This window comes from Elaeis guineensis, chromosome 3, assembly GCF_000442705.2.
Source record: "Elaeis guineensis isolate ETL-2024a chromosome 3, EG11, whole genome shotgun sequence".
Taxonomy (NCBI): Eukaryota; Viridiplantae; Streptophyta; class Magnoliopsida; order Arecales; family Arecaceae; genus Elaeis; species Elaeis guineensis.
Genome location: NC_025995.2, coordinates 5,915,386 through 5,987,474, shown reverse-complemented (window position 1 = coordinate 5,987,474; position 72,089 = coordinate 5,915,386). Strand labels below are relative to the sequence as shown.

At 36.4% G+C, this 72,089-nt stretch overlaps 2 protein-coding genes across 2 annotated transcripts; one reads left to right on the top strand and one right to left on the bottom strand.

Moving 5' to 3' along the window:
• Window positions 1-1,769: 1,769 nt before the first annotated feature.
• Window positions 1,770-2,528, bottom strand: LOC140856167 (secreted RxLR effector protein 161-like). Its single transcript, XM_073253323.1, has one exon. It carries the CDS (start codon window positions 2,526-2,528, stop codon window positions 1,770-1,772), a length of 759 nt encoding a protein of 252 aa, XP_073109424.1.
• A 35,077-nt stretch (window positions 2,529-37,605) lies between these two features.
• Window positions 37,606-56,970, top strand: LOC105042291 (uncharacterized). Its single transcript, XM_010919431.3, has 10 exons — window positions 37,606-37,840; window positions 38,107-41,724; window positions 42,122-42,254; window positions 42,373-42,461; window positions 44,659-44,897; window positions 48,734-48,820; window positions 50,685-50,784; window positions 51,985-52,198; window positions 52,276-53,872; window positions 56,751-56,970. Exons 2-9 carry the CDS (start codon window positions 38,107-38,109, stop codon window positions 53,205-53,207), a joined length of 5,412 nt encoding a protein of 1,803 aa, XP_010917733.1. The 5' UTR covers window positions 37,606-37,840; the 3' UTR covers window positions 53,208-53,872; window positions 56,751-56,970.
• The last annotated feature ends 15,119 nt before the right edge of the window (window positions 56,971-72,089 follow it).

Sequence of the window (72,089 nt, the reverse complement as noted above, 5' to 3'; positions counted from 1 at the left end):
TCCTCTTTCCCGACCATGCTCCTCCCTCCCGGTGATGATGACGACAGCAGTGGAAAAAATGTCAATATGGCTCTCTTCCTCCAGTGCTCTCCTCTCTCAATGTGACAAATCGAAAGAAAAACAATATATATAAAAAGTCCCTATCAGGATGGTTGTCCGATGCATGATCCAATCAGGAAGAAAGCGGGACGATCAGGACAGATGTTGGATGGTCGTTTCGGGGTCTCACACCCATCCCAAGTGCTGGAATCTGAGATGGGACTGCTAAGACAGCCCCCATCCCATGGGAACTTAAATTCTTGCTAATAAGTAACAAGTATGTGTTGTATTTTCCTGCATCAGAACTGCCGTAAAAGCCCACCAAACTCCAATCAACACTAGTTAACATATAGCACAAAATTGGCAAACCACCAACCAACCCATAATTATAAGCTTGATAAGTTCTATTATTTGAAAGCTCATCATCAAGAAAACATGACCTCCAAGGCTCCAACTGCTTGCATGTGCATGTGCATGTGCAATATCACAAATTAACATAACACACATCTTGAAACGACTTGAAACAAAAGAGGATTTCTCCCCTGCGTACTTTCCTTCTTCTCCACCATTTTTCCCATCTTTGGCAGCCCGTCAAGGAGGTCCAATGACCCCAAGCTGCTTTCCTTTTTGGCCAGATTTTCTTCCTCACGGTAGCCAGCCGAGAGAGAGTCAAATTCCGCCCCTCTCCTTCCATTTTTTTCACTCAGCCCAAGATAGAAGGGAGCCGAGGTTTGAAGCACCCTTGCTTGCTTCCACCGCCATTTAAGGAAGGGCCAAATTCCCTCCTCCTTCCCCATTTTCTCCTCGCACTAGTGAGAATGATGCTGGTTTTCTTGAAATCACCTCCCCCTTTTTTGAATCTCGACCTCCCCTACTTTCACTGTTTTCACCATGCTACTCTGCCAATGTCTGCTCCTCGTCATTGCCGTCGTTACTCCACCATCATGCCAACCCTTCACCCATCTCCCCTCATCGAGCTGGAATAGGCAATAGAAATCCATCCATGGGTGCTCTCACTTTCTCTCTCCTTCCTAATGCTTTTTGTACCACCTGATTCCCTGTGATGAATGCCCCCTACTGATTGATCCTATTTTAGCCTCAATGGATTGGGCCACTAATAGCCTTGGCCGCATTGTCCCTACTCAAATTGGACCATTGCCCTTGATTTTGTTGATTGTCCCTCAAATCTGATTGGATTTTGGACACCGAGTACTGCCACCTGGCTAGACTGGTCCCTAATCCCTCTCTCTTATTTTATTTCCTCCATAATCCTCTGATCTCAAAATTTGTAGGGGTGCAATCATCCGGTATGAGTTCTAGCATGGGTTTTATATTTGAATCCTTGGATTGTGGTAAAAATTATGATCCTCTCATGTAATTAATTTTCATAAATTAATTTGGATTTGAAGGTTCAGTCAAAAGTAGGTTTTAGGATTGAATTCCTTGGATGGATAGATACCTTAATTATTATAATTATTGATGTTAGATTTATTGGGTTCTATACTCGAATGCATTGATGAAAAAGAGAAGGAGATATTTATTTTTATTTTTCTTCACACTGAATCAAAAGTGTGTACAAAGACCTATAAATACAAATATGTAGACCCAAATATAGATAGGGAATAACAAGAATATGCCAAAGAATAACCAAGAATATGCTACGGAATAAATCCCTGGACCTTTAATTAGATATTTTTTTCAATTAAGCTTAATCCTTCCAATACTCCCCCTCAAGATGAGGCGAAGATATCTCGAAGCCCCATCTTGTCAGTCAATCCAAAAAAAAACAATGAGCTAAGCCCTTTGGTTAGAATGTCTGCCACCTGATCAGAAGACCGAATATAGGTAATGTAGATCTGGCCCTGATTAATCTTTTCTTTGATAAAATGACGGTCAATCTCGATGTGTTTGGTACGATCATGCTGTATCGGATTGCTTACAATCTCAATCGCTGCTTTGTTGTCACAATATAACCGAAGAGAAAATTTGTTTAGAAGTTGTAATTCCTGAAGCAGCTTCTGAAGCCAAAGAAGTTCACATATGCCTAGAGCCATTGCTCTATATTTAGCTTCTGCTGATGATCTAGCCACCATTGACTGTTTCTTGCTTCTCCAGGTAACTAAATTATCTCCTACATATGTATAATACCCAGAAGTAGATTGCCTATCATCCAATGATTCAGCCCAATCTGCATCAGTAAATCCCTCAATCTGGAATGTGTTGTGTTGGGAGAACAACAAACCACGATCAGGACATCCTTTCAAATAGCGTAATACTCTGAAAGCTCTCTCCATGTGTGATTCTCGTGGATCATGCATGTATTGACTGATGACACTGACAGCATAGGCTATGTCGGATCTTGTATGTGAAAGATATATCAACCTTCCAACTAACCGTTGATACCTTTCTCGATCAACAGGAGTTCCACCATCTGTCACTGTTCGATGATTCTGATTTATTGGAGTAGTAGCAGGTTTACACCCCAACATCTCAGTCTCAGAAAGCAAATCTAGTACATACTTTCGTTGTGACAGAAAAATACCTTTGGATGATCGTCCAACTTCTATGCCCAAAAAATATCTTAGTGGACCCAGATCTTTTACTTCAAATGCTTACTTTAGTTTTCCTTTGAGTTGTTTAATCTCATGATGGTCATCTCCTGTTATTAAAATATCATCAACATAAACCAAGAGTATAGTTTTCTTTCCCTTGAGATGTCTATAGAATAGAGTATCATCTGCATTACTCTGTTTATATCCCATTCCTTTTACAGTCCGACTGAATCGATCAAACCAGGTTCGAGGAGACTGTTTAAGACCATAAAGTGAGCGCTTTAGCTTACAGACTTTTCCAATTGTTACTCTAGTCTCAAATCCTGGTGGTATCTATATGTATACTTCCTCCTGAAGATCTCCATGAAGAAATGCATTCTTCACATCTAACTGATGTAATTCCCAGCCAAAATTAGCAGCACATGATATAAGTATTCGAACAGAGTTCATCTTGACCACTGGAGCAAAGGTTTCATCATAGTCTACTCCATATATTTGAGTGTATCCCTTTGCTACTAGCCGAGCTTTGTATCTTTTCACCTTGCCTTCTGGAGTCTGCTTTATAGTGTACACCCATTTACACCCTACAGGATGCTTCCCAACTGGTAGAGTGATCAGATCCCACGTCTGATTTTTGGATAAAGCAGTCATCTCTTCTAACATTGCTTCCTTCCACTTAGGTTCTGCCATAGCCTTTTGCCAGGTACTAGGAATACAGACAGAGTCTAATGCAGCTATAAAGCTTTGATAAGATGGAGACACATTCTTATATGAAACATAATTAGTGATATCATAATGGTAACGAGCAGGAGGAACAATTGAGCGAGTACCCTTCCATTTTGCAATAGGAATATTAAGATTAGAAATGGAAGAAGTAGTAGAAATATTGTTACCATTAGGAGACTCTGGAGAAGAAGCTTCAAGCGGTGGAGATACCTGGGCAATTGGTGGTGAATGCACACTGAACTCTTCTTCTTTCTCAATACTAGGCTCCCTCTGAACATCATTCTCAATACTAGGCTCCCTCTGAACATCATTACTATGATACTCCCCCTGGGCACCAGAATTTGGTGTGTATAGAAAGTCACCCGGAAGAAGTAATTCTAGTGTCTTATTATCAGATAGATGACTTCCATAATAAGCTTCAGTTTCTCGAAAAGTAACATCCATGGTAACAAGCATTCGTCGCTCAGGGGGATAATAGCACTTGTATCCCTTTTGAGTAGCAGGGTAACCGACAAAGACACATTTTAATGCTCGTGGATCTAGTTTTCCTACTGAAGGTCTATGATCACGAGCAAAACAAACACATCTAAAGACCCTAGGAGTGACTACATAATCAGTAGACCCTTTCAAACATTGTATGGGAGACTTAAACCCGAGTGTTCTTAGAGGCATACGATTGATCAAGTAAGTCGCGGTCAAGACAGCCTCACCCCACAAAAATTTAGGAACTTGCATGGTAAAAAGTAAGGATCGGGCTATTTCTAATAAGTGCCAATTTTTTCTTTCGGCAACTCCATTTTGAGCAGGAGTATCAACACAAGTGGTTTGATGAAGAATTTCGTGAGTTTGAAGATACGCACAGAACTCCTGATTAATGTATTCTGTGCCATTGTCAGAACATAAAATTTTAATTTCAACACCAAACTGAGTACCTACAAGTTTATGAAACTCTTTAAAATAGTTTAAAACTCTCATTTTTTTCTTCAATAAATAGACCCAAGTTACTCGACTAAAACAATCAATGAAGGTAACAAACCCCCTATGGCCCTTGAGAGTATTGGTACTACATGGTCCCCATACATCAGAGTGAATTAAAGCAAAAGGTTGAGAACTTCTAATTTCAGATATAGGAAGTACTACTCTGGTGTGTTTAGCCAATTCACAATGATCACAAACTAACAAATTTTTATTGCATTTAGTTGATAAAGATGGAAATAAGCGACTAAGAATAGAAAAAGGAATGTGACCTAGCCTACGATGATGTAACATAAGTTTTGAAGTGGCACCTTCAGCAGACAATGCATACCCCGTCAAAGAAGAGCTCATACTTTTCTCATCAGTTGATAGATAATAGAGTCCATTGTGCATTCTACCATCCCCAAGTATCTTCTCCATTTTCTGCTCCTGAAATAGACAATGTGAAGGCCAAAAAGTGACAGAGCAGTTCAAATCTCTAGTAACAGAGCTGATAGAGAGTAAATTTGTAGGAAAGGATGGAACATGCAATACTGATGATAATCTTAAGTTAGGAGTACAGTCAATGGATCCTTTTCCTGAAACAGGGGTAAAAGATCCATCAGCTATTCTGACCTTGTCATGTCCTGAACATGGTGAATATGAAATAAAACTATTAGGTGCCCCTGTCATGTGACTAGATGCTCCTGAGTCTATTACCCAGGAGTTGGATGTCCCACAAGTAAATGCATGTGATAACTTATATGAAGTACCTGAGTGTGCAAAAAGAGAGGAATCAAGATATTCGTCCTGGTGGCTAGACTGTTCCAGAGTAGAAGGTGTGGTATTAGAAGATGATTCATACTTTTCCATCATTCGTCGGAAGGTCTGATACTCCTCTGTAGATAAGCTGTGTATAGCACCCTCGGTCTCTTTAAAGAGATTGGCTTGGGCAGATCCACGAACATGATTCTGTCCTCCAGTTCTTCCACCACTACGACGACCACCACGGCCCCGACTACCACGCCCAGGCTGATTTGGGCGGCCATGGAGATCCCAGCAAAATGCCTTAGTGTGCCCAGGCTTTTTACAATGAAAACATACCTTCTCACCTACTTGCTGTGGCTGTACGGTAAGAGCTGATCTTATAGAACTATTGGTGTCAGAAGTCACTCGTCGCCGTGTCTCCTCACTTAAAATAGTAGAGAAAACTTGACCTAAACTAGGTAAAATATCTCTGGCGAGGAGCTGAACTCTGACAGATTCATATTCCGGATTCAGACCATATAGAAAGTCCTGGACCCGTTCTTCTTCTAAATATTTCTGAAATCCATCAACATCGATGGAGCATTATGGAGCAAAAGTTCTATAATGATCAGCTTCGGACCAAAGACGTTTCAACTCGATGACATATTCAGTGATAGATAAATCTCCCTGACGAAGCTGACTTAATTGAGAACGGATCTCAAATGCTTGAGCAGAATTCTGCTTCTGTGAGAACATTTGGGCCACCGTCTCCCAGACTTCCTGTGCAGTCTCCAGCAGTTGCACACTTCTTGCCACATTTGATGTCATGGTATTTAGAAGAAATGCTAGAATAATAGAGTTCTCCATTCTCCATTGAGCCATATCCTGCTCATTATTAGCAGGTTTCTTCTTTGTGCTGGTGAGATATCCCTCCAAGCCTCACCCTTGTACAAGTAGACGAGTGCTCCTCTCCCATTGTAAATATGTCGTTGGGGCATCAAGTTTTACAGCCACTTGAAGAGCATTCAGCGATCCACTATCTCTTGACGAACCTCCTGATCGAGTGGCAACTGTAATAAGCCGATCCAGCAGACCTTCAAGATCTTGCATAGTAATTGGATTGGCCATACAAACAAAATGATAATCTCACTGACACACTATCAATGAATCACCAGACACACGAATCACCGGACACACCGTAAATACAGGCTTCTTAAGTATCTAGGCATAAAAGTTCTCCATTTTTTTTCTTTTTTTTTTTTGGTAAATGAAATAAAAGAAAGGGTTAAAAAAGGAAGCTATGGCTTTTACCGATTATGTATCCTGTGAAGCACGGGATTGCTGTCGTCGCCGGCGACGCGGTCGGGGGCTGGAGGAGGAGGAAGAGGAGGAGAGGTTGGAGGCAGCAGAGGCTGCCACAATGTCGGGCACGCCAAAGCGGAGGTGGGAGACGAGGAGGAGGTTGACCGAGAGGTGGAGGAAGGGGTTTCGGCTGGGAAGGAAGGGGGCTGCGGTGGCGATGGCTGCGGATGGACTCGGCGGATGCGGAAGCTTTGAAAGGGCTTCGGCCGGGAAGAAGGGGCTCGGATGGACTCGACGGATGCCGGCGAAGGGGTTTCGGTCGGGAAGAAAAGGGGGCTGCGGTGGCGATGGCTGCGGATGGACTCGGCGGATGCGGAGGCTTTGGAGGGACTTCGGCCGGGAAGAAGGGGCTCGACGGAGGCGGCCGGTGAGAAAGAGAGCTGCAATGGCTGCGGTGGCGATCGGGAAGAAAGGTGACGCCGGGGTTTCGGCCGGAAGGGGTTTCGCAGGCGACGCCCGAGAGAAAGATGGCAGCAGTTTGCTGTGAAGAGAGGAAAAATAATAATAATGGAAAACGAGGGCAGAGGTGGGCGGAGGGAAAATAAGGTTTTTTTTTTTTAAGAAGGGGAAGGAAGAAAGAATGGATCAGAACCCAGAAGCTCTGATACCATGATGAAAAAGAGAAGGAGATATTTATTTTTATTTTTCTTCACACTAAATCAAAAGTGTGTACAAAGATCTATAAATACAAATATGTAGACCCAAATATAGATAGGGAATAACAACAATATGCCAAAGAATAACCAAGAATATGCTACGGAATAAATCCCTGGACCTTTAATTAGATATTTTTTCCAATTAAGCTTAATCCTTCCAATACATTGGATCAAATTATTGGTCTGAACCACCCCAAGCACCAAGTGTCTGTGAATCTGCATAATCTCAGCCTGTGGCCTTGTGAAAGTCATCAGCCCATGTTGGCATATGAACTAAAATCACTTCCATTGAATTATTCTTGGGTCTCCATTGGAGCTTGATCCATGCCTCGTTCCAGATATCTCCAAGGCACCTTGATCAGCCAATACCCAGAATTACTGCATCTTTGCTCTTTCTATAGTTTCCATGGTTTTCCATGGAAAAGAGCACCAACTTTCGTGAATATCTGAATGAGCTTTTATGACGTTGTATTTCAGTGACAGCAACCACAGATTACACATTTGATGATTTGCCTCACTGAACTGCTCCAGTCTAAAATGATGGATTAGCTTTGACACTGTTAGAAGCCATTTAACACTTGGAAAGGTATCACTGAAGGCTCCTGAAGACCATTTATTAGCAGTCATTCCTTGGGCAAAAGCCATCTAAGTCATCATGAATCAACAACCAACTTCTTTAGCTCCTGTAGGCAGTCCTTCAAGCTCATCTTCAGGAGTTCTAGTTCTAGGAGCCTCCTCAAACACACCTACAGCTGTGTTATCTTCTACCAATTCCATCATCACGATGGACGTTTACTTAGATGGTTGTGCCACCTATAAGTTGCAGGCAGCATCTATTCAACTCCTATTATTTGCTCATCAGCTATGAGGCCATATTGATGGGACTACACCTTGTCCACCAGCTGGTTTAGATCCTAATCTTTTACTTTCATTGACAATAGCTGATCTTCATGTCATGGGTGCAATTTCTCAAACAGCCACACCTACCATTAGGCTTCAAATTCTATATCTGATGGAAGGCCAAGATATCACAGCTAAGGACTTGTGGGATTATCTTCGTGGTCAGTATGAGCAAACAAATCAAGCTTGTGCATACCCTATGTTTCAAGAGCTCTCTACTGCTTGTCAGCAGGACCACTCTATACTGGAGTTCTATGACTACATGCAGGAATCGTGGCATCAGCTTCATTTGGTTCAGCATCCTTATGCTCCACTTGCTCAACCTGCTTTTGCTTTAATCAGCAAAACATGGCTCTTGATCAGCAGCATCTTTTTCAATTCCTTATGGCTCTCCGATCTGATTTTGAGACTATCTGCAGTTAATTACTCTTACCGTACACCACTTCCTACTTTGGATGCTGCTTTAGCTGACTTGATGGCTGATGCGACCCATCTTTGCATCCTGTGATCCCAGATTCAGGAGCCTACTTCTGTTTTGGGTGCATATAGTACACGGCCTACAAGCATTAGCTCTCGTCCCACTTTCCTTCTTCTGATGCTATGAAAAAGAGGAAGAAGTCGTGCCACTACTGCAAACATGGTGGACACACTATTGAAGAGTGAAGGATTCAACAACCACACTACCAACAAGCTCTAGGCACTACTCCACAGAAAGAGCCAGTTGTTGCTACACCTACCATGGATTCTTCATCTAATAACAGCTCTAGATCTCCCATGACCTCACCTGCATTTTCTTCAGAGATTTATTTCTCAGCTTGTCAAGCAGGTTCGTCGACAGCTCCATAGAACTGATGCTTCATCCTCTGATCTTGGACTCCGGTGCATACTTTCATATGACCCCACATCCTTCTCTTCTTGATTCCTGTTCGCCCCTTGCCATGCAGCCTCATATTATTACAGCTGATGGCACCCATTGCGCACATCCTAACAAGGCGATCTTAAGACCAACCAAATTACTGTTCCTTCCATCCTCCATATTCCTCAATTATCTGTTAATCTACGATCTGTTAGTCAACTTACTGATCATGGTTGCCTTGTCTCCTTTGATGCATCCTCTTGCTTTGTGCAAGATCGATGAACTGGTCGTCTGATTGGTGTTGGTCATTGCCATAATGTAGCGTATATGATGGACCACCTGCATGTGCTTAAGCTCTCCTGCCTCTGCCTCCGTAGGTGTTTCCCCTTCTAGTTTTGAGATCTGCATCGTCGTCTTGGTCATCTTTGTGGTTCCCATCTTACTACTTTAGTTCATAGTGGTGTCTTAGGCTCTGTATCTAGCTTAGATACGCTGCCTTGTGAAGGTTGTGTTCTTGAAAAGCACGTGAGACTTCCATTTTGCTCAAGTAACTCCGTAGTTGTTTCTAAAGTTGAAAATCACTATTATGTCATATTCATTGATGATTATTTTCATTTTACATGAGCTTATTTTATGCAGTCTCGTCTCTTTCAACAATGCCAAACAAGATTTACTGTACCAACCCGAATAGATCGGTACGAGGTGAATCGAGCCGGACCAACTAGCCCGGGCCTTTTTTTTTGGAAAACAAGGGGTGCCGGACCGAATCGGCCGGTTCGGTCCGATACGCTTCCTAAACCATTCGAACCGGACGGTTTAGTCCAGTTCGATGCAGTACGGATCCTATTCAATGTGATTCAGTGCGGTTTTTTTTTTTAGTGGTGGTGGGTGGAAATTTTTTTGATTTTTTTAATATCGATATAAGTCGGTATCGTACCGTATCGAACAGGAATCAGTATGGGTCTTGGTATCGGTTTCTGAAACTTTGATGCCAAATTTATAAAAAGTTTGCTATGATTGTTCCAACTCAATTTTCTAAATCCATCGAGGCCTTTCAATCTGACTCTGGTGGTGATTATTTGTCTCATGAATTCCATGACTTCCTTGCCTCGCGGGAGACTCTTCCTTGACTCTCTTGTTCCAGTGCTTATCAACAAAATGGTGTAGATGAATGAAAACATTGACACGTCATTGAAACTGTTCGCTCATTGCCCATCTCTACTTATGTTCCCCCTCATTTTTGGGTGGAGGCTGTGCATACTATTGTTTATCTTATTAATCTTCAACCCTCTTCCATTCTTCAAGGCCTTAACTCCTGGTGCAGGACTTTTCTCCAGCCCCTTCTTATGATCATCTATGGGTATTTGATTGTACTTGCTTTGTCCTTTTATCTCTCTCTGAAAATACCAAACATCTCCTCAATCCACTCAATATGCCCTCTTAGGATATAGTGTTGAGCATAAAGGATATAGATGCTATGATCCTATTTTTCAACGTATGCGTTTCTCTCGAGATGTCATTTTCATAAGCATCTTCCTTTTTATGCTTCCTCTCCTGACCCACCAGACACTTCTCCACCTTTCCACTCCCCAACTTATTTTTCTTGATCTTCCCTCTACCACTTCTAACCCTGCCCACCAGTCTTGCCTACAATGTTTCTAGCTCCTCTACTCCTAATGACACCTTTGCCTCATCCACAAATACTCCTCCATGTGGTGGTGCCCAACCTAAGCTATCTGTTCGTGACCCTCCACCAGTAGTTGATCCACCTATTAAGCATCACTATCCCCCATGCCACCACACTACTCCTAAACTCACTACTCAATGCCTTTCTTCATAGTTCCATGCTTTTCTTGCTAAATTCACTGTTAAAAGGAGCCTAGGATCTTTAAAGAGGCTATTGATATCCCGAAGTGGTGTGTTCAATGTCCAAGGAACATGCTGCTCTTAAGCATACAGGGACTTGGGACCTTGTTCCTCTTCCCCCTAATAAGATTCCCATCACTTGCAAGTGGGTTTATAGGATCAAAACTTGCTTTGATGGCTCAGTTAAGTGTTATAAAGCTTGACTTGTTGCCCATGGATTTGAGCAGAGCATGGTTTTGACTTTGAGGAAACCTTTGCACCAATGGCTCATATCACTACCATGCAGACTCTTATAGCTGTGGCTGCTATTCATCAATGGCCTCTTTATAAGCTTGACATGAAGAATACTTTTCTCCATGAAGATTTATATAAGGAGGTCTATATGATACCACCATCAAGGCTTTCTCACCCTCCTACATGTGTGTCATATTCACCGTGCTCTTCATGGTCTTTGCCAAGCTTCTCGTGCATGGTTTGAGTGCTTTAGTCATACCATTCTTGCTATAGAGTTCACTCGGTGTAATCATGATCCTGCCATGTTTGTTATTCTTCTTCACACGGTAGGACTCTTTCATTGCTTTACATCGATGGTATGATTATTAGTAGGGATCATTCAACGCGTATCGCTTTTGTTAAGAAATATCTTAGTCAGCAGTTTGCAATAACTCATCTTTACCCACTTCGATGTTTCTTCGGCTTTGAAGTTGCATATAACCCCAAGCAAGATTTTGAATACCGGTACCGATGGCTGTTCCGGCCAGTCGGGGGCACAGTCCAACACGGCCCCATACTGGACCGGCACGAACCAACGAAGGGAGGAAGAGACGAATCGAGGAAGACAAAAAGAGAGAAAGAAAGGAAAAGAAAGAGAGAAGAGGGGAGAGAAGGAGGTTGAGGCGGCGTCTTCACCACCGGTGGCCACCTAAGGGCTGCATGGGCCCTCGAGGGCTGCAGTGGCTGCAGGAGAAAAGAGAGAATAGAGAGAGGGGGAGAACCGGACCAAGAGAGGTCCCACAGAGTGGCTATCGGAGAGCTTTTAGCTGGCCATCATGGCCATCGGGCAGCGTAAACGCCACCTCCAGCTCTACGGCCGTGAAACAAGGGCTTGAAAAGGTCTCTTTTTTAGAGACTTTTTTAAAAAAGTCCAACAACAATGAAACCGGCAATAAGTTTACTGGCTTCACTGTTTTTGAGCTTTTTTAAAAAAGTATTGAAATAGTGAAGCCGATAAATCAATTGCCGACTTCATTATTTTTAATTTTTTTAAAAAAGATCTTAAAAAATGAAGCTGGTAAACCAAGTGTCGATTTCATTGTTCATCTTCGTTTTTAAAAAACAACCGACATGTGAACGGGGCGGTCATCCCTGTTTCACGGTTGCGACTCTATCTGCACCACTTCCATCATCCGATGGCCATGATAGCCACCTAGAGACTTCTAGCAACTCCTTCACCATGCCGTCCTTTTATCTCCGATAGCCTCCCCCTCTCTCTCTTTCTCACTCGTTGTGGCAGTCCTATCAGACGAACCGAGCAGTAGAGGCTTCCATGGCCCTCCGACAGCCACAGAGGGTCGCCACCTACCTCCGACGGCCTCTCCCTCTCCTCCTCCTCTCTCTCTCTTTCTTTATTTGCCTCTTTTCCTTCTCCGGCACCGGTGTGTGTATGTTTTTCCTACCAAAATTATTCCAATTTTCCGCCGATCTGATTCAACACGCCTCGAATCGTCCGATTCGAGATGGTTTTGAACACCATGGCTCCAAAGATTACCTCTTATTCCAAAAGAAATACACCACCGACATTCTCTCTATAGCTAGCTTGACCAATTACCATGCTATTGGTACTCCATTGGAGCTCCATCATAACTTGAAATTGGTGCATGTTTTTCTAATCCTATCCACTTTCAACATCTTGTAAGTAGTCTAATTTATCTCTCTTTTCAGGATAGATATTGCTCATGCTATGCATGGTTTGAGCTGATTTGTTTCAGCTCTTGTAACAGTTCACTATGCCCATCTCTTACACCTGTTGCACTATCTTCAAGGCACTACTTCATGAGCTTTGCTCTTATTTAGTTCCTCCTAGCTTCAACTTTATGCTTTCTCCGATGCTATTTAGGCAAGTGATCTAATTATCATCATTCTATTATCGACCATATTTTTCTAGGCACTTCTCTTATGGAAATCTAAGAGATAGACTACTATCTCCCAATAATCTATTGAAGCTGAACTCCAAGCTATGGCTACTACTACTATTGAGATCATATGGGTTCTCATAGATATAGGTGTTGCACTTTCTGAGCCAACTTCACTCTATTGTGATAACACTAGTGCTATTCAAATTGCTACCAGCCCTACTATGCATAAGCTCACCAAGTACATTCATGTTAATCAAGATTCACTATCTCAATATCGAATCCCATACTAATACCATTCTTTTATAGTGTTAGTACGCAATAGGATCGATACGACAATATCAGTATGGTACAATATCGTACCATTCTAGGTGGTACAGCAGACACCGATGTTGATGACTTCTTTATCCATCATCATCGTCTTGTAGGGACAGTCTCTTTTCACTATCTTCCATCTAAGCTTCAAGCTATTGATTTACTTACTAAGCCTCGGACAAGAGCTCAACATTCTCATCTTATTTCCAAACTCATGGTCTATGACCCACCATGAGTTTGAGGGGGGTGTTAGAGTATTATGTATTGTATATATATTGTATGTATATAACCTTGGTGGTAAGCTTACCTCATAGTTATCGTAATCACCATGTATGATTCTCTCTTAATACAAACCAACATAAAATGAGAATTCTACGCAACCCATTCTCTTGGCTTAATCCGAACAACTAAAACATGTCATTTGCAAGCATACATCCGCGTTACTCAAAACTAATTGCTTTTCGGGTCATGCTAGTGGGACAATTACTAGCATATGTTCATAGATAGCATTTGTGTATTCAAAGGCTAGTCTCTTCCAAGCCATGGCACGGAGCAACCATGACCATAGTTGCAAGCCTAAGAGAGAATTGATGGTTTATATACATTTATTTGGAAAATGATTTCTTAATTTGATGCATCATATGTTTTATAAGTATTGTTAGTAAACATGCTCTGTGAAAATTTATCTTGTATTGTCGAAATATTTTATTCATAACTGCAAATCCTATAATATGAAAGATTGTTATTTTATGTTTAACATGCTTGACCCAACTAGATATAAAGGTGACTTACTAGGCTATAAACTCATTTTTTATTTCTCTTGTTCTTATGAGATGCTAACGAATAGCTTGGACGAGAATATGGGACTTATAGTAGGAGACTTAGGACCTAGGAGTTGTCTTCTTCTATTTCAAATAAAATATTATATGACTGATATTTGATCAGAAAAAAAAGTCAATGGTTATTGGAATTGTATTGGCTATGAATTTTATTATTTTAAAATTTTTTAAGTTCTTTAGTTTTTACAATATTATGCAAGAAAATATCAAAAATTTTAAAATTTTTTACATGTATACCCTCCCAAATATTCAAATTTGCATAAATACCTTTTCAAAATTGATATCTGCATGTATATCCTGATAAAATATTTATTTTTATATATGTATCCATATCATCTAATATCGTTAAAAATTAGTGGTTTAAAATTAAAATAACTAAAATATTCTTATGGATAGATATATAAAAAAAATATAAAAATATATATGTAAATAATAATTTTATAAAAATATTTATGTAAATTTAAATATTTGAAAAGATATAAATGTAAAAAATTTAGAATTTTATTTAAATTTTTCATGTCCTATCGTTTACCGTGCAGGGCACGTGGCTATCTGTTACATGCCCACCTGCATTAATGGGACGGCGCATGACACATCGCCGATCAACACATTCCAATTTTCCGTCGATCCGATTCAACACATTCCGAATCGTTCGATTCAAGATGGTTTTGAATACCATGGCTCCAAAAATTACCTCTTATTCCAACAGAAATACACCACCGACATTCTCTCTATAGCTAGCTTGACCAATTACCATGCTATTGGTATAAAGGTGACTTACTAGGCTATAAACTCACTTTTTATTTCTCTTGTTCTTATGAGATGCTAACGAATAGCTTGGACCGAGAGTAGGAGATTTAGGACCTAAGTCTTCTTCTATTTCAAATAAAATATTATATGACTGATATTTGATCAGGAAAAAAGTCAATGGTTATTGGAATTGTATTGGTTATAAACTTTATTATTTTAAGAATTTTTAAGTTCTTTAGTTTTTACGATGTTATGCAAGAAAATATCAAAAATTTTAGAATTTTTTATATGTATACCCTCCAAAACATTCAAATTTGCATAAATATCCTTTCAAATTGATATCTGCATGTATACCCTCATAAAATACTTTTTTTTGCATATGTACCTATATTATTTAACATCATTAAAAATTAACGGTTTAAAATTAAAATGACTAAAATATCTTTATGGATAGATATGTAAAAAAAAAAATTTATAAAGATATATATGTAAATAATAATTTTATAAAAATATTTACTTAAATTTAAATATTTGAAAGGATATACATGTAAAAAAATTTAAAATTTTATTTAAACATTCTATGTCCTATGGTTTACACCGTGCAGGGCATGTGGCCATCTGCTACATGCCCACTTGCATTAATGGGATGGCGCATGACACATCACTCCTTTGCAACATTCATGCAGAAGCATTCAGATAGAAAACCAACAAGAACCATGGAAGAAGAATTGAAATTTGAGGAAACCAAATAGTAGCATGGAAGACACAAATTTTAGAGAGGCGCAAAATTCAAATTATCCTTGTCCGCATAAAGGAAACTGATACATGGAAATTCATGTGACATAGAATATTGTGCAAAAAAACTTGCTTTGAACAACCAATGAGTGATCACAAAAGAATAGACCAGCTATTCAATTTTTGCACGTCAACCAATAATATATCAAGCTTATTAAACTATCCATGTAGCTGTACTGCAAATAAAGACAGCACTCAACATACTTCTAAGAATAGAAGAAAATTGCATAATGGAGAATGTAGATCTGATCTTATGCACTTGCCTCCACATAACCAGGTTCGGATGTTCAGCGGAATGAAATATCACATCACAATTCCAAAAATGAAGAAGCCATAAGTTATAACATAAAATGAATGAAACAAAGCAGTCGCAACACATAATACCAAATAGAATGTAGCAGCTTTTACTTGCACATTATGGAAGCTCCAATTATGAGTCATCTGAAAGCCTGATGAGGTACTGTAACAAAAGATTGGAGTCAATTGGACAGAATACTTTAAGCCAGTCCTTTTCTTCAATAACCCTTTCTTGAGGGAAGATCAAGTATCCAAACATCATATCCCACTGTTTTCAGGCTCCTTTCTTCAGCAGTAAACAGTACTGCAGGATGGTACAAGTTGATTGTTTTGGAGTGGGGAGAGAACGATGTCCGGTCGAGGTGTTGTCGTGTACATACACGCAGGGGCGGCTCAACATATTGAGAGACCTAAAGCTAAATATTAAATATAAATTTTTTTTATTAAATTTTATATAAATTTTTTATTAAAATTTTATTTTTTTAACTTTTTAAGATGCAAAATTTTTAATTAAATTTTTATAATAATTTTTTTAATATTTTTTTTTCAATTGATAATATAGTTAATCCATTTAATCTTTTTTGAGATATTATTGATCTTAAATAAGATTTTATTAATTTTAATTTTAATTTTTTTTTTTCTACCGAAGCAACACTTATTGGAATTATTAATATTATTCTAAAAGTAATATATGTATTTGAAAAAAAGTCGAATCATTTTATATGATTGAATATGTTCATTGGACTGTAATCTTCCACTTGTATAATTTTGTTTTTAAAATTTTTAGCTCTGAAAATTTTTAGCCAGAAACTCCGCCCCGCTGGAGATATCCCTCAAGCGTGGAATGCCCGCCGCCGGAGACCAAGAGACGCCCCTCAAATCAGACCGTTACTGTCGGATGGTGGGATGGGTCCGCATCCTCTCCATCAATGGTGGTACCATCGGTACCTCTGATGGCCTTCTCGTCGATGTCGTCCTCACCTGCCTCAAGACCTCCCTCTGCAAGCTCTTCGGCGACCCCACTGTCCGGATTGCCAACTTCTTCACCCACGGCCCCGACGGGCAACTGTTCTTCTCTACCTCGAGGCCTCCTCACCCACTCCTGTCTCGTCGCTCCCGCTCATCGTCGCCTGTCTCGTCATCTCCATCTTTATCTCCAGTGTCGTTCATCTTCTCGTGCCCGTAGGTAGATGGTTGGATATGGTGCAAATGGATGGTAGAGGAAGGGGGTGGGAGGTCTAAAACAAATTGGGGCCTAAAGCCCTTGCTTTAGTGGCCTTACCTTTGAGCCGGCACTGCATACACGAGGAAAATGGAAAGAAAAAACATGCACATCCAAGCCAAACGAAGAGAACAAAGCATTAAAATTGATCCTCTATCAGTGCTAAGACGGTTCCAAAAACTCACAAATAGTAGGGGTGGCAAAACTTGGCCCAACCCATCAATCCAATCCACATTCGATCCGTCTTAAATAGATTTGGATTTAGATTAACGAATTCAGATTATAAATAAGTCAATCTGTTTAACCCATTTAATAATCGAGTCGGATTCAAATTTCAGACAGCTGACCCATTTAATCCATTTAATAAATGGATTGGATCGGATTGTAACCCATGAACCTACTGCCTGCTAAATATAAAAGCTAAAATCTTTGAGGAAAATCAAAACCCTTTGGCATTCGCTCGTTCGCTCTGTGGCTCTGCCTCTCTGGTGTCCGATCTTTTATCTTCCCTTCCGTCTCTAACTTCTAAATCTAGGATTTCCTCCTTCGCTCCTCCACTCCTCCTTTGGCCGGTGCTTCCTCCCAACGATGGCTAGGACTCTTCCATTCCTCCTTCAACGGCCAGTGCTTGTAGCTTCCTTCTCAATGACGGCCAGGCGAACTGTGAAGCCCCTCCCCTCCCGCGATTTCCTCTAGTTTCCTCCTTCGATAACGGTCCTCCTTCGTCGCCAGTCCTTAAGGGCTTGGCCGCTCAAGATCTAGCCATCTAGGATTTTTCTTCTTTTTCTCTTTCAGTGGTTACTTAGTTGCCGCTTTCTTTCCCAATAGCCGTCACTGAGGGAGGTTGGCCACTGGAGATCTAAGATTTTTTTTTTCTTTTAACTTTTTCATCCTTTTGTGCTTCCTTAATCTTTCCCAAGGTATACTTTTCTTAATCCTTTAGGATTTTTGAATTTTCATATATATTTTTTTCATGATTATCGACATGTGCAATGATTATGCTTTGAAAATTCGATCGGCTTGCTTTATATGCAAAGGTTAGATGTATGTATACTGTGCTTCAGTTACTAGGATGTGGGAAAAAGTTAGTACCCTGACAGATCTGTGATATGATTAATATTTTGGCATTATTATTTATTATGTCACTTTCTGTGTATCATAAAAAACAGGTTCTATCTATCATGATAGTGCTCATTTTAGCTTGCAGCTGCTTTCTAATGTTTGCCTATTTTCCTTCATTGTTTTTATTGTTATGGTTGTTGTTTGTTTATGATGATATGAGAATTGGACTTTCATCTATAACTTGATGTTTAAATATTCAGCAATCTAGATTAGAGATAAAATGGTTACTGTTTTTATATTTTATATTTTTTTGTATTCTCAAATTTTTATCATGCTCGTAGGTTACTGTTTTGTATTTTTTTGATTTTTATTTTTTATACTGATTGTCAAAATGTGCACAATGACTATGTGCATTATGGAGGTTTGCTTTAAGATTTATATACGGAGGCTATGATGATTTTAAAATATCTTTTTGTCGATTCAATTATTTCTAACAGTAATAATTTTGGACAACCTTCTTCTATAGGCAACCAATTATTATCGTTTTGATTTAGTTATAGATTAAATACTAAATCTGACCTTCTGCTTCTTCTTCCCTTCTTCGATGTTCTAAGTGCTTTTATCATTTAGTTCACTTTGGCTATTCTCAAAAAATTAAATTTATCTTAATCTTTATTTTTTTCAATAAAAATTATAGCATACAATAATATACAGATTAAACGGATTTGGTCGGATCGAGTCGATTAAACAGGTCATTCATCTAATAAACAGATTAAATGATAAATAAGTTAACAAAGTTGGGTCAGATCGATTAAATAGATTAACTATTTAATAAATAGATTAAAGGGTCGAATCGGATGACCTGTTTATTAAATGGGTTAGATTCAGATTTGAAAATCTGATCTGTTTAATAAATAGGTCGGATTCAATTTTGATATTTTTTGATCCGACCTACATTTGATCCGATTCGTTTATGATCCACTCAACCCGATTGCCACCCCTAACAAATAGTGATAGAAGTCTAGCATTTATCATGCCTTACACCTCCCAGGCATGGAGAATGATGTTCCAACTTCTCTAATATCACCGGTAAGAATGATTTTGAACTACAGCCAATCTGGTTTTAAATAGCAATTCTTTGTGAGCTAAACTACTTATCTCAAAATATCACTTTAGTAGTTCTTGGGAGATGAACAATCTTTTTTTGATGGATAATGGAGGAAGTGAGACACTCTCCTTGTATTTATTATTGATAAGAGAATGGATGTACAAGTTACATATGAATGAAAATGTTAGAAAATCAGCCGATCGATAGATTAGCTAGGTTGATAGTTAATATAGATTTTTCATCTGTTTCTTTATTTCCTTTTGAAATAAGGACTTTGGTTTCCATTGATAAGCCGGAGTTCCATGCTATTATTTGTAGGTTTTGTTTTATTGGGGTAGTAGATACCCCCAACTTGTACCAAAACAAAAAAAAGGGAGAGTGCAGCCTGCATTCAATCCAGTGGGTGCACGAAGGGAGTAAAGTTGATAAAGAGCTTCAACATTTTCTTCAGCCTTCAATCACCATATCATTACAAAGATGCTCCCATTGGTGGAATGTTTGAAGAATCCGTTGGAGGACAAAGAAAATGAAAGTATTTCTCCTTAAGAAAATTCTTGCATCCTTCCATGCCAAATTTCCCAACTTGTAGCGATCATTAGCTGGTCCCAACTTGGGAGATATATTGTCATAATAGGTGAACTTCGGTTATTTGGAGAGCTATGGGGCAGCTTCCGCACTCTACCATTCCTTCAAATGGCAAGTAGGAGATAGTAATTATATTGATTATTGGAATTTATCTGTTTAAGCCCCATCTGGATGTGATCCACACTAACATGGATTAGGATTTGTTTTAGTTAGTTTAGTTTGATTGAACTCTGACTAAAAATAAGCCTTCGATAAAATGATAAAAATATATTTAATAGTTATTGTGATAAAGTTAAACTCTACATAACTATTATAGATAATGTCCATCTCAGTAGATACCCTGAAGAGTGAGGCACGTCATAAAAGAATACCCCTATAGACTTGATCCCCAACTCATCTGAGAGAGCTTGTGAGATCTGTCTCATCAAGAATACTCAAAGTTAGGATTGAAAAATCAAGATGCTACTCATAGACAATGAGTAGCACATCCAATTCAGTTTCTTCTAGTGGTTGCAGGTAGGTTGTTTCCAAAGATCAAGTCGAGAATGGCATTGGCAACTTTTTCTTCATGTAAATTATATTGCCCTATAAAGTCTAATATTATAATATCAGAGCTATATAGGTTATTTCGCTTGATGATTGAAGCCTTTTTTATGTCTATATAAAGATTTTATGGATGTAAATTAGACCAGCCATCCTGGCCAATTGTCTGTGACCGAAATCATTATGATCAGTCTAGGAACCGTTCTCAGATTCCATGATAGTAGATATTTTATTTATTTATTTATTATTATTATTGGGCCTATGATTTATTTTTTTAAAGGCTAGAATTGTTATTTAAATAAATAAATAAATAAAAAGGGAATAGAAAAAAGAGGGAAGAAGAAGAAAAATGACTTTGTCGTCATCCTTCCTCATCTTTGTCCTCTCGATATCAGGTGGTTGGAAGGGTTATCAATGGCCATCTGGGATGGGATGACAGCTGGCCCAATGAGCCACCGTCACACCACCATGCTAGATAGTTGCCACCAAGATCTTTAGTGGCAACTGATGATGTGCTCTCCCATGAATGGCTTGCAAGTTCCCACCTGTGGATGGGTTGATGAGAAGACTTGCAAGTCATCCTGCGTCGCAGATGAGAATAGATCTCCAATGAGCGCCCATTGTTCAATCAAAAAAAAGAAAGGTGAAGGTAAAACCATTGGATCTTGGTAAGCCAATGGTGCTAGATGTATGTCCTAGAAGTTAATATGATAGACATATTATAATAAATTTAGAATATAATTTTGTACTTAATATATTGATTTGATCAATAAAAAGATAAGTTTGATTTTTATTCAAGAGTGATGTGTCCTTGAATCATCCCTAGAATTAATACTTTGATACATATTCTCAAAGTATTAAAAATTAGAGATATGTATAAAATTTTTAAATATTTCTGATCAGAGTATCATCAGGAAGATAGTGATCAATCTGGATAGACCGATGCACAGATCACTTTTTTCAAGATAGATGAGTCTCTAATCTACAGTACAAAGATACTGAGCGATGAATGTAGGTAGTTGTTAGAGAATAACTAGTACTAAGCGTGACCATATGAAAAATCACTTGAATTTTTAATCAATCGTCAGTGATCGTCTCGATACTGTAGTGTGTGAATGATCTTTTGATCTGTAATGGCACGATTGCTCGTAGTAAGATTGCTGGAGTTTGATTGACACATAAATATGATCTCAATGAGATCTTATAATGGATGTTGGCGACAGTTGGTCCACTGTAAAAATAAAGTGCATATCTAGATGGAATCTATCGACCAGAGTAGTCCTATGAGATTTGAGAGGCTGAGTCTGAGAGCTGTGATCGTAGTAATGCGATTACTAAAAAAGAGTTTTCATAAGGATCACCATTAGACTTGAACTAATCGAATCTATCATATGACTGATGATGAGGTTTGATGATTTATCTATGACCTGCATCTAGTCGGAACTCACAATAGAAGGACTGAATCACATGTGAATTACACCTTGAGATTTTATTTTAGTTCTATTGGGTTACTACTATATACTGCTAGATATCACTAGTGAATTGTGAGAGCTCACTAAGGTTGCTTAGGATCGACAATCCTGGATGAGTTAGAGTAGAATCGTTTTAATCCATTGAAAAGAGTTTCAATGATACTATGATAAAGATCATGGTATATCTCACTACCAGATAGAATTAAATCTATGGGATCACATAACAAAATGATTAGATCTGGAATAAGCAATTAGGCTTATGAAGTCTCAATTGAATTTAGAAAAATTCTATTGGGTTCCGAATAACCTTGCTGGTACATGGTTGAACCTAATTTTTTCTTTGCACTTGAATTATTTATTTAACAAGATTAATTCAAATTAATTATTTGCTAATAATTCAAATAAATTAGATTCATTGGGCTCTAATTGTTGAGTGTCTAGGATTTTAGATTATATGCATTAATGGTTCAAATCCTTAAGCATTTTTTTGATTATTTGCATGGGATGCTACTTGATTTAATCAAGTTGGGTGTGCCCAATTGGATGAGGATGCATGGGATCAGCAAGAGACATCCTCTAAGCTCCATGTGGCATATGAGAAAGTGGCTGAAAAGGCTCCAAGAGTTAGCGCCTCATGGATCTCCTAAAGGGAGTCAAAAATCTAAAGCTACAAGGATTCCTAATGCGAGTAGGACTTGCATTAAAAGATTATTTAGTTTTGAATAAGATTCAAACTTTTTATCTATTTCAAGAGATCTTCTCTAAGGCTCTAAGTATCAGATTTTCAGCTGCCCACATGCCTCCTAAGAGCCCCCCACGCCTGTCCCTCTTCTCCCTCTTGTTTCCAATGTCCAAGGGGGTTTGGGCATCCATCATCTTCATGCTCAGGGAAGCTTGGGCGGCACCTCTTTATGGCTGATTTTCAGAGCTTAGTTGCTACATAAGCAAGAAAAAAAGAGCAAAAAAAAAATCAAGAAAAGAAGCAAAGAGTTGATCGCAATCCAGACTTCGTTCAGATTCACAGGGTGATCATTCTTGGAGAAGAAAGATTAACATTATAGAGGGCTATTCCAAACTGATCCTAAATGGATACCTATAGAAGTCAGATACTTGTGCAGCTAAAGAAGAACCTACCTTCTTCTAGATCCAGATTCGAAAAAAAAAATTACAAAATAGATATGTGATTCGATCACATATTTAATTTCAGCATAAAATTCAGTATGTATTCAATTTCAGCATATGAAGTAGATCCTTATATTTTTTATTTTATGCATGCATGATTTAGGTTAAAAGATATTTTAATCTTCTATTCTACTATATTGTTCAGAAAAAAAAAATTGAAACACACATGCATGCCTAGATACAAAATTTCAACAGTGGTAACTAAGCCATGGGTTTCTTATGCATGAAATTAACGTACATATTTTTGAAAAAAATTTTAAAATCTGATTTTACTTGATATGTGAGATATATAGATATTTATTTTGAATCTAAAATTTATTTTAGATTTAATTTTTAGTTTATATATTTGATATGTAAAGGCATGCATAGATCTGAAATTTGTTCTAGATCGATTTCTAGTTCATATATATGTGATATATAGATGCATACATAAATCTAAAAATTATTTTAATCTGATTTATGATTCATATATGAGATATATAATTATATATTTAGATCTAAAAATTATTTTTAATTTAATTTATGATTTATATATGAGATATATGATATCATGTTATAATCTGAAGTTTTGTTTAGATTTGAATTTTACATACATATATGAGATATATTCTTGTATGTTGAATCTGAAAATTAGTTTTATAATTTAAAATTTATCTTTCAAGTAAAGAATTTAGATCTAAAATTTGATTTAAGAATCTGAAATTTATGTTTGTATATGAGGGTTTTGGATATGGGTAAGTCAAAAAATAGGTCATGTTATTAGATTACATCTAAGATTTTTGATTTGAACATAATAGATCTAATTTGATTAAGTAATTAATCAAATCAAATCAAGTATTGATTAGGACTAGATCAATTAAGTCTTGAGATCATACAATTGTTATTGATCAAATCGATTAAATTAAATCCCATATGTAGAATCGATTAACCTAAGGACTTAATTCAGCTCGATGGCTTAAACCTGATTCATTTAAGCTAATCTATTTGTATCAGTTGACCTATTGATCTAAGATAAGTAATTGAGAGATGGTTGTCTAATTAATTTTATTCGTTGATTTGATCAATTTATTAATGTCTAAAAAAAGCAATGAGGGGATCCCCACCGATCTCTGCTTATCTGGCCAATTTGAAAGATTAAGTCTTGAATGAGTTTACTTAGTATTTTGATTTAGTCTATGTCAATTAGATCGATTATATGATGACTGATTAGATGAGATCTAAATCTTAAATATTTTCATAAATATTAAGTCCATAAGTCTTCCATCGTTATAAATATACGGATGTGGTACTGGTGTTGATTGTTCTCAACCGATCACAGTGATTCAATTGCACTAAAAATATGCAAACACTCTATTAGTAAAGAGTTGCTCCAGGATAAAGATACAGTTAAGCTCAATAACTATTAAGTGAGGAATCTAATGATGGCTTTGCACCTACTTGTGAACGGTTGGTCGAATTTAATTAAAGAGTGTGGTCAATAACTGTTAGGTGAGCCCACATAATTTAGAGACTAAGTCGCTACAACATGCTTAGAGAAATATATGGACACAGAGCTGTCTATGCATCGGTGTGTGCGTTATCAATAACTGTTAAGTGAAGTGCATGGCATCGGTGGGATCGCAGTACCCACTAGAAATCCAGTTGTCACGTTAGAATTTTTGCTTCCCACCTGGAGAGTGGAAGGATCTGAAAAAATAGTAAAAGTCATTGTTTACTTCTTAAAATTTCTAAAGTAAATATAAATTTAAAATATAAAAGTCTAACTTGAATCTCTACTCTCACAGTTAAACCATATCAGCTTTAAATCCTCTAGCCTGCATTCTTAAATCTAATCATTTGATCAGAATCAATTTTAAAGATTGACTTAAAAATCTCAGAATTATCTTGACTTCTGAAAAATCAGATCATGTACTCGATCATAAACCCCTAGTATTACCAAACCGTCCTACTACTGAGAAAAGAACAGCATATAAAAAGTGGATGGATGAAAATAGTCAGGTTAAATGCTATGTGTTGGCTTCCATGTCAAACGAGTTGCAGAACTAGCATAAGCATATGTCCACTATCAGGACAATGATCACTCACCTACAAGAGTTGTATGGTGAGCAGAGCCGAACTACGTACTTCGAAGTGTCTAAGAGACTCTTTAATATAAAGATGCAGGAAGAGCAGTCAATTCATAACTACTGTATGACATTGATCAAGGTATTGAGAAGCTCAGACTTAATATGTAAAAAGAATTACAGATGGATTTGATCCTTCAATCTCTTACAAGTTCATATAGTCAATTTATTATAAATTTTCATACGAACAAATTGAACTGCACTATACTCGAACTGGTTAATATGTTGGTCACTGCTGAAAAAATCTTGAAGAGTTCAAGGGGCACTGTTCTCACTATGGAGTGAACTTTTTCATTCAAGAGAAAGTCTGATTGAAAAAAGAAGAGTATACCCACAAAGAAATAGAAGAAAGAGAGCAAGCCAAAGATGGGCGTTCTGAAAAATATTGAAGCAAAAAAAAAGTATTTCTACTGTGATACTGAAGGCCATTAGAGAAGGAACTGTTCACTTTACCTGGAAAGCCTAAAGACCAAGAAGGATGATAAACCTTTAGAATGTATGCTCATAATTGAATATAATCTAATGGTTTCTTCTACTTCTAGTTGGATATTGGACTTGAGTTCAAGTGCATATATATATACTTCAATGCAGGGTTTAATAGAAAGTAGAAGGTTGAGAGAAGGTGACATGATCCTTCAGATCGACAATGGAGTAAAAGTTGCTACAGAAGTCATTGGCACTTATCCTCTTCGATTACTGTCAGGGTTTAGATTAGATTTGAAAGACTATTATTTTGTTCCTGCAGCTGGTCAAAATTTGATTTTCGTGTTTGTGCTAGCACAGGATAGTTTTGATTTTAATTTCAATAAAGACTTTTATTCTATTTATTTATAAAATAAATTGATTACATGTGACTTTTTAATTGACAATCTTTATCACTTGCGTATTGATGCGAATGTGAATTTAAACGAACAAGTAGTGAGTATCGTAGGTCGAAAGAGACATAGAAATCAAATTAACCAGAAGTACTTATGGCATCATAAATTAGACCATATTGAATAGGATAGGATAAATAAACTAAAACAAGATAGGATCCTTGGCTCTTTTGATTCAAAGTCATACATAGCTTGTGAATCTTATCTTCAAGAAAAAATAGTTAAATTACCCTTTATAGGACATGAAAAAAGGGCCACTAAATTACTTATCCTGATACACAGCGATATGTGTGGGCCATTTGATGTATAAGTCAGGGATGGTTATAGCTACTTCATCATTTTTACTGATGATTTATCATGGTACGAGTATATGTATCTAATGAAATATAAGTTTGAAGTCTTTGAAAAGTTCAAGAAATTCAAAAATGAAGTAGAGAAACAAACAGATAAATCCATTAAGATTCTTCAATCTGATCGAGGAGGTGAATACCTTAGTCAAAAAATTTTGAGATATCTTAAAGACAATGGCGTAATCTCTCAATGGACTCCTCCTGGAACACCTCAGCTCAATGGGGTATCCGAAAGGAGAAATAGAACCCTATTAAATATAGTCAAGTCCATGATGAGCTTCACTGATTTACCCTTATATCTTTAAAAACATATCTTATTAACTGTAATTTACTTATTGAATAGAATTTCATCAAAATTCATTCCTACCACACCATATGAGATATGGCATAGTAAGAAATCGAATTTAGGCTATGTTAAACTTGGAGATGTCTGGCCTATGTTAAAAGATAGATGGCTGATAAATAAGAGGATAGATTTGTAATAGCTCTTTTTATTGGGTATCCAAAAGAATCAATGGGATACTATTTTTATTTTTCATAAGATCACAATATGATTGAGAGTCGGAACATCATATTCCTAGAAAAATAATTTATCCAGGATGGTGATAGTGGGAGGTTAGTTGAGTTTGAAGAGAAGGTTTCTGATGAGCAAAGAGCTATGGATCCTCAGGAATCCATTATTCATGAGCCAGTAGTTGAAGTTTCTCTACCACTTCATAGATCTAGCAGAGTCTTCCGTCCTCTTAAAAGGTACATGGGTATGCTTACATAGGAAGTAGAGAAAATGTTCCTTATGAAAGATAAGGGTTATGGTGATGATTCTAATACCTTTAATGAGGTGTGTCTGATATCGATTTTGAGAAATGATTAGATACAATAAAGTCAGAAATTGACTTAATACATTCGAACCAAGTATGGATCTTAGTGGATCCAACTGAGGACATAGTATCTATTGGGTGTAAATAGATCTACAAAAAAAAATAGATGCAGATGGTAAAGTAGAGATCTATAAAGCTAGGCTTGTGATAAAAAATTATAGTCAGCGTGAAGGTATTAACTATCAGAAAATCTTCTCATCTGTAGTGATGCTAAAATCCATCCGCACTATACTTGCTGTTGCAGCTTATTATGGTTATGAAATCTGACAGATGGATGTGAAAACTGCTTTCCTAAATGGATATCTTGAGAAAGATATCTATGTAGAGCAATCTTTGAATTTCACGTTAGGTGATGTGATCATCGAGTCTGCAAGCTGTAAAGGTCCATATATAGATTAAAGCAAGCTTTTCAGAGTTAGAATCTTCATTTTGATGATACAATCAAATCATTTGGTTTCATCAAGAATAAAGAAGAATCTTGTGTATATAAGAGGATTAGTGGGAACGTAATAATATTCTTCATATTATATGTGGATGATATTCTTCTCATTGGGAATGATATTCCATGCTGACCTCGATCAAAAGATGATTATCTAAAGAATTCTCCATGAAAGATCTAGGGGAAGCATTCTATATTCTTAGAATAAAGGTTTATAGAGATAGATCTAAAAAGATGCTAGGTCTATTACAAAAACTGTACATAGAGAAAGTGCTGAAGAGATTCAGCATTGAAAATTCTAAAAAAGAACTTTTACCTCTTAGGCATGGTATTCATCTTTTCAAGATGATGTGTCCGATCATATTTAAGAAAGTTCAGTGCATGAGTATGATTTCTTATGCCTCGACCATAGAAAATCTCATGTATGTCATACTGTGCACTTGACCTGATATTGCCCTTGCTGTGAATGTCATGAGTAGGTATCCGTCGAATCCAGACAAAGAATACTAGATAGCTATGAAAAATATTTTTAAGTACTTGCGAGTCGAGAGGTATACTGATTCAGATTTCATATCTGATCCTGACGATAAAAAATATATATCCGGATATATATTCACATGCAATAGTGGCGCAGTCAGCTGGAAGAGTTTCAAGTAACCCATCATAGCATATTCGACCATAGAAACTGAATATGTCGCTTCTTCAGATGCTATAAAGAAAGGCTTCTAGTTCAAGAAGTTCATCGTAGAGCTTGAGGTAATGACATCGGATGCTATACCACTTTATTGCTACAATAATGAAACCATAGTACTTGCTAAGGAGTCGATGTCTCATTAGAAATCAAAGCACATGGAGTGATGGTTCCATATAATATGCAACTACTTCGAAAAGAAATATGTTGAGATACGAAGAGTAGACTCTACGGACAACGTGGCAGACCCGCTAACAAAGCAATTGAGCCAGCTAAAGATGGAAGTCCACTTTGAGAAGATGGGACTTAGATTAGTAACCAATTGGCTTTAGTCCAAGTGAGTGATTGTTAGATATATGTTCTAGAAGCTAATATGACAGACACACTGTAATAAATTTAGAGCATAATTTTGTACTTAATACATTGATTTGATCAATAAAAGGATAAGTTTGATTTTCATTCAAAAGTGATGTGTCCTTAAATCATCCTTGAAATTAATACTTTGATACATATTCTCAAAGTATTAAGAATTAGAGGCATGTATAAAATTTTTAAATACCTTCGATCATAGTATCATCATGAGGACGATGATCGATCTAGATAAATCGGTATATAGATTGCTTCTTTCGAAATAGATAAGTTTCTGATCTACAGTATAGAGACACGGAGCGATGAGTGTAGATAGTTATTAGAGAACAACTAATACTGAGTGTGACCATACGAGAGATCACTTAGATTTCTAATCAATCATCAATGATTGTCTCGATGCTATAGTTATATGAATGATCTTTTGACCTATGATGACACGATTGTTCGTAGTAAGACTGTTGGAGTTTGACTGACATATAAACATGACCTCAATGAGATCTTGTAGTGGATGTTGGCGATAGTTAATCCACTGTAGGAGTAGGGTGTGTATCTAGATGAAATCGAAATCTATCGATCTTGATCGAAAGAAGTAGTTCTATAAGTTTGAGAGGCTGAGTCTGAGAGTATGGCCACAGTAGTACGATTAATGAAAAAGAGTTTCTATGAGGATCACGATTGGACTTGAGCTAATCGAATCTATCATATGACTGATGATGAGGTTTGACGATTTATCTATAACCTGCCATCTAGTCGGGACTCACAATAGAGGGACTGAATCACATATAAACTACACTTTGAGATTCTATTTTAATTTTACTAGATTACCACTACATACTACTAAATATCACTGGCGGATTATGAGAGCTTACTAGGATTGCTCAGAATCAACAATCTTTGATGAGTTAGAGTAGAATCATTCTGATCCATTAAAAAAAAATTCAATGATACTATGATAAAGATCATGGTATATTACACTATCAGATAGAATTGAATCTATAGGATCATACAATAAAAGAATTAGATCTGGAATAAGTAATTGGATTTATGGAGTCTCAATTGGATTTAGAAAAATCTTATTGGGTTCAGGATAACCTTGCTAGCATATGGTTGAACCCAATTTTCTCTTTGCACTTGAATTATTTATTTGATAAGATTAATTTGAGTTAATTATCTACTAATAATTTAAATGAATTGATTCATCAGGCTCCAATTATTGGACGCCTAGGATTTTGGATTATATGCATTAAGGGTTCAAACCCTTAAGCATTTCCTTGATTGTTTGCATGGAGCACCACTTGATTTGATCAAGTTAGGCATTCCCAATTGGATGAGGGCATGTGAGACCAGTAAGGGGCATTCCCTAAGCCCCATGTGGTATGTGAGAAAGTGGGTGAAAAGGCTCCAAGTATTGGTGCCTCATGGATCTCCCAAAGGGAGTCAAAAATCTAAAGTTACAAGGATTCCTAATGTGAGTAGAACTTGCATTAAGAGGTAGTTTGATTTTGAATAAAATTCAAATTTTTTATCTATTTAAAGGAGCCTTCTCTAAGGCTCTAAGAATTAGATTTTCAGCAGCCCACACGCTTCCTAAGAGCTCCCCATGCCTCTCGCTCTTGTTTCCAACACCCAAAGGGATTTGGGCATCCATCATCTCTATGCCCAAGGAAGCTTGGGCAGCACCTTTTTGTGGCTGATTTTTAGAGCTTGGTTGCTACATAATCAAGAGAAAGAGAGTAAAAAAAAGAGAAAAAAAAATATTAAAGAAATGATCAAAGAGTTAATCACGTTTCAGACTTCGTTCAGATTCGCAGGGTGATCATTCTTGGAGAAGAAAAATCAACACAATAGAGGGCTATTCTAGACTGATCCTGAGTAGATATCTATAGAGATCGAAAATTTACATGGCTAAAGAAGAACCTACCTTCTTTAGATCTAGATTCGAAGAAAAGAATTGCGAAACAGGTATGTGATTCGATCACATATTAAATTTCAGTATAAAATTCAGTATGTGCTCAATTTTAGCATATGAAGTAGATCTTTGTGTTCTTTATTTTATGCATGCATGATTTAAATTAAAAGATATTTTAATTTTTTATTTTATTATATTATTTTAAAAAAAAATTGAAACACACATGCATGTCTAGACACGAAATTCCAATAAGTGGTTCCCCCTCTTGATCGAAACAATGGCTGAAGTCTTTTAAAGAGCATGACAATCCGCTAATAGGATTTTTCGATGGCCACCAGCCAGGATTTGATGAGGAGAACTAGTTTGGGCCCCTCCACCATGATCTCCCATGAAATCACTAGCACATTAATGGTCGAGAGAAGATCTATGGCCGATCGTCAATGTTTGAGGTTAGCTGATGACCCATCGATGGAGAATCGATGAGGAGAGGGTCGTCGGTCATCATGTTTCACCCCTTCTCAATGGTGATCGGGAAGAGAGAGGACCAAGGAGGAAGAGGGGATTCAGGTTTTTGGGTTTCGACCTGAAATCCCAAACATTAGTTCTTAAAGAAGGAGGATTTTATAATTTAGCCCCTAAAAAGTGCTTATTACATAAAGGTCCTTATAAATTGCATTTTGATCCCTATTGTAAAGCTTTATTATATAAAGATCATCAAATGATTATTTTGTCCCTATAATAAAGATTTATTATATAAAGATCCTCTGATAATTATGATAAGATCCCTGTCATACATTTTATTATATAAAAGTCCATAAATTTGCACATTATATATTTTTTATTTATTATTTAATTTATTTTTATACAAATAAAGTATTGCAGGCCTATTATCATATTCTTGATGATGTATTTAGGCTATATTTTGCATATAAAATTTATTGATACTATTTATAAAGAATTTAAAAAAATTATTTAATTGATTCGATGCAATCACCAAAGTGACCATAAACATGTAAACCCAAAAATTTTCTATAATGTATAATTTTAGATAAATATATAATGGATTAAATAAAATTTTAATAGTGTCATAATTGTGTCTAAGTTATTGAAATGTTGATTTACTCCCAAAGGAACATCTTCATATTCGATATTTAGATAGGTGAAATGGTAGGAGTGTATATTGGATCGAGTGACATTTTCATATACAAAAGTATAGTATTTACTTGTATCTAATGTACATGTCTTATTAAGTTCATTAGTGATATAATATAGCATTAAATAGATATAACCACTAGTTTATTACAACACTCATCCAAAGAAGAGACATAATGATGTACCTGATTGCCTGCCAAAGTTATATATAAAGAATTTATTTGCTTAGGATAAAATTTAATTAGTCTCATTATTTGATGATAATATGAGCATATATTATTTGTAGCATTAATTTCCACAATCATTAATAGTAGCATAGGAAAATTTCTTTTTTTTTGAAGAATTGAATTTATTGGAATGTAAAGAAAAGAATAATGTACACATTAGGATAACCTTGAAATAGTATTTTGAGTGGATGAATCTTCACTATTTATGGATAAAAGTATACTAGAATAGAAGAAATTTTTTAAAAAATGAGAGCATTCCAATCGCATCAGTTTGCTTCTAAAGAAATATAATGTAGTACATTAGGAGATTTATCCTTTCATATCATAAAGCACGTGATTCCTTGGATATTGTAAAGTAACAATTTATAAGCTTTGACAAGATAAAACTAGTACATGTAAGTGTATTATAGGGATGAAGAATATTGCAATATGATTAAATAATATTAAGATTTCTATATCAGATATATTTTTGATCTACTTTATTTTTACTTCTCTTCCATCAGAATATAATCTCTTTAAGATCTCATATAATATATACAATGAAGATTAAATAGTTAATAAATTACTAACCAAATGTATGTAAGAAGAGAAAAGATTAAGAGAGGAGAAGATAGAGAGTATGAACTTTACTTCATATTAGATTAGTGAAAAAGCAAATAAAGAAAAGGATGCACTCGAAGCAAAAGGAAAGAAAATATTAGCTGTGGCATTAGGTAAAGCAATTAATAAGATTATCAAATGCTTCTTCTGCAAAAAGAATGGGCACCTAAAAAAAAATTGCATAAAATATAAAAAATAGTTGCAAAAAGAAAATTATTTACTCTTGTATTTGTTTTGAATCTAATTTAGTAAATATTCCTACTTCTACCTGATGAGTTGACTCTGGTGCATCTGTGTATATTATCAATAACTTGCAGAATTTTCTATCAAGAAAGTCTTCAACTGAAAGTGGAAGATCTATCATCATTAGAAATCAAGTATATTCACTTATCAAGATAGTTGGATGCTATAGAATCATCTTGAATTCTTAAATTAGTTTTTATATTTTTTTTTAAAATTTTTTTTACATTATGGCATCAGATATTAAAGTATATCTTCGAAAAAAGAGTCAAAAGACTAATGAAGAATAGTATCTTAAGATCATTAAACTTCACTAATTTTAAAACCTGTGTTGACTACATAAAGGCAAAGTAGATATACATATCTATAAAGGATACTGAGAGGAGTGAAGAAATTTTGAAAATCATTCACACTGATGTATATATAGATCATTTTCGAATCTCATGTCTAATAGGTGAAAAATATTTCATTACATTTATTGATGACTATTTATGGTATATGTATTTATACCTTCTATTTGAGAAGGTTGATATTTAGAGATCTTTAAAGAAATTTAAAATAGAGATAGAGAGACAATTAAAAAAAATGATTAAAGTAGTTAGAACTAATAGAAGTGGCAAATATTATGATAAATATATAGAGATGGGATAAAAGCTAGGACTATTAGCAAAATTCATAAAGGAACAAGCATTGTACCCCTATACATAATGCTAGGCATATCATATCAAAAGGTGTAGCTGAAAGAAAGAATATGAGGCTTAAAGAAATGGTTCAAGCCATGATAAATTATTATATCCTATCTATTTCCTTGTAGGGTCAGGGTTGTAAAGATCGCTATGCATATATTATATAAAGTTCCTACTAAGATAATTCGAAGAACTTCTCATGAGCTATGAACAGGTAGAAAATCTAGTTTGGGATATATGCATATATAGGGATATCCAATTAAAGTCAAGATTTATGACCTATAAGAAAAATACATTTGACCTAAAAACAACTAGTGATTTTTTTCATTGGTTATCTAAAGAAGTCAAAAAAGTATAGATTCTATTATCCATCTTATGTACTATAAATAGTAAAAACTAATAGAACTAAATTTCTAAAGAATGACAGTTTTAGTAGGAGTAGAGAATCATGAGATATTATCTTTGAGAAAATATAGCAAAGAAATTCTATACCTAAAAAGTAAAGTGATGATTCTACTATTATTCTTGAAGATAACATTCAGGAGGGATCACCACTTTATCAAATTCTATCCTAGGTTTCTATTGCTGAAAAAGCAACTGTCTAACCACCACCACAAGTAGATGAAAGGACAGTTCTCTGAAAATCTAGTAGAATAAAAAAATCTATGACAACTTTGATTGATATAGCTGAAAAAGATGATGACTCTGAAATGTTCTTACAAGCTATGAAAGATAATAAATTCTTACAATGGTTGGATGCTTTGAAAGAAGAGCTAGTTTCTTTTGGGTCATGTGGTTAGGCCCTATAGTATAACTAAAAAAAATCTAACAAACTAAAAAATAAGCATTGTAAAGGGTAAAGCTCTCCATGCACCATGTTGTACTAGTATTACTAATATACTTATATCGATATTATTAGTGCCCATATTATATGCTTGACTATCATTAAAAGTTATTTTTAATATGCAATAGATGTTAATGTTGTAAGTATTAATGTGCTTAACCATTAGAAGAGCCATGAGAAAAGGAGAAAAAAGGGATAACCTCATGCGGAGTCAATATTTTTTGAGCTTGGTATTAGTGATGTGAGTTTTTGCTAGAGGCTCTCGTGCATAGTTCTTCATTATATAATATTCAAAACCAATTGACAAAAGGAGAAAAATGATACTTCATGCATTGCATAGGCCCCGTATTCATAATGCTAATATTTATGATGTGAGTTTTTTCATAGCTCTCAACTTGCCTTGTATATGCTGGTCTTAATATTGTTGCTATTAATGACTGTAATTTTTTCTTGACTATTATTAAAGTTTATATAGAATTTGGCCATTAAAGCCTTCTATTGATTATAAGTTATTACATTGCTATGCTCCATTCCAAGAACAATTGGAAAAGGAGAAAAAAAATTACCCTACCCATCACATGGAATGTATGCTAGATCAACTTATTATATTTGATATATTGCCACATCTCATGTAAGGATTGAAGCTTTACATGACAACCTTATGGTTGATTCTTAGAAAGGTTTTGAATTACAACCTTATGGTTTATTCTAAGCAAGGTTTTGAATTAAACCAAATTTTCATGGAGTTTTTATTTTTTGGTCATGTGAATAAGCCTTATATTATAACTTATAAAAGATCTATAATTACCAGTAAGCATTGAAACAAACAATTTGACCCGAAGGAAAATGTACCCATCATTCCTAAGTTTTCAAAAAACATGTTCCTATTCCTAAATTTCAAATGCTCTAGTTTCTACTTAAAGTATATTGGAATAGAACACCTATTTATGTTAACATACCTAATAACTTAAGGTGGCATTTGGTATGAGGTGATGACTATAAGATCAATAGTGATGTGACTAAAGGTGATGGGATTATTGCATTTGATTGCATCCTAATGATCTTATATAGTAATAATCCCAAACCATCCCCATTCCTAAAATCACCGTCCACCCTAATGTCATTTAATGCATCCTTGAGGATAAGTATCCAAGATCATCATAGGGTAATAATGTTAGGTTGAATTTTAGGGACAAAAATACCCCTAAGTCCAATGGAGAAAATTGTCTCAATTCTTCCTCCCTCTCTCCCAACCCCCAATCCTTTTAACACGAGAAAAATAACTCATATATCTTGTTTCTCTTCCCTTTGTATGTGCCACTACTTACACTGCCTCCATAACACCTACTCGGTATCGTTTTCAATTCCAATCACCATCCCTGGGTTCTATGCTATCTCAAGAACAAGGTAAATATAATTTTTATGGATATTTTAGGAAAAAACTTGTTTCAAGAATCAAGTTCCTGGCTGCCTCACTCTCTCTTTTAGTTTAAGATCGGTTAATGGATGAAAAATGTGATTGTTTTTTTACTATTTGACATTTTTTTTGATTTGATTTTAGTGAAAATGTGTTATTTATGCCTTCGAAGCATGTAGAATCCAACAAAAATTGATTTTTTCCTTTTTTAGATTTATGGGATAGAGAAATCCCTTAAAGGAGTAATTTTGTCATCCGTGCTTTGAGAAAAGTGTGCACTTTCCTTTATAGTGGCAACTTTTCTTGATTTTTTAGAGTATGAAATGTTTTTATAGGAGTTCTTCCAACAAAAATTTGGAATATTATTGGTAGGGTTCAGCAACTTCAAATTTTCCCCTACCCCTAAGTCAATGTTTGTAGATTTAGGAATTTTCTGGTGCTTCCAATTCATTTTTGTTTGTTTATCATCATAATCTCCATCTACTTGCACATGGGGGTTTAGTATGAATTATCATCATAATCTCCATCTAAAGAAATTTATTTAAATCCTTTAGGTTCGTGAAGGCAATGTAACTTGTTCTAGTTGGCAATATGCTGAATACTAGCCCTATTTTTATATGCACCCCTGCATTCGAGATATAACTGTGCGAATCTTGATGTCATATTGGATTCATATTCATTTTGGTATTTTTAGGAGAGGTGGTCTATCCTTGAAAAAAAAAAAAGAGAAAAAGCTCTTCTAGTTGGGAAGGGGTTAATAGTCCATATTTTTTTTTTCAAATTAAGAAGATATGATAATCCCTTGAAGTTACTTTTACAAGTTTTAATTAATTTTTATTCTTGTTGAATAGGTTTTGATAATTTATTTTACATTCATTAATGTTTTTCTTTGATTTATTTAAGAATTTTTCTAGTAATCACAAATTATGTAGAACATATTGGTAGTAATTTTGGTATTATATGTTTAATGATCTTGAATTTCTATGGCATACGAAGCATGTTAATCATGGATATCCAAGGATTATTAATCATCATGTCAAATACAATGATCTTAGATCATCATGATCTAATTATCTTGAAATAAGGATCATCGATGATCTAAGATCATTAAAGTTACCTCATTTGAATTACCCAATGCTATCTAAATATTTTTTTCGCCAACACATATATTTTGATCAGTTTGGTTGCGTAATGTTAGCTTATATATTGTCTATCTTGATTAGAGCCGTAATTAAAATTTTATTTGAATATATTTTATTTTTATTTATAATTTAAATTTTAAAATATATTTAATATTTATTTATTAATTTATTAACTAATAATCATCTAACCTTAAAAAACCTGGTTGAGCAACTTCAAGGGTCAGGATCCTCTCTAGTCCTGGACAGGTGTTATCTTCCAATGATGGTCGTTGGTAATTGGTGTCGTAACGGTGATCGGACAAGACCCTTCAACACCCTATGTGCTTCAGATACATCTCCATCTAATCACGAGCATTGCACCAATCATGGACCGCCGTGATTGGAAGTCAGGCTGTCTGTGTCCAAGTGAGGACCGGAGAGATCAGAATCCAACACAACTTGATTGAGAGCTGCAGGATGGAGGGAAACAAGGGCGTTAAACTTAAATTATGATTCGAAATATCCAAATCTGGAATTCCGTTTCCGCCCCGACGAATTCGTTTCCCGTTCTGTCCGTACATGACGTCCACGCAGGTAAACGGTAACAAAAGTAACAGCGCAGTCATCTCATTTCCGTTTTCTCTTGTCGTTTCCCTCTAATAATATTTGCAATATAATACCTTTTTTTTTGTCTGAGAAACAAAGGACGCGTCGCGTAATTTAAAGCTCCCAAAAACCCAACCCCCTTTCTCTCTTGTTCCTCTCCCATTTCCCCCTTCTCGTTCGTCCCCCCTACTCGAGATTTTTTTTTTTGTTTTTTTACTCCGAAAATCTCACCTTTTTCTCCCTTTCTCTCTGTCTCTTTCGCTTTATTTCTCTCTTTGAAGTCCTTCTCCGTCGCTGGAATCCGGTGGAGGCGCTGCTGAAAGGACTGGAACCCCCCGGATTTCTTCGACCAGGTGGGCGGAGCTCGTTCCAATCCTTGGAATTTCTTTGAATTCGGTGCTTTTTTGGTTTTAGGGTTTGTCTTGGTTTTTGTAGATTAGAGCATTCCGGTTTCCTGATTGAAGCCGTATGGATCCTTTTTAGGGGCTTTCTGCTTCTCTGTTCGATTGATTGGAACTGTTCTTATGGGTATTTTGTTGTTAAATCTTGTTTTATTTTGTTTGGGGTAGATCGGAAAGGAGGATTCTGATTAGGTTTTTGTTTTCAATCGAGGTTTTAGATGTCTTCGTCGAAGAAAGGAGAAGGGGGGAGTGGTGGAGGGCCTGGCGATGTTGCAGGCGGTGGCTCGGTGAACGAGGATAAGCTTTTGGAGTCTGGTGAGCGTGTGGCTTCTACTCGGCGGACGGCTGGACGTGGAGCCGTTCAGAACGGGGGCAGCTCTGCCTTGAACAAAAGGAGTGGTAGGGAGTGGAAAACATGTTTCGAGGAGATACGAGCTGGGAAAAGGAGGGTTTTGAGATCGGATGTGGCCAGGATAAGGGCAGAGGCTGAAGCTGCTAGGAAGAGATCTGAGGAAGAGGGTGGTCGTGGAGTTGAGCAGGATGATGATTGCTTCGAAATCAGTTTCCAGAACGGTTCGGATTGGATAAAAGTTGGAGAAGATGTCAAAGCTGAGAAAAAAGAAAATTTGAAGTCAGAGCTTGCCGATAAAACAGAAGAGTCTGACACCCATATGGAGAATGGCACTGAAGAGACTTTGCTTAATGATGATCAGCTCAGGAGCAACTCTTCCACCAGGAAAAGAGGAGAAGGAGAGGAGATGGAGGCTGAGAAGGAGAGGCTTGCAAAGTCATGTGTTCTTGAGCAGATGGAAGATCCTGATGCTGATGAGCAAAAAACTGCGGAAGCGTCTGACATCAGTGAGAAGAAAGCTATCAAAGTGGCTGAAGCTGAGAAGAAGAAAATTACAGAAGAGTCTGACTCTGGTATGAAGAAAGTTACAGAAGAGGCTGGAAGTGATGAGAGGGAACTTACAGAAGTGTCTGATACTAGCTTGAAGAAGGTCACAGGGGAGGTTGCTTATGGAGCTTACCAATACCAGAGCAGCTGTTCCCTTATTGAAAGGAATGGCAGAGAGCAGATAAAATGTGGAGACTTGAAAGAAGTTGAGATGAGTGGAACAATGGGTTTGGATGCTGCCAAGAAAAGGGAAGAGGAAGATACTTGTGGTAATGAAGTTATGGACTACAAGGCTCCTGAAGCTGATGGGAACACAAACAACTCCATTAACGAAAGTAATGGAATAAAGTGGATGAAGTGCAAGGAGACCGAAGTTAACAGTACGCGAGTTCCATGGCCGGACATTACCAAGGCAAAGGAAGAGGGTAAACCTGATTGCAAGGAAGTTGGAGAAGATACCGACACTAACTTGAAGAAAGTTATGAAGGAAAATGACACAGATAAGAGTGAAGCTACAGAAGTGACTATTCCCGAAGCTGACCAGCATGGAAAGAGTGCCACCATCAGCAGGAGGAGTTGCACAGAGCAGATGAAATGCAGCAATGAGTTTGAAGTTGAGAAGAAGATTATGAAGCTGGATGCCGCAAACCAGAGGGGAGAGGTGGATATTGTTCGACAAGAAGTTTCAGAAGAGGCTGCTTCTGGAGTTCAACACAACAGGATAACCATCACCAGTAAAAATAATAATGTGAATCATGAAAATGAAGTTGAGAAGAGAATTACTAGATCTGCTTCTGCCAAGCAAAGGAAAGAGACTGACAATGAAAAGAAAAAGGTTAAAGAAAAGGCTGGTGCAGATAATAATGAAGCTACAGAAGAATTTGTTCCTGGAGCTGATCAAAATAGGAACATCTCCGCTGTTCGCAAAAGGATTGGTATGGAGCAAATAGCATGTGAGGAAGAGATTAATATTGAGAAGCAGATTGTGGGAATGGATGATGCCAATCACAGTAAAGAGGCTAGATCCTGTAGGAAAAAAGTTAAAAAGGAGGCTGGTTCTAGAATTGATGCTGAAGACATGGAACAGATAAAATGCATGGAAACTAAACTTGACAATAAGCGAATTATGGGGTTAAATGTTGCCAAGCGAAGGAGAGAAACTATCACCCATAAGAAGAAAGTTATGAAGGACTCTGTTTCTGGATTCACTCAGAACAAAATGGGCTTCTCCAACAGCAAAAGCCATGACCCAGAACAAATAGGTTTTGAGGAGATCAAAATTAAGAATAATGCATATATCAAATCAAACAAAGAGAAACAGAAAAAGGAGATGGACACTATCAACAAGAAGGTCATGAAATCTGTGTTGAACAAAAGGAGAGGCAGAGAGACATCCAATTCTGAAACCACCATGAAGAAAATCAAATCAGAGTCTTTAAAATATGGACGTGACAGAACTGAGGAATTCAGTGGGAAAAAAATAAACTTTGATTCTTCAAACCGCCGGGATTTGGGATGCAAATCAGCAGTCCCTGCTACTGGACCGAAGGATGGCCTGGATGAGAAGACCATGCTCAGGAGCACTAGGGGTCAAGGCAGGGCGGCTAGTAACAAAAAGGTGGATGGGTTGGAGAAAGCCCACGTTCTAAGTGAAGATGGTGATAACAAAAGGAACAGAGGATTTCCTGTGGGCAGTCACAGTATATCAAAACGCAGAATCCTTTCTGTAAAAAGAGAAGGATTAACAAAACCTCGTGGGGTTAAAATGGAGCCTAAATCTTTATCTCCACAAGTAGCACCTCTAAATTTGAAATCTTCAAATGGCAAGAGCAAGGTAATGGTCAAACAAGAGAGTAGCTCTATCCGTCTCAGCAAGAAGAACAAAGGTACATCAGGTGAAGGACGGAAGGAGGCTAAAGACAAAGTCAGGGACCAGATAAAAAATATACTTCTAAGTGCTGGCTGGAGAATAGATTTAAGGCCCAGGAAGGGCAAAAACTATGAAGATTCAGTTTACATATCTCCTCGAGGATCAGGTTATTGGTCCATCACAAAAGCCTATGAAGTGTTTCAAATGGAATTTAATCATACACATAATGATAAAGCCAAGGATGTATCTAGAAGTTCTTCCAAGTCATCTAAAAGGAGTGAAGGTTTGGGTTTTCCTTTTTCTGCCATACCCATAGAGGATCTCAGCATGCTGAAGAAAAAAATTGTGAAGAGAAGCAAGGATGAACTTAAGAAAGGTAAAAAGAAGCTCGGAGATGGCAGCAGAAGTAAAAAATCAAAGAAAGCTGGCAAACTAAAGTATCTAAAGAACAAGGATTATAAGGGGGAGACCAAGGGAAAGGTAAAGGAGAATGACACCGCTGGTTCAGGGTCAAAGGGTATTACCGGTCATGCACCTAAAAAACCACATTCTGGAAGGTATAAAAAAAGGCGAGGATGTGCTCTGTTGGTTCGTGGATCTAAGCAAGACAGAGAAACTGGAAGTGATGGTTATGTTCCATATGTTTGGAAACGTACCATTCTCTCCTGGATGATTGATCTGGGAATTGTCTCATCCAATGGTAAGGTAAAGTATATGAACCAGAAGCACACAGAGGCAGTGCTGGAGGGCTGGATCACCAGGGATGGCATTAAGTGCAACTGCTGTAATAAGATCCTTGCAGTCTCAAAGTTTGAGATTCATGCTGGCAGCACACTTGCTCACCCATACCAAAACATATTTGTAGAGGAGACAGGGGTTCCCCTTTCTCAGTGCTTGCTAGATGCCTGGAAGAAGCAGGATGAATCTGAACGTCAAGGTTTCTACACTGTAGACATTGACGGTGATGACCCAAATGATGATACTTGTGGCATCTGTGGAGATGGTGGGGACTTGATCTGTTGTGATAGTTGTCCTTCAACATTCCATTTGAACTGCTTAGGCTTTCAGGTATGAATAAAACAAAAAGAACCTTTGTATGTATGTGTGACCTGCTTTTATTTTTGATTCCATAGGATGAAGGTCTAGTATTTTTATTTTCATCATATGTCAATCCTGTAACAGATGTGTTCTTATATGCATTTGGCTTTTTGATTCCTTATGCTTCCACTCTTGATTGGTTGCTTTGTGCAATTTGGAGAAATGGAGTGAGGATATTGGTTGTGGCCCTACCGAAAATGTCTTAAACAAGAGAGTGGCAAGAGAGGAAGGGAAAATTTGTTTTCTGGAAAAAGAGGAAAGAAGAAATTCTTATGCTTAAACAGTTCACAAAACTATCCATTTTTTCATCTTCCTAGGCTCAACATACCTGCTTTTATTCAGGCCCATAAAAGTTTTTCTTGTGCAGATGCTTCCTCCTGGTGACTGGCACTGTATGAACTGTTCATGTAGATTTTGTGAGGTATCTTCTGGTTCTGATGCCCAAGAAAATGGTGGTACTGTTCCCCAATTACTCACATGTTCCCTATGTGAGGAGAAATGTAAGATTCTCTCATATTGCTCACTTTAAAATTTTTCTTATTACTCTAGATTTTTTCTAGCTTATTAAACTTTATGAGAAAGCTGGTTGATTATTTTGCTGTGACTCTGATTTTGTAGATCACCAAACATGCATTGCAAAGTTAGATGATGTTTCTGTTAGTTCCAGTTATTCATTGGTTCCCTTCTGCAGATGCAGTTGCAAAGAGGTATGACTGTTTGTATAAAGTTTAGATTGTTTATGTTTTGAGTCCCATTGATGTTATAACTGGATTATTCCAATGCAAAATGTGCAACTGATGCTCAAAATCTGAGATTCTTTGATGATAGTTGTTACCTTCCCAGAATCTTGATTCTATGACTTACAGAAGGCTTTCCATGAAAAAAAATCAATCCAAGCTTAAAGATTAACTTTAAATTATGTAACATCTCAGAGTTATTTGCCATTGCAAAAAAGGTACTTGAGATGGTCTAATACTTTCTTTCCTAAGGTTAGCCTTGCATATATAAACTGATTAAACATGATTTTCAGAGCACTTAAGTATTGCCAAATTGAAATTAGACCAACTCTATTTCTGACACCACCCCCTCTTCCAATTTTGTTCGTAAGCAGAATGGTCTTATAGGGCATTAAGTAAGCCCTCCTTAAGCTCATATAACTGTTGAAACTTTATTTCTATTACCGTCAAGTGATCTTCGAACTAAACGCATAAGATTAACCAAACCAACAAGTAAAGGCCAAATAATCCTAGTTAACAGGATCACCTAATCCCAAAGCCCCTCTTTGAACTATTAGCATACAAGATTTGAAGTTTCAATGATGACTCGAGCAATTCAGATGAAATGGATCAATTTCACTGTTCTCAGCCAACATTGATCAAATTTCATCTTGTTCGAAGATGAATTCAAGGCTAATATGCCTTAATCTGATTGCCAGCTTGCCAAAGGGCAACAAATTTGAGCTCTAGGAAATCACAAGCTAAGGCTCAACTTTTTACAAGCCTTGAGTAGAACTAACATACGAAGGGGTTGAATAAATACTGATTAAGCAAGAACTTGTTGACCTTGCTTATGATTAATGAAGCATCATAATGTAATCAATATTTCAGAAATCAGGATATATATGTTTTTAATGGCAAAATTCTGTTCTTATTTTTCCTTGAATTCATATATTTGGCATATGATATTCTTGTCAGAGACTATATCGCCATTCTAGCCTATTGTCTAACCTATACTTCTGACTTGCATTACACACACACACACACACACACATGTACATATGTGTACATATATGTATATTACACATATATGTGTACACATGTGTACATATATATGTATATATACATACACACACACACACACACACATATATATATATATATTTCCTTTGATGGTGTTAAACCACTTACGTTGTGCATATTGCATACAAAATCAAGGTTTTAACTCCTGTGGGATGATGATGTCTCAGTTCCTTCATGGAATGGGATGCTCCACTATCCCATCCCATCTCGACAGCAGTCTTGGCATACATCTCGATAGATATCCTCTATCTCTCTCCTCCTTTTCCTTTCTTTCTCTCTTTTTTCTTTTTTTTTCTTTCTTTTCTTCTATCTTCCTTTTTTTTCCTTTCTTTTTTCTTTATTTTCTTCTCCCTTCTTTTCTTTTTTTCCTTTTTCTTCTTCTTTTCTTCCACTTTTTCATTTCTTCATCTTTCCTTCCTTTCCTTCTTTCCTCTTTCTTCTTTTCTTTCCACGTGGATGGGTTTCAGAGTCTTGAGCCTGTCCCGGTCCCGTTTTCTTAACAATAGAACATATTCTAAACCAACTTTCAAAGCTTGACTGGTATTTATTATACTTCTCTTCCCGGATCTTGTCTTGAGATCATCCTAAATTTGCAAACTTTATTCCACCATCTGGATCTTTAAATTTGATGAAGGATATCTCACTGATGTCATTGAGCTATCTGATTGTTGTATCTTGACTTCTGAGCTGTCAGATTGTTGTATCTTGATGTAAATTAATTCTGATTTGTTGCTTATATGTGCTCTTTTGGATGCCAGATGAATTAAATATGGTGCATTAGTCTGCAGTAAAAAACATCATGAATGTCAACTAATATCATGATCTTTGATTGTGGAGTTTCTTCAGCAGTTGGATCTAGTTATTGTTGACCACATGTGTTCCTTGTGGATCCTTAGGGATTTAATCTTTGATAGTCATAATTGTGCAGTAGATAAGTTTAGGAGTATTAAAAACATTTTTTGCTAAAACAAGTTAGAGCATATTTGGTCCATGCAGATTAAAGTATTCGTTGATATTTTACATAACAAGCTGATCTCTTGAAAACAGTTTCTGTTATATTATTGAATTGATTGTCATGTGCCTAACGTTTGTATTATCACTGTAGATTTTTGAGCGATTGCAGAGACTTCTTGGGGTCAAGAATGACTTGGAAGCAGGATTTTCATGGACTCTCGTTCAACGTTTTGATGAGGACTCACCAGAACCAGCATGTGGACTAGATCAAAGAGCTGAGTGCAATTCCAAGATTGCCGTTGCACTTGCAGTTATGCATGAATGTTTTTCACCTGTTATTGATCAGAGAAGTGGCATCAACCTGATTCATAATGTCATATATAACTGTGGGTATGCACTGGTTGAGCACCTGATTCAGGAAAATTCTTCCCTATTGTTGAAAAGAAAAGTAGTTCTATTACATCTCAATTTGTTGATAATTCAATAATAAATGCATGTTTCCCATACCTATGCTTTCAAACTGTTAATGAACCTTCTGACTTGCAATAGTATTATTATGTCGGTAAGTTCGACCCTTATAGTTTGGATGATGAACTGGCTAGATCATATCATATCTATATTCATCCAGTCCGTGATCTAATAGCATCTGGTCCAAATTGTAAGTATTGAGTAATAAAAGAGAGTAGCAAAGCCAATAGAAGCAAAAGATGAAAGCTCAACAGCCTTAATACTACTAGGCAAACATATGACATGTTTAGGACAACATAAAAATCAACTGGCAGATCTTCTAATAATACTTCTTAACATAGTGATAATATAGAGTTGTGATTGGAAGGTCTTGATACCACAGAATGGCATGTATAAGTCGATGTACTGCTTGGCATCCATACTCTTTGAGATAAAGTCTGCATTTGATATATGAAAAAGCTACATATGAGGTAGATGAGTCACGCTACATCATCTAGTTTAGCTAGAGTAAACTAATCATATTGTAAGGTTTGCCGTACCTGTGGGTACCATACCGTATAGAGGTGTACTATATCTATAGGTATTGAATCAGTGCACAGTCTCGTATCGTACTAATACTCAGTATGACTCACCGTCCCGTACCATATCATAGGATGGTACCTGTATGGGATCTGATACCGAGACGATGAACCTTGAACCATATTAAATACCTTCTCTTTGATCTCATCTTGTGTAGTGTCTATCTTTGAGAAGTTGTGCTATATTGGCTGCTTATGGTTCTTCCTTCCACTGTATATACACAGAGAGAAATTAGATAACATATCCTTCCTTTAGAAATAATTCAGCTTTCAGCTTCTCTTTTTATTTTTGTTTCAATACAATAATTATATGTTTTAAAGGAATAAAAGTACAAAGAGAGAAGAATCTACGGTAATAAAGGATTACTTTAGAGCTTCTAGTGGGTCTAGTTAATTTTACTGATTAATTATGCCTAGTGTAAGTTTTATGAGAGCAGCAAGTTTTAAATTTGAACAAGGTTTTATCATTTTAAGTCAAACCAAATTCCTCATTCATACATTATTTGTATACATATTTGCTATATAACATTGCCAACTGCTTTGACGAATAGAATAACTTGACAATAGTGTACCTATTCTAGAGAAGCTTGATGACATTTCCCCTTTGATGTCTATTTGGTGGCTGTGGCCGGATTAACCCTTTAATAGTTTTCATCTATAAAAAATTCCATTCTTGAATGGATCTTGAGTTCTCCTCTTCTTCTGTTGTAGAAACACTATTCAACCCAAGGTTTGCCATACCAGTTTGTACGAGTGCATATTGACCATACCATACCATGTTAGTACTGAACGGTATGTGGTACAGAAGGTGTATTGTCAATTGATATGCCGAATCAGCCTTTGTACTGGGCGTACCGATAGGATGGTATCAATATGGAATCTTGTATCGAGACACCATACCTTGATTAAGCCTATTTAGATTGATTAAGGACACTTCTGTGATCAAAACTTTGATAAATTTAAAACAAAGATGTTAGTGAAAAAAATCCAACTTACCATAATTGTTGTGGTTGTTGTTGGTGCATGCTCTTTTGCCATTGTTGTTGAATAGCTAAAATTATTGTCATATAATTCTAAGTCCAATCTAGATGCAATTGGTGCTAGGCTATATGATAGCTTAGTTGATCATGCCCTCATGACTGTAGCTTCTCTCTAGTTAAAGTGTTTTTTGTTGTAAAGAAAGTATAGAATATATCAAAGTTTTAAATACGGGTGGGATGGTGCGGTGGCGAACTGTCCTTAAGTGTTGGCATGGGTGAGTTAGGAAATAGACCAGGACAGATGGCACACCACCATCCCGAGTGTCAGGACATGGGGCATCTCATTTCATGGAAACATCGGGATGGCCCCATCTCATGGTATTTATATTTCAGATAGATTTGCGATTTATAAGCAGAATTCAGCCCTATTTATACTACATTAAAATGTCTTGGATTGTTTTTTGAAGATACTAAATAAGTGTAGGGTGAGGTGTTTGCTGCAACATTAAGTGTAGGGTGAGGTGTTTACTTCTGGACCAGCCAGGGCTTCACTAATCTGCTGTCTTGTTTTTCTTATTGCATTCCTTGCCTTCTTTTATGATGTTGCTTGAGGAAAACTCTTTGACATCTTCTAGACTCTTCCTTATAGCATCTTTTTCTCCCTTGATCTACTACTTACTCAGCCTTCCATGTTTTTGATCAAATTTTATCGGAATACCATCTTCTAAATTATGTATATACTCCATATATATATATATATAAACAGAAAATGATCTACTATCTTCTAGTCATTCTACTCACAATCGACCCTTCTAAGTCTGCCTTGCTCCCCATTTTAGGTATGAGAGTGGTGAACTATTCTTCATATTAGCATCCTTGCCTCTAGAGAGACCAGGACTTCTAAGATCCAGCCGTAACACCATCTCTATGTATGATGCGGATGGCTGGAGTCCAGCATCCTAGGCCTGAGGTGGGGTTCATGTGGTGAATTTTTTATTTAGTGGCTTTGCATTGGAAAGAGAATTAAAAGTTTGAGGAAGCCTTCATGGATATTTGCAAAGCCTCTAGAAAAGTGAGAACCCAACAATCTGTTTTTTACTTTGCATGCATTGGACGTGCAAGATACTATTTATCATGGTATGTCATATTGTTTGGTACCAGTGCCTACTGGGTATATCACAGCATATGTGTACTGGTTCTAAAAAATACCGTATTGGATCGATACTGAACAAGTATGAAAAGTATGGGGAGCAGATCACGTGTCAGTATTTAAAATCAACCCCCATCTGGTATACCGATATTGTACCAAGATATTATCAGTATGGATCTGGTACCAAGACAACAAACCTTGCTATATATAATGGGCAAATTGTCCTCTTCTCTTTCTATCTCTCTCTGTTGGGTCTATAACAAGCCTTTGAAGACTTTAACCTAGAAGTTCTATAGATTGCTAGCCTCGCATAGCTCCATGCATTCTCAGGCATTGTTCATTGGTTGCATCATACAAGCTTTCTATCCATTTTAAGAGGAGTCTAATGAAAATGGTAAATATTAAAGGACAAGATAGATAAATATTTCAAAAGTAGTTTCTTATTTGATTTGGTGCTGATGACCAGTATCCTTAAAATACAGAGCATATAAATAATAATTACATGCCATTAAGCAATACTTGCTATTTAATCCAATATCTAGTAATTATAAATGGATATTTGATTGATATGGTTTGTAATTACATGCCATTTTCCCTCTTCAAAATTCAAGGTAATGAGTTTGCTCTAGGGGTGGCAATTGGGTTGTGTCGGACTAGACAGAGGTCAGGTTGGATACAAGATAGATAAAAATTATGTCAATATGAACCTGACCTATTTATTATTAATTGGGTAAAAAAATGCTGACCGAAACCTGACCATTTTATTAAATAGATAACTTAAGCCAACCTATAATGGGTTGAATCAAGTTAAACAGGTAAAATGGTTAATCATTGCCACCCCTAATTTGGCCTGATCATACATTTTAGGCTTCATCATGTGTTTCTGAAACATCATGAGCAGTTTCATCTTTTTCAAGCTAAGAATTTAATATATGCAGTCTATTGTTATCATGAGTGTAAAATAATGGTCTCTGTAGTTTATCGTTGTTGTTTGCAATTTGACTTTATGGAGTGTTTGATGGAGAGATTAAATTACTTATATTTTTGCAGATCCAATTTCAATCGACTTAACTTTCGTGGCTTTTACACTTTTATTTTGGAGCGTGACGATGAAATTATCTCTACAGCATCCTTGAGGTAAGTTTCTTTCTTTTGTCCTTGTGCTTGTGTAGGCCGATTTACTGTGCTTGTGTCCACGGCATGTATGTACAAGCATGTGCAAGAAGTTTCAAGTCTCGGCGGGACGTTCTGCTGGACATCGGGATAAGGTACCATCTTATGTGTCGGGACAGGACTGTCCCGCCAGCATCCCGATCGGGACATCTTAGGACATTTCTTGTGCCAAGTGTCGGAATGGGGCGAGACAGCGGTGCATCCTATTTCATGGGAAAACTAGGATAGTCCCGTCCTATGGGATTTAAAACCTTGAAGATTGTGCTTGAGCTTGTATGCAGGAGTAAATCCAGGACTTTTCTCAAGGTGGCCCAGTGATATGTTCTTACAAATAGTAAAACTTTATTCAGAAAGATTGATTTTAATCAAAATCTAAAAATATTTGTCAGGATGTTTCAACTTTATAAAATCATTATTTCTCTCAAGAAAAATTTATAAATTCAATGATTATATTGTTTATTAATGGATATACACATAAAAATAAAATATATAAATCATGAAAAATGATCTGTAGCATGTGAAAAAGACAAATGGACAATATATATTTTCATAGCTTTTTAGAAAAAAGAATTTGAAAATAGTTCATCAATTGGAACACTTAGATGAAGAAAAGAAAGCACCCTCCCTCTATGCCTCTTTTTGAAAAATCATATACCAAGTCATACTATGAGAATACATCAAATCAAACAAACATACCGATTCACTATTGAACCATGAATCTCTTAGACCTCTTTCTTCACTTTTATGTTTTTGTGACATAAAACAAATCATTTTGTGTTCGATTACATAATATGCATATTATTAACTTTCTGGATGAGCTGTGCACATACTCATCTTTTATCAAATAGTGGCTAATAAATAATGGTGGTTCTTATTAGGATAAACCACTAACTGGAAAAAAGATAGTAAACCGGATGGGCTGGAGTTTCAGGTTGTTTGGTTAAGAAAAGTGCTTAAAAGTTAAAATTTGAAATAAAACTTAATAGGAAACAGATAACGAACTCCTTGTGAAACTAGTACACTTACTAATGATAGAGTAGACTTCTAATAACATTAGGATACTTGTCATGGCAGAATAGGAAACAAATAATGGATAACTTTTGAAATTAGGATAATTACTCATGAGATAGAGGGGTGTTCCTATAGAAAACTTGGAGGGGACATATGGAAATAGCTAAGTTATAAAATGAGATTTTCAGATCTTGGGGCGCTGTGGCCCCCACCCACCCCACCCCACCTCAGCCCCCCTCCCCTGTGGATCTGCCATTGCTTGTATGCGTGCATGTACATAAATGTGTGCTTACATGTCTCTGTGCATGTGTTTTGTGTGCTAGTATATGTGGGTTATGTTTACATGTTGAGACATTGGTGGAGTGCATATGAACATCGCAACTATGAGGGGACTAGGGAAAATACTGCATTGTGGATGGAAATGGCAAATGGTTTCTATCCATATCTGTCAGTATAAGCAATGAATGATGAATTTTCTATGTATTTTTGAGATTCTTTTTTTATGATGAACTTACCATATATCTTGATGAACTTATGTTCATGAATATCTAAGGTCTTATTACCTTAGAGAAGTGTTCTGTGTTAGAACTTCACAGCCCCTATTTCTGTCTGTCAGATTATTGGTGAAAGAAGAACTTAAGAGTCTTAAAAGTATCATTTGAGATTCATTAGTACTCTGGCTGAACTTACTTGTTGCACATTATGTTAAATGCTGCTTCAGATATGTGCCACTATGTTTATTTGTTTTTTGGTGAAATGTAAATTAATAATGTTGCCTAGTTCCAAGTTTTAATTATCATTATCCTGGTTCAAACAGAATTCATGGAACCAGATTGGCAGAGATGCCTTTTATCGGGACCCGGAATATGTACAGGCGCCAAGGGATGTGCCGCCGCCTTCTGGCTGAAATTGAATCAGTATGTTATCTTGATTTCATTACTGTTGTCAACTCATTTATGATTTGAAAATTCTACACATTCTCTAAATTTTTTAAAAACTTAACTATTCGACCACTAAATCGTGCCCCATGCACTTTGATTTGTAGTCTCTGTTATCATTTACCTGTTATTCATCTTCCTCTTAAGTTCATGACATCTGACTCCATTTTTTTTCAATCTAAAATGCCATGAATATGTTATGCACGACTATTTTTTTAATGCAGCAAATCTTCTCATCTTTGCATGTGAAATTCAGACTCAACTTGCAGTTTGCTACTGTGTACTTTTTAACAATATAGATGTTTCAAAGTCGGAATGTGTACTCATTGTACTTGTTTCCATTCTATTGGATTTGTCAGTGGGTTTTGCAAATTGGAGTACACAGTTTAGCTTTAAGTAGCCATTTGAACTCCACTAAACAGAAACAAGCCAAGTTAGGAACTGTTGTCACGAGTGAGTGACTTGATGTGGAAATCTTAAATACCAAATATTTCCCTTATGGTCTAGTAAATATATGGGCAACTGCTTCTTGCCCCCGCTCCCCCACCCTCCTTCCCCAAATTGTACAATTACTTTTGTGCATGTGTAATGCACATGAGTGATTTTGTAATGCTACTCTAGTTTCAGTCAGGCGGAATTTTACAACAGCTGAAGATTAGGACTCCACATGTGAGGCAAAAAAGTAAGGGGTTAATTTTCCATGGCACTAGCGGATGGAATGTTGTAAAGTGGGCCCATATGTTTTTATTAGAATGTATTCATAAGCATATTCATAATATGCTTCCCACTATTGATTGTTCCACCATTTCTCTCTTTCTCTACATGTTTCTCAGATAGAGAGAATAGATATTTTTGAGCAACTTTTTTATGTATCATGCTAATTTAGAAGATGTTAAGACAATCATTTATTCCACCTTTTCTTGTTTATTTGATTCTGATAATGTAAAACTTAATTTGGATTGCTTGCATATTGCAACCACTTTGTCTGGCAATCCATTTGGTTGCATGCTGTTTCAGATTCATGGAAGAGAAAATATATGTAGTAGACATAAATTTTGATCTAATTATTTCCAGCCTTGTTATTACATTGCTAGTAACATATACCCTGCAGTCCCTTCCCTTAAATTTCTCTTAATCTTTATTTATTTATTTGCTTACTGTTGCTTTTCTTATTTTCAGGTTCTCTTTTCTCTCAATATTGAAAAGTTAGTAATACCTGCTATATCTGAACTACAAGAGACCTGGACTAAGATCTTTGGCTTCCAGCCTCTTGAGGTTTCACACAAACAAGAAATTAGGTCTCTAAATATGGTGGTTTTTCCTGAAACTAGTCTATTACAAAAACCATTGTTGAAGGAGGATTCCACTAATCAGAGTAAGACTGCAGAAGGAGGTAAATATAATGAAATGTGATTCATGTTTACATAATTTGTTATGAAATTTGGTGTTCTTATACTTCTGTTTCTGCAGTTGACAAGGCTGTCCCTGAAAGCAAGCATCATCATACACTAGAAGTAGCAAATGAATCTTCGTTCTGCTCTTTTGTCGAGTCTGTGCCCCAGGCTGCTATTGTGACCACTGTCCAATGTGAACATGAAATCAAACAAAGAGAATCTATGAATGGTTGCACTGTCTCCACTTTTGATATGTCAGTTGAATCATCAGATGCGCCTTGTGGATCTAAATTTGAAGCTTCTGATTACAGACCTTTGGAGACTGCTGCTGATGAGGACTTAATGTTGCATCCTAAGGCAGTTTCTAATGAGGAATCTATGGTGAGAAGTAAATTTCAACCTGATACTTCTATTGGAACTGAAACTAGTTTGCTTTGCCTGGGCACCAAGCATGCTAAGAATAATGCGAAAATTGTGGAAGCTGGGATTTCAAGGGACTTGCTTGATATTAATGGAACTTCAGGGGAGTATATCATTGATAGCATATGCACATCTCCCGTTGTTATTGCTTCTAATTTACAAGATTCTTGTACGAAAGATGCAGTTAACTTTCCTGCTAATGATGGAAACCACAATCCAAAAGATCAGATCGCTAATCCTCGACCTAACTGTCAGGTTTTTGATGAGGGCTCAACATACAGTAATTCTGAAATGGTTGCTGAACCATTAAACGCCATAAACCCACTACATATGACTTCTCTTCCAGAGCCCGATGTTCATTCCGATGGAGGGGTTACAGTAGTCATTTCTCACAAGACAAATGATGATGCAGGTCATGCAGAACGAAGTCCTCATGCTTTTAGTGAAGGTTCTGCTAATCATGCTATTGAGAAGTTCACATCTCTGAATCCTGCAAGCGAATCAGACTTCTTATCTTCGAGTGGGCTTAAAAGTTCCAAGAAGGTAGCTAGTAACTTACCTGATTCTTCCAATTGCCTAATGATCTAACTTCTGATGTGGCTTATAACAATCTGCAAATGGTAGCAAGGGATTCTGCTCCGATTGTTCCTAGTATTAATGGTTCCTGTGCTTTCACAAAGAGCAGTCAGCTTGACACTTGCAGCATGATGGTTGACAATGCTCGAGTTGTACCTGCTCAACTTTCTGTTATTCGGTCATCTCAAGAACAGCCTCTTTGTGCTGCTTCACAGTTGGTCTCGAAGCCTCTAGATAATGGTCTTAGATCTACTTTTCAATCTTCTAACATGAGCAATGTACAGCATTAGTTCTAAGTTTATATATGGTTCCCCTTACTACTTTTGGTGTAGCTCCTCTATCTGCTGGTGGAGTGGACATTTTGGAGGGACATACTGTGGTTAGTGTCCGAGCAGGCCAAGTTTCTTGTTCTGAGCCTTGATTCTGCTGATTAAAATTGTGGATGGTGACAATCTATAATTTTGTTCCTTGTGCTCTGTGAACTTGAAGTATGACTCTGCAGTTGTCAGATTCGTTGTGCATGGACACATCTTTGCATTCTTACGTGGTTCAACTGAAATTTGTGTCAAAACTTTTGCCATCTGCTACCCAAGTCTTTTAAAATATCTTCAGTGGAGCTCCTTGTGCTGGTTGAGTTTATTGCACCATCATGAAGTCCCAACAAGCCAAATGCTTATGTAAGATTACTTTCTAAAATGACTATGTTTGTTCTATATGAAGACCAATTATCGTTTGAATAGTCATTTTTCTTTTTGTTGCATGGTTGGTTAAAACTTAAATACCATGAATGGCTACCAATTTATTGGCATTTGTAGAGGTCCTTTGTTTTAATTGTCGATTGTTTGGTTCTGTTCACAAGTTCTACTTCAAATAAGCAACTGGGCATGAACCTAATAATTCTTATCGTGCAAATAATAATCTCATTGATTGTACTGAATGGATACTAATTCTTATTGTGCAAATAATAATCTCATTGATTGTACTGAATGGATACATCTAGATTCTAGATGTTTGATATAATTTCTGTGATGTTTTTTTCTGATGGTTATATGTAAAGAGCATTTACTGTTTATTGTATGAAATTAGACTTTATCTAGTTGCACACAGGCATGATCTTAAACTTCGCCTTTTAAGTTCATTTTAAACCATTCAATGATTTATGGATCTGGCCTAAAATTCATTTTATACTTATGGAGACCCCAAATATTTAGACAATAGATCTTCTTTCACTGGAGAATCATATCTTGAACTAATGTTTCAAAAGGTGCCTACAGTATGCTGGTGGTCAAGCGACTGTATAGTGCATGTGCAGCATGTGAGCTATATATGTAGTTATTTTTTAAAATATTTGAAGAAAAATATATAACGCATAAATACAATAAAACAATAACAATAATAATATTAATAATCAAAACAACTAACAGGTAGTGCTTGGTATTTGATGCCTAATATTATATCATAACTAACATATGAACATATTTAATACCTGCATCTGGCCTGCTTGGAAAAATCATATCCAATGCAACCATCCGACTGAATCTGCTTCAGCTGCATGGACCTGTGTAAGAGTGCTGCCAAGTGGGCTGTATGCAGTTTTGTAAAGTGGGCTGCATGCAGTTTTGTAAAGTGGGCTGCATATGCAACCACACAAATGTTATGTGGACTCTGTCTTTTGGCAGTAAAGAACGTACTTGAAAGCAAATTGCATGTGACAAATAGAATGTTAAGATAGATATGTAGTAAAATTAGGAACAATAGATTAAGAATTGCATTTCAAAGGAGCTGCAAGAGTTACTCAAATTAAGGATAAAGTGATGGAAAATCAATTGAGACAGTATGAACGTGTAAAATGAACAGTCTAAGGAGGCTTCTATAAGGGGAGGTATTTCAGTTTGTATTGAAGGTTGGAACAAAAGAAGACGACCTGGATTAACATGACTGGAGGTTGTGATGAAGGATATAGAGAAACTTGGAATAACATCAAAGGTGGCCCTAGATAGGAATTTCTTGGTGAATGAGGATTCATAAAACCTACCCTGATTAGTTGGGAAAATGCTAGATGATTATAATTATGCTAGTATCCTTGATTTGTTCTTGACTCAAAACACTCACTGATTAGGCTAGAAACTAGTTAAAAAAGTAACATTTTCTTTACTTCATGAATTAATTTGTTTGATACATCGTTTTCTGAAGCCTCTTTTATAATTTTGTTTCCTTCAAAGAAGCTCTATTAAGACTAGGAAGATTATTGTTTCTCTATGCATGTTGGAGTAACAGCTCTGCTGGTCATCCTTTTAGTAATTCGGGTGTATATTATTTATTTTGATTCTGCCTTTTAAGGGACAGGCCCTGGCTTATACTTCATAGATGACACCTATATGATTTCCTTCAGCTGAGGCAAGGATCAAAAGTGGCTTACAACGTGCATATACCTATGCCCAATCCTTGTAATTTATGGTTGACATGTACTTGCCTAGACTCTTAGCTATGTTTTAACTATTTGTGGAGTGAATGGCATGAAATATCACTTCCATTTGAGTTTCTGATGGGTGTGTTTGACCTATATCTTTCATAGTGACTTGCTTATCATTTAATGTTTTCAAGATAAGTTTTTTGTTTAGCTACTGAGTGTTTCTTTTCACAAGCAAAGTAGATTACTGAGGTTTCTGCATATTGATGCAAATTATAGAGGACAGTAAAGTTGATCAGTGCAGCACTCTTCTACCCAAAACTTCTGAGCCTTGTAGAAGTATGGTATTTCTGTCTGTCTGTTATCTGTTTTCTGTCTATCTACACATATACGGAAACATATACACAGATTCATATTTGTGACATGGACACACAAACAGATGCTAGCCTTCTGTAGGTTGCTTGCCAATAAAAAGAAGGAAAAAACAAGTTCTGGTATTCTTCATCTTTGCATAGCGTGCTCATGACTGTAGGAATTGGTTTTTTGAAATCTAGAGTGCTAAAATTGATGAGGCAAGTGGCAGATCTTTATTGGTGCACTGTAACACAACTTTAAATCAACACCTTTCTAGTTGGCCCAGCTGTCTTAGCTCTTCTTAAATCATGCCATAGATTGGAAGTGTTAGCATGTCTGTATCCCAGATTTTGATTTTGGGAAAGCTTAAGGAGCTAGTAGTGTTGTTTATTTGGTTGGAGATGTGGGGAACCCAATGAAGACGAAACTAAGTCCTTTCCTTTGGATTATGTATAAAAATTTATATTTCCTTCATTTTTCAGTTGTCTTGATGAATTGGCAGTGTTTTGGAGTGACCTGTAGTAGTCCTTGTTGGGGAAGCTCTCATTTTTTTATGTTTACTTTTGTGTCATTGTTCCTTGTCTTCTTGGTTGACAGTTTTTCATTGGCAGTTTTCTGGGTTGCATTTTGACCCTTAATCACCTATGCTTTCATACCTGCTCCAAATTGATAAGTAGTTTCTAAGCAGTGTTGGTCCTAATGTTGATCTATTTTAGCTCGTCCCTTGTTTCATAAGTTCATTAGAGTAACGTTTATGTATATAATAGATTGAACTCTGTCATATGCTTCAGGGTAATTTGTAGTGGTGGTGCTTCATTTCTTTGGACAAGGCATACCAGAATGTTGGGGATGAGCTCGAAGAGTCCACTCTTATTCAAATTGCAATGCATGTGTAAAGCAGGCAACAGAAAATAGCTAACTTTTTTTTTTTTTTTTCGGTTGTATACATTTACTGAAGATTGTTGGATATTATGATCTGATGAAAATCATAGTTTTTCTTGGTTTTTTTCATTCTGTTGAATAATAGCATTGTTGGTTGCCAAATTATGTGATGAATGAGTTATTGTATTGTTTATTTGGAAAAAGGGGTGGCCTCACCGTATCCTAGAGCTATGGTAACCCATCCTTTCCCTCACCTTTGGCCCTTGCAATAAACTCTTATCAACTCTTATCCAGCCTCTTTTTTGGACTAGGTGAATAATTTTTTGATGGGAACATGGAATGGAGGTTCCAGGTCGCCGTGCACTGCCGGTTATCTGGTGTACAGACTCTTGGTGCTCAGCTAGCTTTAGATGGGCAATGAATAGCCCATTTGGTCTATTGGGTTTGCTCCTTTGTCTATGGGGTTCGTCGTTCATTCTTCTTTGCCTTTCTGCATGTGGGAGAGTCTGGATTGGCATTGGGGAACAATTTGGTTGACAAATTCTTAAGAAGTTTGGGTAACCAGGAATTGGGAAAACAAAATAGTAAAAGTGAAAAAAAATATGGACTATTGAAAATATTTATAAAGTAATGTACTTTAGAATAAGTATAAGAGACATAATAATCATAAATAATAGTTTAAAAAAAAAACACTATTAGCAATGTAACAAATGATGGTAAAAGATTTTTTCGTAGCAGTGATGAATTACTTGTGAATAAAGTAAAAAGCTTATGTATAATTTAAGAATAATTGAATAGTTCTGGTTTGGCTTATTTTTGGAGAATAATTTGGAGAGTCGGTTGGTCAAGAGAAAAAAAAAAAAAAAAGAGAGAATAATCAGAGAATATTGCAACTATATATAGAAACATTGGTAGCTGTCCTGCCATCAATTTTGTTACTAAACCTCCTACTGCTGAGTGGAAGGTTGCCAATCAGCAGGTCCAACATATCCACGAAGTTGCAGGAAACATTCAAGTCCTGGAAATGCTGGGATATTCTGAAATTTATTTGTTAAATGTGGCCATAAATGTCAAGTCAATTTGTTAGGTTATGAATATTCATAGCATTGTGTGTAGGCACGCCTTCTGAGGAATTATTGTTCATTGATGCTAGTTGAATCAGCTTGTAATATGGTCTGATACGCTGATCCAATATGATAAATAGACAATATATGATTAAGATTTATTGACCAATTCCAGAATATGTCATATCTTCTCAACTTGTTTCCAAGTCCATCCTGAAATGTAACTAGGAAAAATGCTTAAGAATACTCAGAGATTGGACCTGATGATAGGGTGAGATGTGCCCATGGATCTTATGGAACCTTTTATTTTCAAACTTTATGAGTTGTACCACACTGGAGTGATGTGGTCCTGCATTTTTATCAAGAAAAAAAAAAAAGGCTCATGAATACCTCTCATATCACAGTTGAGGTCATTTCCTACTCTAATATATGATTAGCTGGCTGGTACCCAGGCACACCATCTACGCTTTGTGCACGAAAAATTCATGACCTCGGCAATAGTCCACATCAGACTGGTGAATTGATTTGTGGAAAGATGGGTGATCCGTGGCGGTACATATATTACTGTATAATTTCTCTACCATAATTTGGTGAATCCAATCATACCATTAATAAACATTAGCAAACATCTGCCTGAAAATTTCATAGATGAAAGAAAAGGGTCTTGAATTTTGGGCCAAAAAACAGCCCAAATTTTATAGAAGAGATGTATTGCAGATTGCAAAGCATTCAATCCCAAGCATGTAATTCCACCCTGTTCACTTGTATCCCTATCAGATCCCATATATTTGGCATCGCAGCTATCAAATCCCAGGAAGATTGGTGATAATACTGGTCATGCGACTCATATCACCACCATCTTCTGCCCGGTTCCTTAGATGATGCTTATGATGACACAAACCAGGGCTCCTCCTCCCAAGCACGAAAACTAACGCTAAGTAGTGCTTGAATTGGTGGCCCAAAAAAAAAAAGGAAAACAAAAAAAGAGGGGTCATGAAAGAGATTATAATGAAGTAGGTTCCACAATTCTCTCTACATGCTCTATTGATGATCTTTGTAAAGATGTATTGAATCTTTGATGACTTCATAAAAGGATTGAATGGAGACAACGTGTAACAACTGTTCAAAGGACAGACTAAGTGAACTGCCAGATGATATACTTTCACTCCATTCTGAGATCTTTACCTACAAGAGAAGCAACGAGGACTAAACCGCAGTTCAGATCATTTTCCATCGTCTTGGTCTTGGATGAGTTTATCATCATCTTCTTTGTCTCTGATACAAGTCTTTTTGGTATCTGATTATGGTTCAGTTGGACCCAAGTAGCCAAATTTACCGGTAATCCTGCTCCTCTCTACCTTCAATGAGTCTAGCTTGAAATGGATTATGTTACTCTATCCCGCTTCTTGCTGTTCCTTTAAATTATTTTTCTATTGATTAAGCTTGTGAAGTTTCTGACACTAGGTAACATTAAGATTGCATCTTTTTGATGTATTGTTTTGAGCACTGCATGTCTTGCATCTGTGTGAAAGTTTACATTTCTACCATTGCATAGCTCGAACTTTATTTCTACCTGAAATATGTGATGAACTTTAAACTACTTCAGAACGGTGATGCTGTTGTTTTAGTAACATTTGCAGCTTCATTAGGTGTCCTATGAGAGTAATACCTGCAAGAGATCAAATCTTTCCAAATTCTATTTGTCGAGGTGCAGAAGTTGCGACTTTTCATAAACCTAAAGCTAAAAGCACACTTTTTTTTTAATAAGAAAAAAATAAAGCTAAAAGCACTCATATTTTTACTTAAGTGAAGGAATATTATCCCAGCACATGTTACAAAAGTAGGATGCCTTTTTCATCGATGATAATGGAGGAAGTTTTCAATTTCACCAATCCAATTCTTCAACTTATTACTATTAAATATTTACAAATAATCTCAATTCATGATTAACGTACACTAAACTATATTTTTTTAGTTAGCTGCATTATTTATATATGTTGTTATCCAAATATTTTTTATCTTTATACATGTTGGGGGGTAACATCTTAGTCACTGCAGAATGACGAAGGAACTTGTGATGTACTTTGAATACTGTTTGAATTTCCTTGATGATCGATCTGGAAATCAGCCGGCTAGACATTCCAAAGGAGCGCCTATAAGAAGAAACTGAGATAATACTAACTATTAGGGAGAGGAATCCTCTTTGGTGCCGAAGCCCACCTTCACCGATCGTTGGGCGGAGCTGATCTTTAGGGGTTCGATTGCACTATGCCTGCTTCGATCCCCATCCATGGCTCAAGCTGAGAGACATCAGGCGATCCCCTCCATAGGCCTGATAAGCCTCACAATCTAGTCGTATCATTTCACTCATCAGTCATACGCCACGTCGCCTCACCGTCTCTTTCACGACCCACTGCATGTCGAGCGAGTTTACGATCAATGTCAAAAGCATTTAAGTATATCCTCTACCGCCCGACATGATGGGATACTGAGGAAGCACCCCTTTATCCTTTCAACCTTGACCTTTAGCCTCTTCCTTTTTCTGAAGGAGCATTAATAAAGTTGCGGCACTAATCCCTATCTCGATGATCGATTTAGATATCCTATCGATCCATGTGCCAGCCAATCCACTCTAAAGTAATCACCTGGACATCATGTTTGGGGCCAAGGAAAGCTTGATGGCGGTATTATTCTCAGAAATTTTTGGTTAATCCTTACTCCTAATCAGACCAAGGATTCTTTACTATTACAACTTACTTTTTCAAAAAAGTTGGCTCTCCTCTAACCCTCCGAATAGAACTCCGAATAGAACTCCGCAGTGAACCCTTCGATGCTCGCGCCTTTACCGCCGAACCCGATCTCCATCAGCCTATGGGTTGGCGAACCCAGATGAGGTGGCCTGTTCTCCTCTAACCGATTTCTTTAAATAATAGACCTCTGGTGGTCCCCAGACTTTGGCATCAAAGGAGGGATTAGACATCGAACATCAGCCAATTCTCTTGAAGGCAAGTCGAAGGGTCATTTGTGACTTTTGATTAAAGCACATCAAGTCAGGACACATCACCGCCATCTCACTCGCTGCCCCCACGTCTATTCAACCAAAGTCACATATCTTTTCCTGCAGGCAATACGTCAAACAAAAATTCACCTATCAACGACACATAAGATGTAATCTGTATGGCTCATCATTACTAATCCCCCTATAAATAGAGATGAAAAAGGAGACTCTCAGGTATGTCTCGTGTATGCTCAATACACCTTGTGCTCTCCTGTAATTTTCTCTCCTTCTCTGTTGTGTTAGATTTTTAACTTGATCGTTGAAAGATTCTCATCGGAGCCAACTCCAATCAAGACTTGTTTTGTAGGAACGTTGCTCCGATGGTCCCCAGCTTACTCCAGCTGTATCTGTACGCGGTCGGAAATCTTTCGCAACAATATATATTGGATCAAACAACTAAAATTTTATTTTTGAAAATTGCTTTTGTAAATTCTGTGGAAGAGAGGTAGGAGAGAGAGTCATGAGAGTAGTAGAGGGGGAAAAGAGGTGGTGGGAAAAGGGAGGAGCAGGTATATACCACATACAAGTAAAAAGAAAAGGGCATTGTCTTAAAGGCAATGCTTTTAAAATCAAACTGGATAATGAACTAGCAAGTTATCTGGTTCCTAGATCAACTGGTTAGACCGATCCGATTAGTTACATCAGCAAAATATTATTATGATGCCATAATTATATTTTTATTTTTCAAATTTTTTTTTAAAAAAAATCTATTGATGGTTACCGGCCATCATGATAAGACATATAGTAACTGCAACACTATAACCATAAGAAAGGGAGAGCTTTAGGAGGTAGGGAAGGGAGAAGTGGGGCCACCGAACACTACTGCTAGGGCATTATGGTAGGGTGCAACAATAAAGAAATAAAGAGGACAGAAAGAGGGGTCGGGCAAGCCAAAACTTGAGAGGAGGCTAGGGAGAGGGAAAAAAATTGAAAAAGAGAGAAAAAGGAGGGAAAGAATATTACCGACTAGCCTCGTCTTCATTTGCATCTACTATCTCTATCATTGTTGGCTGTCAAAAAGAAGACAATTGGAGAGGAAGGGTCACTGGAGATTAGAGAATAGAGGAAAGAAGTAGAGGGAGAGCCACTTAGACTTTCCACTATAGAAGAAAAAAGAGCTTCTTGGGTTTTCAATTGAAAGATTTTGAGTTCAATATGGACTCTTCCACACAATTTGATTCTCCAGTATACATCTCTATAACTGAATCAACTATAGAACCTTCTAACTCTTTCTAAAAAATTTTAGAATCAATTGATCCTTCCAACATAATCTCTTCTAAACTTGATATAGTAGCCATCTGATCAAGTTTCTCTTACTTCAAATTTTCTTTTGACTTGATTGATCAAGATACAAGCTAATCAAACTTTTTATATTTTAAGTCTTCTGAAATTGATCTAGTCTCTAACTAATCAAACTCCCTCTGTTTCAAAACTTCATCTTTATATTAATTTTGTTCATCTTCTAGATCTTTAGAAAAGCTTGGAATTAGAACGCATTCTTTAGGTGATTTTTGTTTGTAATGTCTCACCTTGTTAGAATTTGAGTAGACAACCATAAGAATTCTCATGCTTCTTTGGGCTCCTTTATTTCTTGAACATAGAGATAATTTTTTTATTAATTAAAATTTAAATAATCAATATTAGTTTTTTAAATTTCAGATTTTATTTTCTTCTTGAAATCTCATCTATTAGCATTATTTCTAACTCATCTAAAATATCTCATAAATTTTCATATTTCAAATAAAACTTGACAAAAACCTTCCAATATGGATAACAATTGTTGTTTAACTTAGAAAAATAATAATAGAAGTAAAAGTAGCCTTATTGATGTTAGTAAGATCAATCACCTTGAACCCATTGAGATAGAAAGTTATAGCATTGGCCATAATGATTTACCTATTGAATCCGAAATAAATGTCCACAAGCTTGCACCACTACAAAATAAATTACTAGAATTGTTCTTCAACCACGCCAAGCTATGAACATGGGAACCACCAGCAAGCGAGTCGTTGCTTCAAAACTTATTTTCCAAATAAAACTAATCGAAGCTGCTAGTTGCTCGACCACTCTCTAGGCCTATGACTCTATTTATGTAGAGCCACAAATACACAGTCACCAATATTAAAATCTATAGCTCTCATACTATGCAGAGCTATAAATTCACGAGCCACCAATCTAAGGACTATAGCTTTGATACCATGTAGAACAGCACGCTACATAGAGTAAATCGATCATGCCGGCCCAAAATCCAAAGTAAATATTAAAAATAAAAAAAATATATTTGTAGAGAATCATGAGAAAAAAATAATTATGAAAGAAGAAATTTAGAAGAGAAAAAATAAATTTATAAAAGAATAAAAGTCAAAACCTCAAAAGGATGCCTCACGAAAAAGTCTCCATACGTAAGAATAATCTCTCCTCTCTTTCTTCCTACACCTCTCCACACTCTTTCGCATCTAACCCTTTAAATAGAGCATCAATTGGATGGGATATTTGACTTGTTCCTGAACTCAAAAATAAAAAAACTACTAAAATTCAAACTCTAAACTAAATAGAGTAATTTTAGAAAAAGAATCTTATTTGAAACATCTCAAATAATCATCAAGAGACCTAATGGAACTCAAACTTAGAGATTACATAATCAAAAATAAAAAATAAAAGAAAAATCCAAAATCCTTTTATATAGAAAGGAGGAATAAGTAAGTGGAACATGCAAATTTTTCATTTTTGAACCTCCTCAAAGAGAATAGAATAAGCCAAGGGTAGCCTGTAGACAGCATTGCACTTGATGAGGTCGGTCAAACTAGAAGCATCCATGTGCCTTTGTTCCCACAAAACATTCCTAAGAAATGTAGGGCAATTCCAAATCAGCCTAGCAAACGTCCATCAATACTAATTAATGATATGACTCTTTCTTAGCATCAGACTCTATAAAATATTCATGGGTTCCATAGTCTAATTTCTCCTTGTTTAAGTTTTTATCTTATGAACAGTTTGATATGTATTGCCGCTGAGGATCAATGACCAACCAATAGAATGTTCCAAGCATGTGCATAGAATGGGTGAGTCCATATCTGTGGTATGAAATTCCTAAATGCATCTCCATAATCAATTCAAGGATTTGGCTCAAGAAAAACTTAGAAAGATCACATCTCTAGGTCACTTCATTAGACAATGCAATACAAGGGTCTTCATCTTGGTTCATCATGAGATCTTTGAACACCTCCACCTTTGCTTAATGTCTAACTTAGAACAGTGATTAGTTATTAACTCAAAAAGTTTCAATAAGAACCCGAAATGTTATTTGCCATACTATAATTATGATGAGAATTTGGAGCTTGGTTGTTCTCAATTATTGAATAAAAGATTTTATTATAGCACATCTCTGATCTAATATCGCAGGCCAAAGATCGCAGCAACCACCGTATAGAGAGCTCTCCTCATAAACATGCAAGATATCTCTTCACAATAAAGCAAATAGTAGAATAAATTCAATTAATAAATCCATATTGAAAAAACTAAAGCTCAATATTTAGTGTCTCACAAAATTTCTATAACATTCTAGGTCTTACATCAAACTTTAAAAACTGTAATATAAAATGAGGAAAGAACAAACTTGGCTTTTAATCACTCTCTCAAAACACATTTTCATGCCATCTTAGTTCTTAAGATCTATAAAATTAGTAAGATATGGAATAATGAGATAAATAGCCCATTAAACAATAAACACCTTAGCTAAATAAATCAAGCAATAATAATATACAAAAAATAAGCATGCAAGATATATCAATTCAAAATTTAATGTAGAATATATAGTAGTATTCAAATAATAAACATGCAGATCCAATTATTTCATAATTTAAAATTTATTCATAAATCAATTATTTTTCAAAGCATCATGTTCATTAATTTCAACGATCATGAATCATAGCCAAATTTATATCTTATGACTAGATCAGAATATGACCTCAGTCAAAGTACCAGTGCATAAACTCTACTGGCCTCACTGGCAAGGTATCAAAATATCAGTGTATAATATCCCACTAGCAGGATATTGAAATACTAGCATAAAATGCCTCATTAGTAGAGTATCGAAATATAGTCTGAATGTGAGTCAAAATCCATCTAAAATCAAAATACTTTCTCAAATATATTTCATGTTTCAAATAGAATAGTTCATAAAACTATATGACACCAAGATCAATGAGACAATCCATATCAAATTCATTATGTTGATCATAAATAATTTAATATTCCAAAAAAGGGTATATCTAATAATTAAAATATCATGCATCAAATTTATAAATCATGAATATTTCAATATAAAAATATTTTATAATACTAAAAATCTAAATAAAAGTAATTAATGCACTACTTATCTTGCAAATGGAATCATCCGACAAGTCCAATTAACTCTAAAAAATCTCTCTCGGAGCCAAATATTCAAAAATTATATTATTATTAGATTTTCACTATAATTATTTTAAAAATAAAAAAAATCATTAGTTCTGAAATCCTCACGAGACTGGCCAAGCAGTAGTGCCAAATGTTTCCATTGCTTTGATATAAAGCATCCAATTGACCATCTACAAATCAAGAGTCGTGCTATGATACTAGGATGGCCCTGTTGATTCGATATAAAGCATCCAATTGATCATTTATAAATCAAGAGTCATGCTATAATGCTGGGATACATTTGATGGTAAAATTTAACGATGCCTAACTTGATTCAGGTGGGGACCCCCCATTCATCAAGGTCGATCAAAATCATTGAAAAAAGATCGTTATTGGATCAAACATCCCTAGGAAGATAGAAACAATCTAGAGAGATAAACTTTATGAAGAGAGAAACTTGAGAGATAGTAAAGAGAGAAAGTAAGGAAGAGGGGGAAGAGAGAAGAGAGAGATCACAACTTTTTCTTCTTTTTTTCTTGTTGAAATAGGGGATTCATTGATCACCTTTTTCCTGAAATAGGGGAACTTCCTAATCATTAATGGCCATGATCGGTATTGGTTGTGGCCACGACGGCACATGCCTACAACCAGTGGTCAATAGTGATGGCCAGTGCAGTAGGAAAAAATTAAAGAAAATGAGAAATTAAAAGTTGGAATAGGGGTCTTTTTTTTCATCCAAAAACTTGGCAAAAATCGATCGAAATCAAGGTTGCAAGGATTGAGAAAGAGAGAAAAGAGGGTCAATCAAAGATTTTTGGCCTCTTACCTAGTTTCTAGCAGTGCTAGGGCCATGATTTCCATAGGCACAATGAAAGACAACCAGAAGAAGAAAAAAAGGAAGATAGTTCTTTTTCCCAACAATGGTTAGTGGCCGATGGTGGTAGATTTCAAAAGGCTTGATCCTTTTAAATAAGACTAGAGGGAGGAGTTTAAATCCTCCAGACATCGGACTCCTTTTGCAAGTTCGGGAGGAAAAAAATGATCTCGATGGAGTACTCTTCTTCATCATTTAGTTTTTCCCTACCATGCTTTAAAATTCATGCAGCCTTTTGGGGTTGTGTTTCTTCCTCCAAGCTGAATAAGTTCTGGGCAGGTTAAGTAGACCAAACCTAGCTAATTAAACTGAGATTATCATATATTTCCTATAGAATATTGAGGTCTTCTTTGAGAGAAAAAAAAGTTGAAAAGAGCAAATTTCTTGCTGCTAGCAGAGAAAGTGGAATAAAGGTAAAATATTTCAATTTTTTATTATGTTGGATGTCCCTACGTGGTTTGCTCTAATATGTTCTCTATCTACTATGCTATGAAAAAAATTAGCATCATGAGTTTACAGTTAGTGGACTATCAATTTTTGATCTCACAGCATGAATATATATAGCGAATTTTTTTCTCCTAAAATTGAAGCTTATGCTTTTCTATCTATTAGAAGAATATGAGATTGTTTATTGATCTAATATTTATACTCAAAAGTGTATTAGAATTTGATAGATCAATTAATCAAAAATACTCTACACTTTTGATAAGAAACTTGATACTTTTATCTAGAAGTAAGATATTGATTTTGATTACAAGAAATGAATAATTTTAATACAAATCGACTTTTGTGATATTGACCTTTCTCTTATAAAAATGATTTAATAACGAAATTACATTAAAAATGTGAATATACAAAAGTTTGAGGATTAAATTAGAATTGTGAATCCCTAGATTTTCGAAAGTATAGATAAGAAATTTCAAATACAAAATTTATTTTAGGGGAAAAAAATGTAATATCTTGGCCCAAACTGATGTTGAACATGTAGGGTACATCAATTCAAAATATACAGTGCTATCCAAATAATAAGCATATGGATCCAATCTTTTTCAAAATTTAAATTTCTTTCATAAATTAATTTTTTTCAAAACATCACGTTCATCTAGATGGTCATAAACTATGACCATACTTATATCTTATGATTGGACTAGAATATGAGCTTGATCAGAGAACCATTGCATAATCATCAATGACAGGATATCAAAATATCAGTATATAATATTTTATTGATAGGATATCGAAGTACCAGCATATAATCCTCACTGGCCTCATTAACAAGGTACCAAAATATTAATGTATAATGCCTCACTAGCAAGGCATCAAAGTACTAACATATAATGCCTCATTAATAGAGTATCAAAATATAGTCTAGCTGTGAGTCAAAATTCATTTCAAATCAAAATACCTTCTTCAAGACATATTTTATGTTCTAAATCAAATAATTCATAAAACTATATGACATCAAAATCAATGAGACATAATCCATATCAAATTCATTATGTTCGATCATAAATTATTTAATATTCTGAAAAAAGATATATTTAATAATTAAAAATATCATGCATCAAATTCATAAAATATAAATATTCAATATTAAAAATATTTTATAATTTACTGATAAATCTAGATAAAAGTAATGCATTACTTAATCTGACAAATGGAATCAACTGACAAATTCAATTAACTCCAAAAAATCTCGCATGGAGCCTAATATTCAAAAACCATATTCTTATCAGATTTTAAGCATGATTATTTTAAGAATAGAAGAAATCTTTAATTCTAAAACCCTCACAAGGCTGGCCAAGTGGTAGTGCCCAACATCCTAATTGATTCAATCTAAAGCATTCGATTGATCATCGATAAATCAAGAGTCATACTATGATGCTAAGATGCATTTGATGGTGAAATTTAATGGTGCTCGACTTGATTCAGATGGAGATCCCCATTCATCAAGATCGATCAAAATCATTGAAAGAAGATTATTACTGGATCAAATAATCCTAGAGAGACAGAAACAATCTAAAGAGACAAAATTTATAGAGAGAGAAATTTGAGAGAAAATAGAGAGAGAAAGTGAGGAAGAGGGGGAAGAAAGAAGAGAGAGAAAATAAACCGCCTCTTTCTACCTTTTTTTCTTGTTTTTCTTTCTTTTTCTTTCTTTTTCTTGGTGAAATTGGGGATTCATTAATCACCTATTTCCTGAAATAGGGAAACTTCCCAACCGGTAATGGCCATGATCAGTAGTGGTTGTGGCCACGACGGCACAAGCCTACAACTAGCAGTCGACGGTGATGGTCGGTGCGTAGGAAAAATTTAAAGAAAATGGCAAAAAATAGGAGAAATTGAAAGCCAGAATAAGGGTTCTTATTCTCATCCAAAAATTTGGCGATAATCGATTGAAATCAAGATTGCAAGGGTTGAGAAAGAGGGAAAGAAGGGTCAGTCAAAGATTTTTGGCCTCTTACATAGTTTCTAGCAGTGCTAGGGCCATAATTTCCGCAGGCACCATGAAAGACGACCAGAAGAAGAAAAGAGGAAGATAGTTTTTTTTTTTCCGACAATGGTTAGTGGCCGATGGTGGTGGATTTCAAAGGGCTTGATCCCTTTAAATAAGACTAGAGGGAGGATTCTAAACCCTCTTGGCATCGAACTCCTTCCGAAAGCTTGAGAGGAAAAGAACGATCTCGATGGAGTCTTTTTCATCATTTATTTTTTTCCTACCATACATTAAAATTCATGCAGCCTTTTAAGGTCATATTTCTTCCTCCAAGCTAAATAAGTTTTGGGCCGGTCAAGTAGACCAAACCTAGCTAATTAGACTGGGATTATCATATATTTTATAGCATATTAAGATCTTTTTTGAGAGAAGAAAAAGTTGAAAAGAGTAAATTTCTTGATCCTAAAAAAAGTGGAATAAAGGAAAAATTACAGAGCCGAACATCACTCTTCAAATTTGGCCGAGAAATGATTTGACTCTAAATTTTTAAAAAAGTTTCAATCAGATATTAACCTAATTTTTAGTGCAACAAATCAGTTTTTCACTTTTTCTTGGAGAATGTAATTATAAATTATTTTGCCATGCAACCACGATGAATGATAATAATATCTGATCACTTTTGACCATCACAACTTTTATGCATCAGACCCGATTCCAATAACACGTACAAATCATACGTACATATACACACACACATGTGTGTGAGTATATAATCTGTTTATGGGACGGCCCTGACGACATCGTTGACAAGGGAGAAGGCATTCATAGTGAATCGTTTGACCTGGCGAATCCGACGGCTCATGTCGTCCTTCACAAGGCCAGGGCGGACCCTATCGAAATCGTCAGAGCACCTGTCCTGGTCTACCACCGCTGCATGCATGCACAACTGCACGTTCCCCACCAGAACTGCCACCTCCGACCCCTTCGCGTTCAGCTCCGTCGCCGATTTCGTTGCTTGGTCGACAGCGTCCGCCAGCGCTTCCGCGCAGTCAAGCAGCAGAGCAGCGTCGGGTCCGGCCGCGGCGCGAGCATGGGCCGAGACTCGGATGGAGAGTCCGCGGACGCGGTTGACGGTGATATTGGCGGCCAGCTGGACGAGATGGATTGGATCCGGTCGGATGGCATCAGCGTACTTGGAGAAGGACTTGATGCAAAACTTTGGATAGATGGCGTGTTCGCAGTGCGTCCGGATCAACTCTATAGAGCTCTCGCCGGTGCTCGAAGTGGTCGGAGCTGGGGAAGAAATCGTAAGGATTGGGAAGATGAGGGAGAAGAAGAGGAAGAGCAATCTTGTAGCCATTTTCTTGGAGAAGATATAGTGAATGTTCCTTATGATGATCTCCTGCAACTGGGGATTTGCAGTGAATTTAAATAAGACAAGGGTCCTCTAGTTTGTTCTATGATTGAAGGCTCCAATCATTCAGTTAGGTTGCATGGTTTCGATCAACAACAGAGTATCAGTTGGAACCGACGAGCAACTAGTCCTCTTGAAGGGCGATTCTCTTGGAGGACAAGACGAGAACCACCTGGACCCTGTTGGGAAAAAAACAGAGGAGGAGGGTGGAATTAGTTCTCTGCGATGAGAACACTACACAAACAATGGAACCAGAGTCAGCACAATTTTTTTGTGGAACGAAAACTTCATTAATGCCCTATCCCAAACTTGAATACAGTGCCTTTTTTTTTTTTTTTTTTTATAGGCAATCGTAATAACAGACGGTTTCATCCATTACCAACTAACAATCCACTACAAGACATGATTGCCTTCACACTCAATCACGCAACAGCCATTAACTCAACTAAGTAACTAAGTAGATCATGGGAGATATGCATAGGCCACATTTTCTAAATTCTAGTGCACTTTGAATCACCCACTTACATACGTTCAATACTCCCCCTTGATTTAAAGTTGCATGCATCAAGGAGTGATCTGAAGTATAAATGCTTGTTATAAGGAAGTGACTTGGTAAAAATATCTGCAACTTACTCATGTGTATTGCAGTACTTTAACTCCACCAGTCCTTTAGCCACCAAGTCACGAATAAAATGATGTCGAATGTCGATGTGTTTTTTCTTCCATGAAAAGTTGGGTTCTTTGTCATTGCTATTGCTGCCTGATTGTCGCACATTATATTAGTAGCTCCTTTTTGAGGTTGATAAAGATCTTCAAGTAACCTTCTCAGCCACAAAGCTTCGCAAGCTGAAGATGCTGCAGCCACATACTATGCTTCAGAAGATCATAAGGCCGTTATTGCTTACTTCTTTGAACTCCACGAAACAGCTCCTGATCCAAAAGTGAACACATTGCCAGAAGTGCTCCTTCTATCATCTATAGAACCTACCCAATCACTATCCAAAAATCCAAATAATTTAAAATTAGTTATATGTGAATACCAAATTTCATAATTCATTGTCCTGGCGATGTAGCATAATATTCGCTTAGCGGCTCCAAAATGATGCTTAGTTGGATTATGCATAAATCTGCAAATAACACCAACAGAAAAGGCGATATCCGGTTTAGTATGTGTCAAATAAATCAGGCCACCAACCAAACTTCTAAATAATTTTGCATTTACCATTTTTGTACCATCTTCAAACTAAAGGAAAAATCATCTTTTTCCTTGTACGATCTTCCAGATCTAATGAGATCTGGGACGGAATATTTTTAAAAAAAAATTATCCTACTTTATTTCGGATCTAAGGTCTATTAGATCTGATTCTTATTATCTGATATTTAATCTAAAATTAAATCTAAAACTTGAGGATTAGAGAAATACCTCTAGGATAACTAGATTACCCTGTAGATGATCGCAACAACGCCCGAGGTTCTAAAATAGTCATGCAGTCACCTGGCCTCTATCGGTATCCACTCGAGCAGGATCTGGATCGTCTTCTCCTCGCGAATCTTTGTTTCAAAAATTAGATCTAGATCTGATCTTCAAGATCTTCAAAAGATCTTCTGAAGCTGAAGCAGCAGCTTCTCGACAAATTCTTGCAGCCTTCTGATCAGGGATCAACCACACCTTGGACAAGCACCAGATGGACGCCCAACCTCTTGGACGTGAAGAGGGGAGGGAGAGGAGCAGAGGGGGAGTGGAGAAGTGGAGAGGCTTCACATTTTTACTGGGTATTGAGCAGATTCTCTAAACCCTAGGCGCAGACAGGGTTTAAATAGACCCTGCTGCGCCATGCAGTGCCACATCATTCGATCAATCAGAAAATTCTAATTAATTCTGAAAAAATTTTGATTGATGGAGTGATATCATCTAATCATATCAGATAAGAATCTCACCAAACCCTCCTACTGTTGGTGCCAACACTGGATAAACACAGTGAGATTGGCGTCCAACAGTTTGAGTC

Excerpts from the sequence above, each read along its gene's own strand:
- LOC140856167 (XM_073253323.1), bottom strand. The coding sequence starts at position 2,528 with ATGTTGGGGTGTAAACCTGCTACTACTCCAATAAATCAGAATCATCGA.
- LOC105042291 (XM_010919431.3), top strand. The coding sequence starts at position 38,107 with ATGTCTTCGTCGAAGAAAGGAGAAGGGGGGAGTGGTGGAGGGCCTGGC. Across the intron at positions 41,725-42,121 it reads TGAACTGCTTAGGCTTTCAG|ATGCTTCCTCCTGGTGACTG; the intron begins GTATGAATAAAA and ends TTTCTTGTGCAG. Across the intron at positions 50,785-51,984 it reads TTCTGGCTGAAATTGAATCA|GTTCTCTTTTCTCTCAATAT; the intron begins GTATGTTATCTT and ends TCTTATTTTCAG.